The sequence below is a fragment of the Agelaius tricolor genome, unplaced genomic scaffold, assembly GCF_023055355.1.
Source record: "Agelaius tricolor isolate 1412-34295 unplaced genomic scaffold, bAgeTri1.0.p SCAF_48, whole genome shotgun sequence".
In the NCBI taxonomy this organism is placed as follows: Eukaryota; Metazoa; Chordata; class Aves; order Passeriformes; family Icteridae; genus Agelaius; species Agelaius tricolor.
The window spans coordinates 979,570-1,050,964 of record NW_027269308.1 but is presented as its reverse complement, the minus strand read 5'-3'; the positions used below and the strand labels follow the sequence as shown (position 1 = coordinate 1,050,964).

Below are 71,395 nucleotides of genomic sequence, written 5' to 3'. Positions count from 1 at the left end.
GTTATCCCTCCTCCCTGCCATTCTCCAATAGTAGGAAACTGAATACAAACTCTTGGGAAATTTCCTCATTTTTATCAAAATCCTTGTCTTGGGAATATTCTGTGACTGATCAGAGCCCCTCAGTACATCAGAGCTTCATGAGCATTTCACCGCCCCTACACCACAAATACTCAGAGTTGTACTCACAGAGTCTGCAGGCATTGGGATGTTGCAGCTTCAGGAGATCACTGCAGGAGCTGCAGCTGCATTGTCCTGCAGCCAGAGGTTGCTGTGCCAAGGGCTGGCAGTGATTGTGCCCCAGGCACTTCTCAGCCCCTTCCCAGCCCTGAGTGCTTGAAGCTCTCTGTGCCTCTGTGCTGTGCCCGGGCTGGCTGCAGGCAGTGCCCCAGCCCTGCTGGGCTGTGCACAGGAGCTGCTCCTGGCCAGAGCTGTCTCTCTGCAGCTCTGCTGCCCTTGCCAGGAGCTGCCTCTGGGCCAGGAGCCCGGCCCAGCTCAGCAGCACAGACACAGCACCAGGACTTGAATGAGCCCCTGGGGCTTTGTGCTCAGGCCCTGAACATCAGTCCCTGAGAGGGAGCTGAAGAAATCTCTCCAGAACTCCGAATCACAATCCAACTCCAAAGTTTCTTGAAGTTTTAATGGGTCCCACTGAGGGACAGGATAGAGAAAGTGTCCCCAGGCCCCAGGCAGAGCAGAGAACTGGAGGCAGTGATGGCAGGTGGGGACAAAGAGAAGCCAAGTCTTGGTGCCCTGGGGCACAGCAGGGTCTGTGCCACCAAGGGCTGGGAGGAGACACCTTGTCCTGAGGCCCTGGGGCCTCCTGGCACAGCCCCAGCCAGGCTGGGCACTGCCAGCCCCTTGTCCTGCCCTCAGCATCCCCCCCTAGCCCACATCCCAGTGGCCTCAAGGATCTGCTGGAAGGAGTCCCAGGGGAGCCTTGCTCAGGAATGGCCCTGGGGGCTCCTGAATGCTCCCTGCAGGGACTGCAGGTTTTTCAAAGGACTTTGGGTTTTGCTTTTGCCTTGGAGTGTCTGAGAGGTTTGTGCAATCATGGCCTCCAATTCTCTGCTGTAATTATTCCCTGGAGAGGCTTTGTCAGTAACAACACTCAGTGGGGCTCATTCATGCCTTAGGGTACTATTTCAGTTATTTTAAGGTACCTGGTGTTTCCCTTTTGATACAGACTCTGGGAGAGGTTTGTGCAATCATGGCCCAAATTATCTGCTTTAAGGAGTCCCTTGAGGGCTTTGTACTGACACTCAGTGGGGCTCATTAATACTTTGAGATACTCAAGATTTTTAAGGTACTTTGTGTGGAGGCTGGAGAACTGGCCAAGGAAAAGCCTGCTGTACTCGCCTGGAGGACCAACCCCTAAGCCATAACCTCTTGGTTAGGGAGAGCAAAAAGATCACCCCCAAAATCCTTTGTTGCTTTATGTTGATCCCTTACAACCCATTGGTCCTTCCCCTTTGCTCTGCCCCCGTGCCCTGATCCCATTCACTCTAGTGTTCTGTCCTGCCCTTCGAGATCCCAATATTAAGCCCTGCTTTCCCTGCCTGAGTGGCTTTTTGTCCCTGGACCCTTTTGAGGATGAAGCTCAGGAAAGGTTCTCCTTGGAACCCCACATGAAGACCCCGTCTCTCCTCCTGCGTCGCCGGGATCACAGAAGAGCTGAAATCCCTCGGCATGAGCACAGACATTGCCTGTGCCCCGAGGTGTCTTCTTCAAGAAGTTTCTTCGGGAAGGTTGCAGCGCTCTGAGCACCACCTGCCACAACCTGTGGCGCCCAGCGTGCGGCCTCTGCAAAGAGATCCCTGAAGAAGTGTCTCCTGCAGCCTCCCACTGCAGGACAAAAGTCGCTGTTGGCGCAGCCGCTTTCCCCAGGAGAAGCCCTCACGTTTTAGTGGGGGCTGTCCGAAGGGCGACCGGGACCCTCCGAAGACTGAAGAGGCCGAAGAGCTCCCGGAGTAGCGGAGGCCAATTGAGGGGCTGAGCACCTGCCCAGCAGATTTTCATTGACCCAATGGGCAATGGCCCAAAGAGCAACTGTAAGTTATATATATATATGTATATATATATATATGAGGGTCTTCTGTTTTTCATTTTCCTTGTTCTGCTGGGTGTGGGAACAAAGTCTGAGAATGGGCAACAACCTTGATCACCCTAAGCTGAGTCCTCCTCAAAGACACGTCTATTCCAAGGTTGTGGGTGCCCTTGTTGATTGGAGAAATTGTTTTTCTAAGGGAAATTGGAAAGCTTTTGTTCATTTTCTTTCCAAATACTTTGTGAATGTTATGAGGGAATCGGTTTTATTGCTTGAGTTTTGGTTGTGGTTGGGATCAAGTTATTTGGTTTACAAATGGAGGGAAATTTTAAAGTGGGGAAGTTTTATCCTCTTTTCCATTTATCCTTATTTTCATTTTATTTTGTGATTCAGTTAAACAATCGGGGGAAAATTCAGGAAAAGTTTTTGGTCCCCAGTTCAAAACCACTTTCCCTTCTTCCTGTCCCCATGTACCCAAAACCCTTCCTCACCTGAGGGGCAATGGGCTGGCAGTCGTTGTCACTTGGCCCAGGGTTGCTATCGATCCCCTGACGCCTCCCGATCCCCTCTCTCCCTTTCCCTGGACAGCAAAGCGTCTGCTGCCCTGGACCTTCCCCTCATCCTCCCTCCTGTGCCCCTTTACCCACTTCCCCCTCCTGCTGATTCCCCACAAACAGTGCCAGCAGCGTATCCAGCCCCACCATTTTGTTGCCTCCATTTCCAAGTTTTCCTGCCCTTGCACCCCAAAGTGGCCACCTCCCCACCTCTCCTCCTCCCTTTTCTGTGCCCTCCATTGCACTCGTCTCCCCCCTTCCCCCCATGTTGATGGGTGTAACCACACTGGGACCCCCCATTGGTCAGGAATCCCCTCCCCATCGTGGACCCCATTGCAGTTGTGTGTAAACAGGGGAGAAGGACAACATCACCCAGCTCCTGGGACCCCATCCCCTGCAGGGACACCTCCTCAGCAGAATGTCCCCGGGTTGTCCAGAGCCGTGCCCCTGCCCCAGGTGGGGATGGCGAGCTGGGGGGTGCCCTGCTGCTGCACAGACCTGCAGGGACAGCCCCTGCCAGTGCCCGTCACCAGCGGAGCACACTGCCCCTGGAGCAGGCAGGTTGGAGCTGGGAGACATCCTGCCCCGTTTGGGATTTCAGGAGGCAGCACCCACTCGGGGTCACAGGCCCATGGACATGAGCACTGGGTGGAGGAAAGATCTAATGTTAAAAACATCATCCAGGCAATGCTCTTTTGACAAGTTCTGCCCTGAGTTTTCCTTAAGAAGGTCTGAAACGTTCAATGTCACCAGCAAAAGCTCCTGCAATGGCTGCAGGCCAGCAGAGCAGGGCTGTCAGCTGTGAAACAAGTGCTGCCCCAAGCAGCAGCTCCCCCAGGGCAGCAAATCAAGAGCTGGGAAGGAGCTGATCGGAAGGCCAAACCTCCTTATCTCCTTCTGAAAGAGCAGGAACAGTTCCTCATTCCAGTGAGGTGGAATGCTGGGCACCACAGCTCCAGGTGAGGACTGGACACAAGTTTGCTCCCACTGAGTGCTGTGATGGGTTCTGCAGGAGCTCTGGGCTCCTGTGCTTGCCAGGCACAATGAGCAGAGAAGGAGCCAAGTGCACTGATGTGGGAAATGGGTTTGTAGAAAGTTTTTAGGGCCTAATAGAAGGCCCACACAGTATGAATCTGTTTATAAACCTTGAGACAAGAAATGCTAACTTAAAAATGCCATGGACTAGGACAGATATTGTTGAGAGAGGAATGGAGCTGGAAAAAAGTTTCAAAAGATGGCCTTGCAAATAAGACTTTGGAAAAATAGAGCTAGGAAAGATGCATTGTAGAGGGACCCACAAGGGGTAGTTTTAAATAATTGGCTTTAAGGCATCTACAACATGGTGTGGCAAAAAGCTGATAGACCAAGAAACACTTATAATGTACTGTAATTAGGAAATAGCTTCTGATTGAATTATAACATCTGTATTGTCTCACCCTTCTCATGAGACTGAAAATGGAATACAAGTTTTTAAAACACCTCTCAGTGTCCCCATCTCTAGGTCAAGAAAAGAGTATTATCCAACACACTGACACACCTTTGCCTCGAGCACAACCCAGCCTGGACCAAACACACTGAAAGGTTTCCCCTTTGGGCCATGACTCGAAACGTCAGGTCTGCTGTTTGACAACTCAGGTTGGTTTGGTGTCAAGGAGTTTCCCTCAGAAATACTGGGTTTGTCTTCCACTGTGCCTTCCCCTCAGCAGCCTTGGGGATGCTCCTATGTGAAGCCATCTGTCTCACACAGTTTGAGACAACTTAAAACAGGATATTGTGCAATAAGTCATCTCCTCTAAAGTGTTCCAACAATCCCTTTCCAGCAATAGGAAATTGTTACTGATAGATGAAAGTGGAAAAACCCCAGCAGTTTATTAACAAACAGAATCCCCCCATGACACGCGTTCCAAGAAGGCGCCGGGTTCTCTCTCGGGAAGAACAGGAGCTGTCACGGAGCAGTTCCAGCAGCTGATGGAAGCTCGGTGGCTCGTGCGGCGTCGACTTTCTCCCATGGCAGAGCTCCATGGAACGGTCAGGGCAGGGGAAGCAGCTGGGCTGGAGCCCCTCGCTGTCTTTTCTCCCCGGCGTGGCTCAGCTCACAGACTCTCGGGCTGGGAGTGGGGCCGCTCCGCTTCTGCCGGCACCATGTCCCTGGGCTTGGACAAACAGTTTTCTGCCAGGAGAGCCCTGCACACTGCTCCACAGATCTCCCAGAAAGGCCCAAACCAACTCCAAACACTCTGTCTGCAGCAGCTTTTCACAAAGGGCTGCAGAAATCCAGGACAGCTGCAAGGGAGTGTCGCAAGGCTCTTGTCTTGTTCCTGACAGCAGAATTCTTGATGATCTGATGCAATTTTATTCAAATGTAACAAGAGACCTGAGATATTTTGTTAAAATATTTCATGAGGAGTAACAAACCTTGGGAGCATGAGGTACAGGACTGACATGCAAAAGCATGAGCATATCCTCCAAAGTAGCCAGTTTAATTGTCCATTTTATTACTCTTGTATTTACTCCACACTAATGAGGAAAACCAAGCTTTTCTTGGAGGCAAAACAGGCATGGGATACACTACAGTCCCTCGCAGGCTCACCAGGGCTGGCAGTGACAAAGCAGGCAGTCTGCTTCATTGTGAACCACTACAGAGCCACATCCCAATCTGGTTTAAGTAGTGTGGTATTATTAAGAGCACCTTTTCTGCATGAGATACAAAAAGGAGATCCCAAATGATCTTCATGCAAGCATGCAGTCAAGAACTGGTCCTGCTATGCTAATGAAGCGTTTGCTTTGAAAATTACACTCTTCCCATTCATCTTTGGATGCAGACACTTCAGGTTCTCCCCTACACCCCTGCAAGGCTGGCAGTCGCTGGTTCCCATTTCCTGTTCTTCCCTAGAGATGGTGCAGTGGCTGCTTTGAAACAAAAAGCCCTGAGATCTGGACAGCTCGAAGGAGCATGAAATGCTAATTAAGTGCTCATATTGGTAATACCCAGGTCTGCACTGCCCAGTGCTCTGAAGCAGCAGCAGCAGCAGGACCATGCATCATTCCTGCTGGTGGATGTTCATGTTTCTGGTGTGCAAGAGCAATGGCTTTGAGGAGGGACAAAAATGCCCCTCTTCAAACAGTGGGTGTGCAAGGAGAGGTGAAGTTTCACAGCCTTTTCTAGGATATTTCAGAAAGATCTAAGAGAATATTGTGGCATGGAGTAGGTCCCTAATTTTGTCTCCAGAGAAATCCCCAAAGGGCACATTCACTCTGCTGCTGATGGCAACCCCATAAGCTCATGGACCCGTTTTCCCTGCAACATGCCACCCTGCCTGGGCTTTACTAGGCCAGGACTAGACCCAGAGCAAAGCAAACACATGCAGCCAGGTGACATTGTGTGACATCAGAAGCTGGCAACCATGAGGATTTTGCTGTCAAAAGGTTACAGTTTGCACTGGGCCCAGAAGTGTTTTTCCCTAAGGCAAAGCACATTGAAATGTGAAGTTTAAAAGCTTCAAATGATTATGAAAGGAAACTGCAGAATAATTTCTGGGAGGGCAGCATTGTCAATGACCATGCAGCCCACCAAGAGCTGGAGCTGAATCCAGAATTGCTTCTTCCAGCTGTGCAGGAATTCATTACACTGGCAAGCACTGGTCCATGGGAACAAATGATCCCCAGGCTCTGGGCTGAATGGCACCCAGGCTGCAGTAGAGATTGGAGGAACCCTTGGCACTTGTTATTGGCCTCCCAGGGCACTCATCCTTCTGCAAACAAGGTGCAAACAACACAGCTGGACTGCTCTCCTGGGTAAATATACATACAGGTGACTCTGCCAAAGCCATGCATCATTTCCCAGGGAAAGACATGACCTCTTCTTACCTATGGAATTGTGATTGAAGACACCTGTGAGCCAGATCTGTGGGAGATTGCAAAGGAGCAAAGCTTTGGCATTTGGGCACACTTCTCTTGGTTTCTTTGCTCAGGCCTTTGGTGAGCCCAGAACACACCTAGGTAGAAAACCTTTGACTAGACAGGATCTCTTGGATCCATTGTCCCCCAAACAGGTCAACAGGTGACCCTGTTGTAATGCCAAGTAACAAAGAGCAGCACAAATGACACAAAGAAAACATGGCCAAAGAGGAAGAGGAGAGGCCCAATGAGGAAAGGATGTGGTGAGACACTGGCACATTGAGTGAGCTGCACTCCCATAATCTCTAGGCTAGCAGGTCCTGGTCTCACATACTCCATTTGGTTAATTTAAATTTTATTTATTTATTTATTTACTCTTTTTTCATCATCAAAATAAAATATATACAATTAAAAATATGTCATCAAATTTTAAAGACAGAATCAAGACACATTAATTCAAAACTACATCTAAAGATCAGAACATATGTACAGCTTTAACCACGAAGCCTAAGGCATCCATCCTGTTCTTCAAACACTCTTCATACAGGTGGCAGCTTCTTCCTGAGCTTGGAGGAAAGAGAGCTCTTCTGGACGGGAGGTGAGGACTTTGTGGGTGAGGGAACATCGGAAGTGTCCTGAGAAAACTTCTCGGTAAGACTGTAACCAGCCAGATCTGCAAAATGGAGACACAAAGTTTAACAGAGGCCACCATGCAAACCTAAAGCAGCTGAAGCTCCATATTTCATGGGACACATTTCCTGCAAACTTCTAAACAGCTGCACAGGGAAACATGCTCCTGCTGGCAGACACTTGAGGCAGGCCAGGGCAAAACCCTGAGCCACTTGCCCAGAGCTAGCACAGGCACAGCCTGGCCTCTGGGCTGCCCTGGGACAGCAGGGAGCCCAGAGCCCTGTGCTCTCCAGGAATGGCTCAGCTGCACATGCACCCTCCTGCTCCTCTGCCTGCCCCACAGCTCAGCAGCCCTGCAGCTCCAGGGGCACTGGCAGCAGCACAGCTCCTTGCAGGGCACATGCAGGGCACAGCTGTTCCCTGGCAATGTGCACAGCCTCTCTGCGCTGCCACAAGACCCTTCCTCCCAACAGAGACTGGCCCAGCTCCCCCCTCACCTCTGTGTGAGGCTGAGCCATGGTTCCCTTCACCTTGTCCTCCATCTGGAGCTGCTCCAGGCCCCCCATGCCATGACCAGGAAGGCCAATGGAGAGAGCAGGGGCAGATGCAAACCCTTCCTTTGGATTTGGTCATTTTTGGCACAGCTAAAAAGGCAAATCCAGAGGTGTCCAACTCAGCGCTTCCTCAGCTTTCTGGAGAACATCTCGCCCTCACCAGCCCAGCATTTTGGAGAGGTTTTCCCGCACGTGTGGAGGCTTGCTGGCAGCACATTTCTTCAGCTGGGTGCCCATCACCTTGTAGAGGGCAGAGGCGAGCTTGGTGGCCACGGTGCGGACATTGGCGCTCCGCACGGGCAGCGCCTTGTTCTCCAGGAAGGACCAGAGCACGGGCAGGGCGTCGCGCTGGACGACTGCAGGGCTCCTGGCATGGACCCACTGCACAAGCACTGCCGGGACAGAGACACAGCTCCTTAGCCACAACCTCAATGCAAACAAGCATCTACCTCTGCTTTTGCTTCTGGCAAGCCTCTCTGGCCAAGATCAGCAAAACGGCACACAGAGCCCCTTGATCCAGAAACGGGCAAAGCAGCTGATCATCCTGGAAACAGAACCACCAACCCCTCAGGACTAATTGCTCCAACCAGAGCCTTGTCCCTGTGGCAGACTTTGCACCTTTACTAAATTATTTCACAATCTCTTTCTGCATGAACAATGAATGAAATGTCCAACTGCCTTTTATTTCCATTAAGAAGTTGTCTAACCCCACCCTGAAGATTTGGAACTGCACCACAGAGAGGAAATGGAGAGATTTCTAATAAAAGGGATGATTCCATTTTTGTACCTTTGATGCCAAGTGCCAAATGCCTAATCTGGCTCTTCCCTTGGCTCAGTGGCACACAGCAAAGGGCAGGATTAGAACACACCTCAAAACTCCAGCCCACCAGAGATGGCTGCTGCCTGACAGCTGGATGAGAAACATCAGGGACCAGCTGGTGTCTTTGGCAGAATGCTTTTGGGGCTTCCTACAAAGAGCTGTTTCAAACCTCAGGGTGTCTTAGAGAATTACCCAGACCCCATTGCCCTGGCATTTGGGCATCTCCACATTTTAATGCCACTTCCCCTCCCAACGTTAATGGCATTTTTTCTTATACTGTCCACTGGAATAGGGGCATAGAGAAAGAAAAATGCTACACAGGGGACTGAAATGTAACCAAAACACAAGTGTTTTCTCATATTGTCTCTGAAATCTCTCTGCCCATTTTCTGAACTGAACTGTATCAAACACGGACAAAAAGTTACCACCAACAGGCTTCTTGCATGGCAGATTTGGCTGAGAGATCAAAACCTGAAATGCTCTGGAGACCATTCTTATTTCCTGATCAGACAAAATGTTATCTAGCAGCCATTTAATATTCTGTGGTGGAAGAGACTTCATTTTCTCGATGCTGTTAATCCACCAGCAGTCATCAACATTGAAAGAGCTCCTGCAAGTACCCAAAACCAATTCTGCTAAGCAGGAAAGGGTTATGGTACCCATTTTAAAATGGGAATTCATTTGAGTTTAAATGCAATTAAAGACATTTGTGACTACTGAACATGAGGAACAGCTGTCTGTTCCTACTAAATCTCAGAGAGAACATCTGCTCTTTCTAAAGTAGTCCTAATTGATGGTTAATTCCTTTATTTGAAAAAGAGATCAAAAGAACTGCTAAACTAAATTCCCTATTGCTGGAGATCTACTTTATTCAAATGCTCTTTAAAGGACCTTTGACATTCTCAATTGCTGAACATGCCCTTTTGAGATTCCTAATGAAGACACAAAGTGTATTAAACCTTGCATTCAAAGATGCTGGCATCATTAGCAGTGGATTTAGACCCAGGTAAAGCAAGGCTATCAATCGTCTTCTCTTCTATATATTGAGATTATCCTTTTTCCATTCCTTGGCTGTTGCTGACATAGCAAGCTCCTCTGAGGAATCAATTATCAGCTGCATTTGTAGCATTTTGGACAGTGCTGGCACAGGCAGACACTGTTTGCACACCCTGAAAGGCTCAGTCCAAGGCCACTTGGACAGCACAGGCAGGGAGCCTCAGCCCTCTGCTTCTGTCCCTGTGCCCCAGAGGCTGCCTTGCACTAAACCCGTGCCTCTGATGCCTCTGTTGAGTTTTGACCTAAGCTGTGACCCCCAGGCTCTGCACGGTTCAGCCTCAAAACTTTCCAAGAGAAAAACAAGAATTCCGTGAGGACAAAACAAACCGATGCCCTGAAAGAGCATTTGCCACCATTTCCCCTCAAAGATCACAGATGTCCCTGAGCTTCCCAGAGAGGAGCCAGCTGGGGTATTTGTAGCCCCTCCCTTTGCTGGAGGTGGTTCTGAGATGCCCCAGTGAGAGCTCAGCCCGAGGCTGAGCGCTGCCCCCATCTCAGATGCTGCCGAGCTCTGCAGCAGCCAGGGCAAACCTGCCAAATCCACCTGCCTGGGCTATTGGGCAGCAGGGACAAGCTCAGCACCTCCTGATGTGGAGGAGCTGCTCTGCTGTCTGTTCACAGGCATTCCCTGTCAATACTCCCTGGGCAGAGCTCTTGCCTTAGAAGGGGAGGCCATACCTGTGATACGCTCGGTGACATCCAGCAGAGCTTGGCCACTCAGGTGATTCCATTGGTAGCTGAACTCTTTCAGCAGTGACACTTGATCTACAAGGGAAACACATGGTTCTGCTCACTTTTCTCAGGTCATAGGAGAAAGGACAGTGGGGAGGCAAAGGGCAGGGCCAACCCCATTTTATAAAATCAAGTACATTTCTGCTGGGTTTTGAATCCTTTTCTTCATTCCTTCTAGCCTCCTTGGCAGGGTTTTAAATTCCAAAAGAAAAGCTCTCCTTTCACATTTGTAAATGCAAACTTGTCTGTTGTAGCAGGAGCTGTGTTAAAACATCTCACATCAGGGACCTCAAGAGTTCAGTCACATGGAAGCAGTGAAAAGGTTTTGCATCCCAGAGCAAAAAGGAAGAAGCCCATACTTGGGTCACAGAAAGGCACTGAGTCAGGCAGCTCCTGAGTTCACAGAGCAACTGGGGAGGAGAAAGTGCAAACTCCCCTTGAAGACCTGCCTCTTCAACACTCCTTTTTCCAGGCATATTTCCCCAGTGCAGCATTCTCAGAGCTGACATAAATCTGTGTGGCAAAGGAATTTAGAGCAGCCCTTGCCTATGTAGTTAATTGCTGTGGCCATCTTGCTCCATGCAAAACAACATGTGGAACAAGGCATCATTGACAGCTGGGTTTATACCCATTTGTTCTAAAGAAATGAACTTGGTGAATCATCAGTTCCCCTTTGAAAATAGAAGACAAAGAAGAAAAGTGGAAAATAGGCAGCTGATGCCTCTAATGTAGAGCCTTGCAGGTGGCTGCTCTGCAGAAGCTCTGATGGGTCAGTGTCCCTTCATGCCAACAGCAAAACTGTTCATTTGGGAAGTCAGACGGGGCCTAAGCAAACTCCAAACCCCCTTTGCCTCTGAACTGCAGCAAAGCTGTAGCCCAGGACTTGCTCTTCAGACAAGCAGCACAGAGCCAAGGGCTCCTGGGACTGTTGGGAAATGCTGATCACACTCCAGCCTGTTGGGGATGGTGCATAAGGACTGCAGCTGCACAGCTTCTGGTGGGTGTCAGCTGCAGTGTTCCACAGACAAGAGCAGCTGTCAAGGCACTCAGCGCTCTCTTGTGCAGGAGAGACAGAGATGAAGTTGAGGAGAGTCCCTGCCAGGGCTCAGCCTTACCCAAAGGAGCAATGGATTCTTCCAGTGCTTTCACAGCTGCCCCACGAACCCTGGCATCCTTTGAATTCAGGTTCTTTGTTATTCCTTCCACCAAACCAATGATCACCGGGTTCAGGGCATCTTTCAGGGCTCCTGTGATTTCAGCCAGCACGTCCAGCGCCCTCTGCTTCACTTTCTTGTGGCTGTCAGATATTCTCAGGACAAAATAATCAAAAATCTGTGAAGAGAACAAGCAATGTGAAAGCTGGATCCACATGTCCTTGTTTGAAGAGTGGCTGTAGCAGTCAGCAATGTCAAAGATGAAAGTGATCCTTTCTCTCAGGCCAGCACTCGCTTGCACAATTGCACTGTTTTCCTGTGGGCCACTCACTGGAATGGTGGCACAACCTCATACTGGTTGAAAGATTTTCTTCTGTTTTTAGGAGGTTTGGCTGGGGACACAATAGTTCCTATGGCATTTCTCTCCATCTCTAAATCATTAAATCAATTCCATTTATTAATGCTAAAGAGTACCTTTGCTTTGAATGGAAGCAGATGTTTACAATGCCCGGTTTTCTATACAGTTGCCTCAAGTACTGAGGGCAGTTATGATTTTGCCAAAACTATGGCTGGAGGAGGTCTGAGTTTTCTTTTGTTTGTCTCAGAGCCTGTGTCTGGAGAAGAGCAGGGCTCTGATCAACTCTTCCAGCATCCAGACCATTTCTCTAAGTAACAGGTGGACTTCTGAAATGTCATGTGCTGTACAGCTCTCATTAGAGCAGGCTCAGTCCCTTGACAGCCTCATTGTCAGGCACCTTTTCCTGGAAAAAGGGAAAAAGCAGCTACTGGGAGGAGAAGGCAGAGATGAGTCTTTAGCTGTTTTCCTCCTTTTCCAAAGAGTAAAAAAGACCCCCAAGAAGGGTGAGCACTGTCTTTACCAAGAGGAATAGGAACAAGGATGGAAATGAGAAGCCAGAGCTGGTCCTGTGTAAGACAAGATGGAGTATATAGAAGTATTCTTTAAAAAAAAACAACTGGGTTTAAATCAACCAAGCCTGATACTTCTCTTCCCTATGCAAATCCATTTTTGGTCTAGAGAACAATTGCCTTGCTTTCAGGGGCTGGATTCCCTTCACTTCACCCAACTGGGAGCAGGAGAGAGCAGCAGTTACACCAGCAGAAAATTCTGCCATCATCTGATGAACAGCATCAATAGGCACCTGCCAGACAAATACAGCTGGACTGAAATAACTTGTCCTGAAGCCTGGACCTGAATTACATTTGTCTGGGTAAGAGGGACCAGCGTGTCCCAAACAGCCAGGACAGAGTGCCAAGACACACTGAATCAACTTTGCTGCTACAGGCTTAGGAAAGGAGCTAAAGGAAAGGAGCAGTGAAGATACCCTACATACTTGGACAATGTTAGTGGAGATGAGCTGGGGGTTTGTTCTGCACAGGTCTTGGAGGAGTTCCACTCCTTCCATCCTTGTCTGAAACCCCTTGGCTTCCAGGAGATGGTAAAGCTTCTGGAGCAGCTCCGTTTCTTCCACAGCTGGAGGTGACGTGACCTGGGCTTTTGCACGGTGTAGGAGGTGCCCATCAGAGGGAGATTTCACCCTGGAAAATAAAACCAAATGAGGACCTGGTGGTGATCATTATCATAGCATGGCATCCCTGTCGAGGAAATAATTAGCATTGCCTCCATGATTCCAGAAGGCTGAGGCTGATCAATCACTTTATTATACTGTACTATACTGTACTATACTATACTATACTATACTATACTATACTATACTATACTATACTATACTATACTGAAACTCATCACCCTTACAGACAGTCAGATACAGACAGACCAGATTAGTCAATTGAATCCAATTGACTAATTAAGTGGCCAATTAAGAAACTACCCTTTGGTAAACAAATCTCCATAACACATTCCACATGTTCACAACAAGAGGTGCAGCAAGTGCAGCTAAGAATTGTTTCTCATTCTTTTCTCTGATCTTCTCACAGCCTTCCCCAGGACAATGCCTGGGAAAGTTGTGCCTGCTGCTCTCTGTGGAGAGAGCTGCAGCCACAGACAATACCTTCAGTTAATTGTGAGCAAAACATCTTGAGCAGCTTTCCCAATTATGTGATTTCAAGCTGGAAAATCATCAGGCTCTGAAGAACAACGTGGAGACCTCATGACAATCATTATGGCAGACAATCTGCAAGTGACATTCTCAGCACTGCTCACTCAGGAAAACCAAGGATGAGATGCATCTGATCTATCTTCAGATGGCTGCCAGGGCACACAGGTCACATTGCTTTGTGGAGAAAGAGAGACACTACTTCCAAGTTTAAATGCCTCCTCATATGGGACGTGTGTGTCTTACAATAAGGAAACTCATCACTCTGGAGAAGTGTCTCTACAACCAGGCATGACAATCTGGAAAAGCAGCTCAGATGCATCTGAACAGATAAACAGGGCCATATTTGAAGGATTCAGAAAATCAGTAACAGAGATAAAAAGAGAAGCCTGACATGCCAGAACTACACTCACATTTCATTTGCTTCCCTAGAGACAAGATGCACAGCTTAACAACCCCACTGGGAACAATTCTCCTGATCAACCTGTCTCTTCCATGAGCACAGGAAGATGCTAGCTGTGCTACTGAGGCATGTGGTCACTTTCCTGCCTCTGCTGAGCAGGACAGAGCTAAAGAAATCCCCTCTGCTATCAGAGGAGAACAGGTACAAGTAGCTCTGCCAGTGGCATGAAGAGACAGCAAGGAGCAAATTCCTGTCTTAAATGCTGATTGCAGCACAGGGGGAAATAAACCAAACATGCTGTCCATCAAGCAAGTTACATGAAGGACAGGAATATCAAGACAAAAAGTCCACATTCAGACACCTGTTGACTGAAGTTGTTCAGAAATTGCCTTGCTCCTTACTACTCAAACTTGGTACTGTTTGAGGGTAAGAAAACCATGATTCAGCCAGGCCAAACCCCATGGATGAGAACTGCATCTTTGTGGAATGGCATCTTGCATCCAGACTGAGATTTCTCATCAAAACACCCATCTGAAAAAGACTCCACTCAGATGGAAAAAAAGCCCTGGTTGAATTTACTTGTCCCAAGTCAGGCAGCAGAAACTTGGCCCTCTCCCAGCCTCCACAACACTGCCCTTGCCACTGCACTGCATCGTCTGAGCTGCAACCAATGGGTGTCTTTTTGTCTCTCCATTTTTGTGGAAACCCCTCCAGAGAAGTTGTGTTCAGCACAATGCAGAAGTCGACATTTTTTATCCTAGAGCATTTGTAGGGAAAGGAAACAATCTGTGGCACTGGTCATGTCTTCCAGGAAGATTTTCCTGAGGAAGAGACATGTAAAGCTTGTCATGTGCTTTGTCTCATCTGACAAAAGTGCTCAGTACCGTTTGCTAGAAGACAATGTGGCCTGGGGCTTCTTTGAGCCACCGTTCCTCTCCTTCACCGGCTCCTTGACAGATGGGCCTTCAGCCTTCTGGTTTGCCATGCCCTACAAAGACATAGAGAAACCCCATCCATCTTTAGAATATAAAACAGGAAATTCCCTCTTGAAAGCACAAGTTAGAACCAGGATCACTGCTACCAAGGCCTAGGGAAACATTTCCTAACTTACAGATGGAAACAGAGCAGAGATTGAGTGATGCCAACTCTTTGTTTTCAACAGCCCAAGGCAGGTTATGGGTGCTACCAGACTGAGCAGCAGTCTAAAATCCCAAATTCCTTAGTCTTGAGCATAAATGGGAATAATGCAAAGTGGCAGGCAACGAGTGTTTGTGAAGGAAGCAGCAGAACAAACTGGACTCTTTGGGGGTTGGCCCATTGTGTTGGAAGTTGATTTGGTTCAACACTCACTCTCCCTGTGCCTGCACAAAGGCAGGCTCCCTTCTGTAATGTCGATAAAAAAAATAAAATCCCCCCCATCAAACAAACAAAGGATTTTCCACTGGATGCTGCTGAATTCACCAAGCTTCTTCCAGCTCCACAGGGCTTGACAGCAGGGCAGCATTCCCAAAAGACAGACAGTCATTGTAGTAACTAGGATTGACTTGGACATCTTTTGTAAATCTGGAAATTTTCTTGGTGCTACTACTTCCAGTGCCCTTTGCAAAGACTCTGTTATCTTCAGAAGCACAATTCTCACTTAATTGCTTTACAGGGGGCAGAGTAGGGAGAGCATGGTGGGGGTTACTCTTAAATGTAAACCCATTTTCTCCTCTTTCCCTTCCCTCTTTGTGACCAATATTGAAAATATTCAAAACCCCACTTTGTCCCTAATAATATCAGTTCCTTTGTGGCCTGCTGATGAACAGGCTGAGGATCAACAGCTCATTCCCAGGAGCAAAATGATTCAGCAGAAGAGGAATGAGCTAAAGACAGATTGGGTATGTTTGATCTCATATTAGCAGTGGCAATACTTGCACAAAGGAGACATTTCTCCTGCCAAGCACTTACTTTCTTCTTAATTCTGTTCAGAATATCTTCCAGGTCACGGGGGGAAAGAGATTGTTCCAGAAGCATTTTAAATTGTTGATGAGTGAGCAACATCTTCACCATCTCCTGTCCATAATGCCTAAGGAAGGAAGGAAGGAAGGAAATGAAAAAAAAGGGAACAAACACAGGAAGAGTGTTAACAGAAGAGGCTGATACCTTAAACTCATCAGGTGCAATCCCTGCATGAGAAGGCATTACCTACTCAGCAAAGAGGGAGATTTACCTCACTTGACACTGCACAGTGCTGTCAGCTGAACACAAGAGGCAGGAGGAGAATGTGGGGCAACAGAAAAATACCATTTCACTCTGAAACTGGGGGTGTGCTTCTGTGGCATCAAAGGATCCCAGGGAACAAGCAAAACACATCTGCTTTGTTGTCAGAGCCTCTTAGCAGTGTCTTGCTGCCATTGCACAATAATTTGCCTTTCTTTAACTGGCAGGGAAGCCAGGACAAAACACCTCATGCATCCTCTTGATTATTCTATACTATGTGTATGCACAGGGGCAGCTAGTTGCTCTGGTGTTCTTGGCAGCTACTCATGGGAATTTCATCACCAAAGGAAGGAGATTTTGGTCGTTTGGGTTGATTTTGCCACTAGGAAACCACAGTTTTCTTCAAGAAGAAATGTGGAGCTCACTGAGCCACAGATAACAGCATTCTAGAAATCTGCAGAACAAGTTTAGAAAGACTGAATATGTTGGCTAAAGACCCCTGAAATATTTCTAGGAAAGTCTGAAGTTAATGAGAAATGGATTTTTGGGATCCTTCAGTGATGAACATTAGCCAACTCTTTGGCTTTGTGTTGTGCACCTAAGGCCAAACAAGACTGTTGGACTGGCTGATCTGAGCTCTTTTGATCTCAGTAAAGAATCCTTCAAGCCACAGGAAAAAGCTGGCAATGCTCCTTTTTGCTGGCCAACCTCAGGTTTCCCAGTACAGCCATTTGCCCAGGCAGCCCAGAGCAGTGGTCACAGCACCAAGGCTGACGGAGCTCAGGAAGTGTTTGGACAATGCTCTCAAGCACATGGAGTGACTCTTGGGGTCACTGCACATGGCCAGGGGATGGACTCCATGACCCTGATGGGTCCCTTCCAACTCAGCATATTCCATGATTCTGTGACCCTTATTCACACCATGAGGTAATTTCATATTCCCTTTAGTTTCCACTCTTGTGTGGTTTCACCTTTATAGCCAGACACAAAAGGGTTTTCCTGTTTTAGGAGGTGAAATGAAGATCATTACCTTGTGTCCTTGTGATAGTTTTATAGCCAGACACAAAAGGGTTTTCCTGTTTTAGGAGGTGAAATGAAGATCATTACCTTGTGTCCTTGTGATAGTCCTGAGCAAGCTTCCCTGCCACGTGTGCCAGCCTCTCAGCCCAGGCTGTGCCTGCGAGCTTGGTGACTCCAATTGTCTGCATCAGGGACAGGAGGAGTTGGGCCGCACACTGCCGCACCGGGGCGGGGCGGCTGCTGGGGAGGAGAGAGCAAACCCTGGGCCACAGGGACCAGGAGCAGCAGCAGCACAGGCCTTGGCCAGAGCCTGCTCCCTGCCCGCGCTGGGGGAAGGAGCCTGGGCTCTCCCTGCACCTTCAGACACCTGCAGAAGGTTCTGTCCTCAGGTAAACACAAAGTTAGCATTGTACACAAGGCCTGCCTGCACGGAAGAGGGAGGAATTCAGTCTCCCTGCACTGTCTGATACTCAATTTCTTTCACAGTATTTACTCGGAGAAAGATTCAAGAAATAGATGACATATGAATAATTTAGAGATTAAGGACAATTCATGCTGACCATCAGAGGGCACCCAGTACACAGAGCTGCAGCAGGATTGAGGCTCTTTCCACCCATTTATCCCCAAATCTGCAGAACTTTGGAAAACAACAAATGCAGGGAAAACACATTGTGGGCCGTGAAGTTGCAGAATATCCAGCAATGCAGCCTGTTTCTTCTGTGGGGCTTGGCAACGGATCCATCTGAATGTTTTACCCTATTCCAAAGCTGAGGAAAGGGTGGCAGGCAGTTTAGCCAGGTTGTCCTGTTCTAGGGAGTGTCTCTTGGGAGCTATCAGGCCCAGCACCAACATTTAAGGCAGCATTTGCTTCAACTGTCCCATGGCAGTCAGCCTGTGAAGGTGCCTGTAAAGTGATTCATCATCTCAAGGCTAACATGAAACATCAGTTTGAATAGAAAGTAGAGCTCTAAGGCCAGGACAGTCATACAAGGCTTCTTTGGCAGGAGCTGCACCTGCTGTGCAGGCTGGGCCACACCCAGCAGATTGTCCCCCATGTGCTCCACGCCCCAGCAAGGACCCTCCTCATTTCTCAAGTTAATGGCATCATGAGGAGCCATAGTTTTCCCAGGGCCTCTGTGGTTAGTGCTGTGAAATACCAAACACTGCTCACAGCTGCAATTGCAATTGTCCCTCTTCCCACAAAAGCCCAAGGCTCTATCCTTGGCCTTTGCAGGCACTTTCACTTCCCCACTGATCACCACATCTAGGAAAATCTGACAGGCTGGGAGAACTCCAGGAAGCAGCAGGAAGCTGGGTCAGAGGAGCTTTACTTTGGGTATCAGGAAAAAGGGTTTTTCACCCAGAGGATGGTTGGGCACTGGAACAGGCTCCCCAGGGCAGTGGTCACAGCACCAAGCCTGACAGGGGTGAAGAAGCATTTGGACAACAATCTCAGGCACTTGGTGTGACCCTTGGGCTGTTCTGGGCAAGGCCAGGAGCTGGACTCGATGGTCCTGATGGGCCTCTTCCAACTCCCCATATTCTACAGTTCTGTGATTCTGAGAACTGATAGGCTGCAGGAGGGCAGAAATAGGTGACAAGAGGAAAGAAGTGAGGTTGGTCAGAGAATCAAGTCACTGAGTCCACAGAAGATGCAGGATACAGGACCCTTCCCTCCCACCATTCCCATTCTCTGTCTCATCCCTTCTCCCTCCCACGCACACGAAGGTGAAGAACATCACTAAAAGAAGAAGAACCTACTTGACTCCCATGTCCATGAGAGCAGTCATTGCTCGTGCAGGAGTCACATTCTCCACCATGATCCCCAGGGTCTGACTGGCTGCTTTCTGAACAAATTCTGGGGAGTTGGACACCATCTGGAGAAGGACCCGAGCAACCTCATCCACCTCAGAGTCCATGTCCTTCTTCAAGGTCACAAAGAGCTCTCCCAGAGTGACAATGGCAGAGTAGGACACCTTGGAACGGAGGTTGGTCACCTGGGGAAATCATGAGGGGAAACAGAAGAATCACCTTGGAAAGAAAACCAGTTGCCTTCAACAGAAGTCCCAGGAAATGACAACACATCCCACTGTGTCCAGAGGAACATACAAGTACAGGGAGAGCAGGAGAGCACAAGCACAGAAAGGCACTTACTCTGGCACCAATTTCTGGCCTCAGACCTGCTCACTGCAGGCCTAAAATAAAAATTTCATTAAGTGTTCTACTTGACCCTTCTAAAATGTCCACAGCTTTGATTTTAGGCCCTTTTACTAGAAAATCAAAGCAAGAGCTGCTTTCAAATCATAAAGGCACAAGTGATAAAGATAAAAGAGTCAGGTGCTCCTGTTCAAAAAAGCAAAAAAGCAACACCAGCAGTTGAAGCACTCAGCCAGGAAACAGAAAACACAGGCTCAGCTCTACAGATTCATTTGCACTGTTGAATTACAACTTGGGCAGAGATTGGGACTCTGGCAAATAACAGCATTAGTGTCTCAGTTTCTGCATTTGCACATTGCATTATAAAGGCACCACACTCAAAGATGAGTGTCAGATACCCGACCTGCCAGTAAATACAGCTGCATGTGCCCACAGATCCTGCAGATAGCTGAGAGACATTGGAAATCTCAGGTCTAAAACCAGAAATGAAGGCAGACCCTGAGCACACATGGAGATGAACAAGCTCATCCCTACTCTACTCACTGTGTATGAAGTAGGGGGGACAATTCAGAGCAATGTTCTCACCTCGCTGGTAAGTGCCAAGCAAACCTCACGAAGTCTACAAAGCAGGACCTCTGAATGGGACCCAGCCAGGTGTTGGATGCTGAAGAGTCCCTTCTCCTTCAGCTCCCTGAAAGGCAGAAGATTGATTTTTCTCTCCACCAAGGCAGCAGCCTCTGAAATGACCAGGCTGGCAGCTCAGTTGAACAATGAGAGGAGCTTTTCAAGGAGTATTTAATGAAATCGTGGAACGCGTTGCCCCAGGATGCTGTGGCTGTCAAAAGCATTCACAAACCCAAGAGGCAAAGAGAGGGGTTTCAGAGTGGCCATTTAAGAAGACAGCCTTTCTGAAATCTCTGGCCCATGAGGCCCCTCTGTCACTGCTTCCTAGAAGCTGTGAGACCGGGCCATGCTGCTGTTTCTTGTCACCTCCCTGTACCTGTCCCTGAGACACAGTGCCACCGGGCTGTTATTGGGGCATTTTCCTTCTTTGTCAGCCCCAGCAGGCATTCAGCAGGGAGAGTCTGCACTGCCACTCTGGAGCTGAGTTTCCACTCCACAATCTCAGCCTCTCTGTCACCCCCTCCACTCCACCTCACACATTCCCCAAAAAAGCAGCAGGATGTCTGCTGGGACTGCCTCAGCCTGCAGGAAGGCCAAGTGGGTCCTGGCCTCTCCTGACCCACAGCACAGCTTTCTTTCATCCCAGCATGGAAATATAAAAACTGTATTATCACATCACACAGAGGGCCAGGAGCTTTTTATTTTGGCTGCAAGTGTCTACAGGCATTGGGGAAGAGGAGAAAAAGAGTGTTTTGCAGCAAGCAACCCGGCTACTCAGGCAGGATGGTAGGAAAAGTGTCTGGAAGCTGCTTTTTAGGACTTTGGTTGTTCTGCTGAAGCCTCTGACAGAGCCGATGTGCAGATCCCAGAGCTGTGGAGCGTTCCTGGGAAATTTGTCCTTGGATATGTCTACGAATGCTCTCCCAGCCATGAACTGCCATCTGTGTCCTGTCCATATGTCACTGCCTTGACTGTTGAGTGTCTGAGGTGCCTCTTGAGGCTGCTATGGACCTCCTTCACCAAGGAATGGATTGTGATACAACATCCCTTTCTGCTTATGTTTGGGCACTGACAGAGCCTGGAGCCCTCTGGCTGAGCTTGGGCTCTCGCCAAGCAAGATTGCAAATGAGAGCAGCTCATGGTCCTCAGCTCCTCCCTCCTGCTGTGACAGACAGACATGGCCATGGGGACAGAATGGAGCTGCCCCATCTGCCAGGTCACTAAGAAGGCTGTGAATTTTTCTCTGCCCTGTCACCACCAGTTCTGCCTGGGCTGCATCCTGCAGTGGGCAAAGAGAAATCCAGCGTGCCCACTCTGCAGAAGAATGATAGAAGCTGTCAGGTTTTCTGAGTAGGATGAACAGGACTACATACAATTTGCCATCAGCTCCCCCAAACAATTGCTAGAGTCCAGCAGGGAGAGAGCCTGGCCACCTTGCTGAAAACAGCCCCCAAGACCCTGAGATGGCTGCTCCATCTTCCCCACGGGGAACACTGTCCCCAGCTGAGCAGGGGCCTGCAGGACCAGAGCCTGTGGATGGCCTCCTGCCCAAGGTGTGGGCCGAATTTTTCAAATAACAATGTCATCTACTGGACCAAAGGTGGCCCTGGCTGCACCAGAAGCTGGAGGGAATATGCCAGCACCAGAGATGGCTGGTTAAAGAATTCATAGAGCAGCATCCTGCATGCCCTCTGTGCCTATGGTCAAGTTGCCAAAATCTTGGTGCCAGTACTGCAGCTTGTCCTCTGTAGCAATCTGAATTGCTGCTAGCATAGTCCAGGGTAAAGAAGCAAAAAGGACCTTTGCATCATCTCCACAGATGTTTTATTCAGCTGTGCAGGGAGATGTTCAGGTCCCAGCACCCACGCACAGAGGGTCTCACTTTGTCTCCACAGGGGCCTAAGGGCTGACCCTGATCTCGGGGCAGTACAAAGATAAGGGGGGCACTCAGGGAATAGGGAAGGTGTGGCTCAGGAACACAGGAGCAGACACAGGAACAGGGGAAGGAGCCAATGGGCTCTAACAGCTTTTTGAGGGAAGCTTCTCATGTCTCCCTAGACCAGGGAATGGCCCCCCAGGGTCTCCACAATTCCCCGTGTTTTATATTATTAGGAAAGCTTCTCTGAAGGATCAACTGAATCAACACAAAATGACAAAAACAATCAAAAGCACTCATAAGACAATTGTTCAAAATGCAAACAATGTGCCAACAGATTTCTTGGAGTGTCTTAGATCTGGCAGGAGGGATGCAGGGTTTTCTTAGCGCAGTTTATCAGGAAACTGAGTCATTCATACTGACCCTCTGGTCCATGGCCTCCTCACTGTCATTGTGCAGCAAGGAGGCCCAGAGGCTGCTGTGCTCTGGTCCTGTCAGGGATGAGAGCAGCGGCTCTGTGGCCAGCGCCAGCTCCAGCTCCAGCAGCTCACAAGAGGAGGCTCCTTCCAGAAGCTCTGTTGGCTGCAGTGTGGCAGACCAACAGAGCACACTGGAAGCCACCCCCCATTGCAGCCACCCCCCAGCTGCGCCCATCATCCCTGCAGAGCAGGACCTGCCCCAGAGGACCCGCGGCAGGAGCTCAGGACAGTGGCAGGTCCCTGTGCCCAGGGCAGAGTCACAGAACCTCTGCTCCTGGCTGGCACAGGGGCTGCTTACCCTGGTGTCCCACGGAGAGGAGGGACCCCGGGCCCCAAACTCTGCCCAGCCCTGCAAAAGGCCACCTTGCCAGCAGTGCTAGCAGTGCTAGCGAGGTTCCTGCAGCCATTCAGTCAAATAAGAGGGAACAAATGTCTCTTTATCTGACACAGTCTCTGCACACAGCTTTCTCCCCCTTCTCCTGGTGCCTTTCCCTGACTCCAGGAAGAGCTGCAGGAAATGCTGTGTGAGCCATAATAATGGAAGAGTTACTGATAAAAACACTGGGGTGATGCTTTCAGAGGAGTCATGAATGGAAGATTGACCAACCTTCCAGCCAATGGTATGCCAAAAGTTTCCATTCTTTAAATAATTGACTGCAATAAATTAGTAAAAAGAAAGATAAAACAAATTAAATCTCAAACAGCTGCTGGCTTTCCTCAGGCTCCATGGCCTATGTATTGCTAGACTTACTTCATTTAGGCAGAATATTAACTGCCCTGACTTGTTGGAGACTGACCACAAGGTCTCATCTGTGGTGAGCAGTCACTAAAATTAGCTCAGCAGAGGCATCTTCAGCTGTCCAAGTGTAGCAGAAATACATATTCTCTGCTTCATGACTGTGTGGCAACAGCTGCTGGTGTGGATTCGTCAGCGTTGCTTCATGGATTGCTCCTGGGAAGGAACTGTGTGCACAGGCACAGAATGATGGCTTCGATCTCCTCTAATTACTCCAATCGGATGATGGCCAGAACTTTTAGGCAAAAAGCATCATGACAGAATAATTTACAATATTCTCCAAACTACTCCTGTGGTTTTGATTTTCTTACTGATTAGGTTCAGTGTCTGGCCTCAAGAAATCAGTCCAGAAATAACAGGCAAACCTCAGCTTGCAAGTTAGAGTGCAAGTCTTTAATCTGCCATTTTTGCAGTATCTACAAACAACTTTTCAACATATTTGCAAAAAGAATCTCTTAGTTCTTGCTATACCTATCCAGAACCTGACTCTCTCCTTGTTTCATTTTGATTTGAGATCCAAGCATGATTTTTTTCTGGACAGGGAAGTAAGAACCAGCTGCAAGTACAGACTACAAGTGTGAATCTATACTGCAGGAACTGAGCTGTAGCTTGGAATTAAAGGCAAGAAGTGATGCCATGGTAAATGTGAACATTTAGTGCTGACACAGGAGCCTTCTGCAATGCTCCACCAACCCATGGTTCACCTTGCTACAAACTCTCTTTCTGATGTTACAAAGAGTGTTGAAGAGCTGACGATAAGTAAAAAAAAATAGCCAGAATGTTAATTTTTGTTATTATGGTGAACAATGACTATCTAATAATTCAGACCTCATAGAAGTGAGTATTCAGATTTCCACTTAGTACATGCTGGCAATTTTAATTTGAAATCAACAGGTTTATCCAAATCAAGTTATCCATAGGAATTAATTTGCTCTATGATCTAACTAAAAATGCCTCATTGTGTGATAAATTTAGTAGAATTTTGCAAAGTCAACAGTCCACAGATTTTCATTTCTTGTTTAGTGGCTATTCTGCAGGAAAGCTTTTACAGACTAATCAGTTTGGATGTAATTAAATCTAGCCATTTTGGTATTAGAAAAAAACCATATGACTGCACAGCCTTTTAAAAAATATTTTAAAATAAATTTTCAAATCAACAGTCTGAATAGGACTCAGAATAAAAACTCTACCACACTTCAACTCCATTGGAAGATTCCCTTGTCACCCTGTGAATCAACTCTGCATTCAGAAGATTAAAAGTCCCAATTATGGTGGTATTTTTTGGTATGGTTAGGAATTGGGGAAGGGTCTTCTTCCTTCTCAACTCCATGCTGCAGTGCCTTTGGGATGTGGCCTGCTGGCCGTTGTTTGTGCAGCCCTGGTATTTCTACATGAGGCAGAAAGTGCAATTGCATTTCCAGCCAAAAGCCCATGAGGAGTGGGGCAGCCGGAGCTGTGCCAGACACAGGCCAGCAGCTGTGCCGCGAGAGGGTTTTGGTTCCTGCCCGGTGCAGCTGGTGCATCTCTTCCGTGCCTGCCTCCCCTTCCCAGGTGCCCGGGGATAGCAGGTGCAGGGTTCTGCAAGGGCTATGGAACAGGGTGGGGATGTCTGCTGGCAACAGAGTGCAGCGGAGAGCAAACAGCCCAGGATGTTCCTGGAGTGTGTGTGACAGAGAACTTCTGACACAGCTGGTGACTGAGCCAGTGAGGGAAGGCACTGCTGGACCTGCTGTTTGTGAAGAGAGAAGGGCTGGTGGGTGACAGGAGGGTTGGAGGCGGCCTTGGGCTCAGTGCTCACAAAATGCTTGTGTTTGATTCCCAGAGAAGGAAGGAGAGACGTTGGGGAAGTGTTTACCTGCAACAAATTGTGAATTTGTTAAGCTTTAACAGGCGGTGCTGAGTCATACCTTCCCTCACACCAGTGGTTAATGTGTGCAAGTGGATATCTTAGCCTTGAGAATAAAGACAGTGGGCCTACTGAGGAGGTAGCTGCAATGCATTCAAGGAGAAGAAGGCTCTTAACCATGGAAGGAGAATTTGAGGGATGGGATGTTCACCACATGACCAGCAGAGACCCTCAAGAGACCCCTACTCTAAATGTCAGTAATTTTGGGGAAGTGATTTAAACATGTCAAATACTTTGTGAGAATGTTTAGCCTGTGAGTTTGAGCAAAGTAATGAATAAAAGTAATGAAAGGAATGTCTTAGTTCCATGGATACACACACGTGGGTGTGCATGTTTCAGGGAAGTGATTCCCCACGCACCCAGCACTGAAATAAAGTAATGCCTCTTTTCTCACACTGAGCTGGCAGTGTGGATCAGGCCCTGCTCGGTAACTTTCATTTTGGTCATTTCTATTGAAGCATAAAGAATGGTTGAAATGAGATCTTTTCCAGCTGTTTCCATCTTGTTTACCTTTTGGGGGACCAAGGTTCTGTGCTGCAGGTGAGCTGGGTGTGTGCAGAGCAGTGCAGCCCCAGAAACCCCTTGGTTTGCCCAAAGGTTGCCATGCCTTGCTCCCAGGTGTGCCCAGCTCTGGCAGGAGAAGGAGCCCGCAGCGCAGTGGGCACCGTGCCCTGCCCAGCCGGGGCTCTCTGGCACAGAGCAGCAGCAGCGCCAGCGCCGTTCAGCTGCTCCTGCCTTGGCTTCCCTGGGACACAGGAGCCTCTGGAAATCAGCACCGCCAGCCGCGTTCCCAGCTTGGAGCAGCTGCTGCTGGCGGGCAGATGCTGCCAGTTCCACTGCTGCCAAAGGGGAAGAAAGGCAGAGCAGGGGAAGAGATGTACATACACAGCAGCCCTGGGAACATCCAATAAACATGCAGATATATGGGGTGATTGGTTAGGAATTACTTCAGCTGCTATGCCAATAGTGCTTTCTCTCCTGGTTCTGTACAATGCTTTGGGCCATTTTCTTGGTCTGGTTTCCTTTGCTTGGGTCCCATCTGAATGCTCACTTGGGGTACAGGCTGTAGGTGCTTGGGGCACTCTTGGAGTTCCTCTTGGATCCCTTGAACAACAGGGTTTGGCCCATGGGGGGAGTTTGTGCTGCTTTGTGTCAGAGGAGAACTTCCGAGGCCATTTTGTGTTTGCTGTAGGGGAGGTTGGTTACTGCTTTGCATAAATTCACAGACTAACATGCTTTGTGATGCTTTGCTTTGTCATACTTTGCTTTGTGATATCAGGGCATGGTTGCCACATCGTCGTGGTGACATCAGAAGGTTGCCTTGTTGCACGGAAGGCCTCAGTGCCAGAGCAGCCCTAGGGCTTGCTGAGATCAGGAGCATCCTCCTGATTGTGGCCTTTGTCAGTGTGTAGCTGCACACTGACAGGAGTCTTGGCTTTTGTAGTGTTGGGGTAAACTTGAACAACAGTGCTACAATGATTGAGCAACTCGCTGCTGCAGTTTGCACCATGTATGGCACTGTTTATTCCGCCTATTTCATGACTAGCCTGGCAAGTAAGTAGAGGTTTCAACTCTATTTAGGTTAGGGTGTAAGCTAACCTGGCTTTTGCATGTCTTCCTGCTCTTTCTTAGTGACTGGGTTGATTTTGAAAGAGAAAGAGCATTAGGATGCCAGTGGTTTGGTAAAGCTCCTGTCAGGGCGTTCAGCTAAAAAGGGGGTGCCTGTAGCCACAGGGGCAGCATTTGCAAGGGAACCTGCAGGGCTTCCGTTCCCTCCACGGGAGAGTCTGTGGCAGCAGAGTCTGTCATTTCCTGTTTGCTGGATCAAGCAGGACAACTTCCAAAATGCAGACTGGGAGGCCTTCTCAGAAGGCCTTCTAAAGACTTTGTAGTTCTCCCCAGAACTGAGGGACAGCTTCTTTTATTCTAAATTTTGTAATGAAAGGATTTGACTGTCTATTTTGACCCTTGACTGAGTGCTAAAATAGTGATTCCCTTTGCAGTGAAGTGCAAACTCTAAAGCCATGAGTGTCTGCTCCTGAGCCCTGGAGCTGCTGCTGTGCTGTTTCACAGTAGAACTGCCACAGCTCAGGGGGATTTTGGGGAAGCTTTTCTGGGTGACTGTTTTCAGCAACTTAATGGGAATTAGTGCATGCAACTTCTGTTTTTTAAAAAAGTACCTGAAAGACAAGAGAACAAGAGCTGCTTTATCTGTTGAACAGAACAGAAGCATTGAGTGTTGAAGAACAATTTGCGTTTTCTTGATCACGTTTGTATTCATTTACTGGCTAAACAGGCCGAAGTGTAGGCACAACCAAGATTATTGTCCTGATCTCTTGCTGGCTGTGTGAAAGAAGTATGTCACGTGGAGGGATGTTGATAAAGAAAAATACTCTCTGTTTGGGTTGACCTCTTCTCTTCTGTGGGATTCAGCAGCCCAGGCAGTTTTCTCACAGCCCTTGTTCATTTTCCCTTGCCCACTCCAGATCACATGATCCGTGTATTCAGAGGTGCTGATCCTGAGGTGAGTGAGAAAGGAACATTTCATGTTCCTGGTGCTTAAGAATTGTAGAGCAAGCTGTGAGCTTGGCCTGTGGCAGCAGAGTGTAGAGGGCCAGCTGGGTAGGCTGAAAGAAAATCCATTTCCATGTCTGCAGCAGCAATAACAAAGGCATTGCTGGCTTTTTCCTGATTTTCCATTTCAGAACTTTCAAGGAATGAAAAGCTCATTTTGCAGAGAGAATGTTGCTTCTTGATAGTAGCCAGGGCATAATGTCTAATTCAGAACTATTAGCAATTCTGTTGAATTAGCCCATTTAAATTCAGTCACAGTGACTTAGAATCCCATTGTTCTCAAAGTTTCTGATTTGTCCTTAGTACAGCTGGTTGTAGAAATAGAGCTGAATAGAATAAAGTGCTGAATAGAAATAATGTTATAAATTATAGGTAACTTTCTGTCCCTCACACTGCTGTCTGTCCACAGATCACAGAACCAACAGCAGTCTCTCCTCTGGCTCCCTCTGCTCATGGAGAGGAGGCCAAAGAGGAGGCAAATGAGGTGGATGAGCGCCAGCCTCCAGCTGTGGTCACACCACAGCCTGACCATTCTGAGCCAGTAAGTGCCAGTTGTGTGTGCTGCTGTCTTTGGTGCAAGGCAGAGCTGCAAGTTTCTGACCAGCCGGCACTTGCTGTTGCTGGCTGAGGATGCTGAGTGCTGGAGTCCTGCCAGGACCTGGTGATTGCCCCCAGCCTGTGACAGCTGGACAATGGGCTTTGATCTGTCATGCTTAGGCAGCAGCTTCCTGGCATTTTGATAGGGGCCATCCTGGAGCATGAATGCTCCCTGATCCCAGAGCAGGGAGCATGTCAAAGACACTGTGCTCAGCCTTGTCAGATACACAGGGGACACTGTGGCGTGGAGGGACCTGTCCCCCTGCACGGACTGGCCAAGTAGCTGCAGGCACAAAAAAATGCTGATCTGACCACACAAGCTCTTTGTGGTGCTTTGTCCCCACAAACTTCTTGGGTGTGCTTACTTGGGACTATTTCAGAGACACGCTGGGGATGTAGAGCTGCTGCTTGAAGTCAGGGATTTTGGTGCCTTTGTTGTCAGGTTGCTCTTCTGCCTCTTCAGGCAGAGCAGCCAGTAGCAGAGCAGATAGGTGCTCTGAGTCTGCCTGTTTCTTGGTCTTTGATAAGCTGCAAGGAGATGACTGTGTTGTCCATGAAGCTGGGGGGGGGGCCATTCTTGTCTAGTGTGGCAAAAGAAACAAAGTGAGTAGTTCTGAACCCTTCTTCTGAGGCAAAAACCAGACATTGCATGTGTCTGTTGATACCTTCTATTGTGTAGTTTGCTTTGAAAACTGCATTGGAGCCTGGAGTGGGAGCAAAGCTGCAAGTCCTTGACTGCTGTCTTGTAATGCTAAAACCAGGATGTACACCTTGCAATGATGCCTGCTGTATCTGAAGTGAAATGGGCACCTTTGTGGCTGGGGAGCTGCGTGGGCCAAAAGGACGCAGGGCTGGCGGCCTTGAGCCGCTGAAGATGAGGCAGCGTGTGGCCAGGGGGCCAAGAAGGGCCAGGGCACGGTGGCCGTGTCAGCAGCAGGGGGGCAGCAGGAGCAGGGCAGCGAGCGTGGCCTGTGCTGGGCAGCGCTGCGGCCACCGCTGCAGTGCTGGGTGCAGCTGTGGGCCCTGGGAAGCAGAAAGTCCTTGAGGGGCTGCAGCGCGTGCACAGAAGGACAGGGGAGCTGGGCAAGGGGGTGCAGCACAAGGCCAGCGAGGAGGTGCTGAGGGAGCTTTAGCCTGGACAATGGGGGCTCATGAGGGACCTTCAGGCAGACTTCCATAGATCCCTGCCTTAGATCCATAGATCCAATGCTCAGCACAAGGGCTGTTTCCCTGCCAAACATCCCTTCACTGCATCCAAGTGCTTTAGACACTGGAGTAGGTAACACTTTCATATTTTGTTTGTTTATTTGTTTGTTTGTTTGCTAGAAGGAGAAGCCTTGTGTAATTTCTCCTTCTCCAGGGAGCAAGGGAGCTTTTTCTCAATCTTTCCTGCCCTTTTCCAGCACTGGTGGAAACACATCACTTTCAGGTTAACGGCTCCCGTGTCTTTTGGCAGCCCAGGGAATCAGTGTGTGTTGTATTTGGGAATTGAGCAGGAAATCAATGCCCTTGCATTCCAGCTGGTGCTCAGAGATTAGAGGAGCTGGGAGGGGCTGGGCTGCATTTCTGATTCCAGCCACTTTAGCACCATCAGTGTGCTCGAGTCCAAGAGAAGAACTTGCCCGAGCACAGATGCACAAAGAGTGCAGTTCCCAGTGCAACGCTCTGGGTCCGATTGCATTCCATAAGGACCCACACGCTCCAGATTCCCCAAGAGTGTGGGTTACTGAAGCAACAGGAGAGCAAGTTCAGGATGGCTGCAGATCGGGGCACTGCTACCGAGTGTTGATGTGTGTAGCGACAGAAAGGACAGTATTGATTCAGGGTGACCCCCCACGTGGTGAATAATGTGCTTCAACTCTATGATTTAGAAGGTTAAACAAATGCTTTCTTAAGCTACGTTATATCACACTAGTACTATATTAAAACTATACTAAAGAGATACTATACTAAAAAGCTACTAAAGAAAAACTTGTGACTGTCTCCAGACAGTCATGACACAGCTTTTATCTAATTAGCTAATCAAGCTAAACAACTATCACTAAAATCCAATTAACAAATCACTTTCAGTAAACAATCACTAGAACACATTCTACATGTACTAAACAACAAGAACAGCAAGAAGAGATAATAATTGTTTTCTCTTCTTCTCTAAGTTTCTCACTACCTCCCCTTAAAAAAAACCTAGGAGAGAGAATTATATCTCTCTGTGTTCAAAGAATGTAAATACCACAGTACAGTAAAGAGAGATTATAAAAGTGAGATCTGTCTGTCTATCTATCTATTTGAATCTTCCTGGCTCTGCTCCAAAGCAGTGGAAGATGCAAAGCTCACCTAAAGGCATCCCTTCAGGAGAGGAGTAGAGACAAGTTCCATTGACTGATCCTGAGCAGGCAGAGATGTTTCCCCCTCCAGAGATGGTTGTTTTTTCCCCTCATGTTTTCCTACTCCAGCCTTTTCTGACCTGAAGCCTTCTTTTTATCCTTTAAATTTTTGCATGTCCTAAGGGAGTGGAACCATCCCATGCTGTAGTTGGGGTCTGGTGACTTTGCCCATACATGCATTACATGACACATGGTTTCCTTCGCTGGCATCCCCAGGGCTGTGTAAGTGCATTTGTTAATGGGGCCTTATGAGAAACTCTGTTACTGCTGGTCAGAATTCTCAGTTGACAAAAGAGGGAGAAGAAACACCTTGGTCCTCCTCCATATACTCAGATGGCCATAGAGGTTCTCTGACTTCCATCAGAGATCTTTGCATGCATCCTTATCTCCTGAATGACCCCATTTTCTAACAAGAGTGTAGATGTCAGGAAGGAGGAATGCTGGTGCAGGCCTAAAGGGAATGTGAACTCCAGAAGTGTCTCTCACAAGGAGTGAGCTCACCCAGGAAGCCACCTGCAGGGCCAGGATGGAGCTGTGGGACAGGGCGGGGTGTCAGTCACCACTGAAAGACAAAGAGGACATGGCAGAAGCAGAGGGAGGCCCTCACCAGACCCTTGAGAAATGCCACACCTTCCCTGTCAGCTGCCTGAGAGGCTGTTGGAGCTTCAGCCCCAGATGCCCCCTGATTGTAGGGCCAGGGTCACTTTGGAATCTGTGCCTCCCCACGGGCAGAGAAGGACCCAGCAGAGCAGCAGCACAGTGCTTTGGGAGCGTGTGAGCCCAGCAGTCTTTGAGTCTTGGCCCACAAAGGTCGTACGGGAAGGTGAAACCCATCTTCTCTTGCTTTCTGTGCAGGTGCTTCTAGAGAAAGAGCAGGAGCAGACTGCCTTATCTGAGATGCCATGCCAGATTCAGGGAGAGCTGTTCCCTGCCCGAGAGCAGGAAGAGCAGCTCAGGCAGCAGGTGGAAGAGCCACAGGAGAATGGCCAGGTAAGCCTGACTGGCCAGGGGACAGAGGGAAGGGCAGGAAGAGGGGCATAAACCAGAGCTCCTGGGACTGAGGAGGCCAGGAAGTCCCACAGGCACTGAAAGGACAGAGCCTTGGAATCTGCAGAGACCAGCACCGGGACAGGATGGTTACAGTGGAAGCAGAGCTGGGGAGGGAAGCAGAAAGAAGGGGCTGAATAAATGTGATTTTGAGGCTAAAAGAGGGAAAAGCTGATCTTGATGGCAGCTCTCAGTCACTTGCTCTGCTTTTGTGTGTACAGAACATCAAGGCAGAGCCACAAGCAGAGCTGCCTGAAGCTCAGAGTGACATCATGGCAGCAAAGAGGAGGAATGAAGACATCCAAGAGGAGAAGAATCTCCCTATGCAGAGGGGCAATCAACAAAAACAGGTGAATGAAGGAATGGCAGCCACTCCACTCATGAAAGAGAGTCCTTTCCGTTGTTGTTTACAGAAAATTGATGAACAGGTGCAGGCACAGCTGCAGGAAACTGAGGCTAGGATCAAGGCAAGGAAGAAGAGGCTAGACGAAAAAATTAAAATCACCAAAGAGAAAATTAATCGCCTCCTTCAGGAACAAAAGGCTCTAGAAAAGCAAGTGAGTGAACCAGCAATAGCCACTGCAGTCACCCAAGGGGTGGTTTCTGCCCTCCTTGCCTTTCCAGTGCAGAGCAGCAGGGGGTGGGTGATGCCTCTGAGGCCATCCTGATGAGGCCTCTGTCAGAGCTGCTCTGAAGGGCACTTCCTGGTCTGCTGAATCTCAGCTGATGCTCTAGACAGTGGCATTACTCCCTTGGCCATTTAGCCAGCACTCATCCGAATGAGCTCCTGCTGGCTTCTTCCAGGTGACCTTGTTTCTTGAGGTGTTTTTGCAGGTGAACATGGTCACTCACATAGATCTGGAATACGAGCTACAAGCTGTCTGTATCCCTTGTGAATCTGCTCCTGTCCTTTTCTTTACTTTCTTCCCAGTCGATGACTCCTGGCTGACGGGGACAAGCTGTAGTCTCTGACTGCTTTGTTCTGTTTGACTTGAGGTGGAAGTGTTGCCATCCTACCTGGCAGCCTGCAGAGAGTTCCAGCAAATGATGGGCAACCAAGAGCCCCGAGGCTGGCATGAGGCCCAGGAACTGAACCATCCAGAGATGCTGCAGGATGAGCACATCCCGAGGAAGGTGGAGAAAAAGAGAATTTCATGGCAGGAGGTAGAACATTAGAATGAGGAGCTGCAAATGTATCTGCAGACCTAGGAGGGGGAAAGGAGTCTTTGGGAGGAAGCGGAGGGGTCGTTGCTGCAGTCATCCTTTAGAACAAGAAACTGGCTATGACCTCGAGTAAAACCAGCCTTTGGTTTTGACCATTTGGTTTCACAAGTGGACATCCAAAGCAATCCAGTTGAAGAGCTCTGCATGTGGCTGACAGCAGCTTCCTAAGGGCTTACATTTCAAATGGCAATCTCTCTTGCATTTCAGGGCAATCTCTGCCACACCTTCCTGACATAAACTCATTTCTTGTCTCAGACCTACACCGACTCTGACACTGAAGCTGCTGCAGAAGCAGCAGTGCCATCCCAAGGAGCCTTTGCTCTCCAGCTGAAGAAGTGGGGCCTGAGCACTTGGTTCACCTCCCATGCTGACCCAGCTGCTGCTCAGCAACAGGAGATGGCGGGTGACTCCCTGGAGCAACTGAGTACGTCTGGTATCTTTCTTATCTGAGGGACAGTGTATTGTGTGCATGTGTCAGCATAGCTGTACCAAAGGGTTCTCCTCGGTTTAGTGTCACAGAAGTGCTGGCGTTGCTCCGAGGCAGCAAGAGAGAGCTCTGGGTGTTCCTGCTGCCTCTGAGGGCAGCTTAGACTGGCTGGAGTTTGCCTGGGCTTCCCTCTCTGCCGAAGGCAGAAGCAGGGATTGTTCCTGGATCAGCAGAAGGCTGTGACTGCTTGAGTCCTAGCCACTGGCAGAATCCCTGCTGAGATCAGTCTCTAGGAGAACACATCAAGCCCTTTGTGATTCTGCAGCACAACCCAATGAATCTGCTTCTTGCCCTTAACAGCTGCCAGTGCTGTGCTCTCAGAGAAGATCTGGTAGGGTTGAGAAGAGAGCCCAGTGGATTCTGTGTCTACCATCACCTGTTGGGACAAAAAGGGCACTGATCTGCGCCTCGGTGTGGCTGATCTCAAAGCCCATCCTGCTGTGTCCTGAATGGGGGCAACAGCTTGTACAGGGCTCAGGCTCACTCTGGTTTCTTCCAGTCAGTGCCTGTCAGTGCTCATGCTTGGGCTTTGCCAGCCTTGTTGTGGTCGCTGCCCTGCCCCTGAAGGCTGGTGGGAGTGCAGAGGCTGGAGCCTTCCTTAGCTGGGAGGGTCCCGCTGCTGCCTGGCTGCTGCAGCGCGGAGCTGCCTGAGGCAGCAGCCCCTTCTCTGGGCCGGCTGCTGCGTCGCACGGCCCGGACTCACAAGAGGGTCAGCATCTCCTCTGGGCAGCTCTCTGTGTCACAGGGCGCCTGAGGAGCACTGCTGTCCTCTGTGCCCATGCCCGCCGTGCCGAGTTGGGAGGATGGGGACGTGTGCGGTGCCGAGAGGGCGAGTGCAATGGGAGCGACTGATCCGCGCTGTCGGGGTGGAGAGAAGCGGCGTGGTTCTTCACGCGGGGCACGGGCAAGGGCGTCTTTGAGCTCAGCCTGCTCATAAAGGGTGAGGGCCCTGATGCTGAAAGCCCCGTCGGGATTGCTTCTAGCATGAGCTGCTCTGGTTTACAAACGCAGAGGCATTCTTCTGGCAAACTGCTGCAAGCTGGAAAAGATGGGAACACTTGGCAATAATTCCTCCTGTTCTGAACTTGACATCTGTTCAGAGGAATTGATTCTAGATGTCCAGGTGCATTTAATCTTAGCAAGTAGGAAACCTTTTCTAAATCTCACAGTGTTTATTCCCAAGAAAACAAAGGCACTGTTAGTTCCAGCTCTCCTTAATGTTTCTAGATGACAAACTTACTTGCCTTGGTAGGTGTTCTCTTCTGGTCTCAGTCTCTGGATGTATCTCCCTGTGCTTCCCTGTGTGTCTGCTGTCAAGAGGTCTCTCACTTCAAAGGATGCTAGAAATCAGTCTCTGTGCCAGCCACTTGTGCTGTGGACCTGCTGTTCTTTTCTTGTTGTTCCAGTTCCTGTTCCTGTTGTTGTTAGCCAGCTGTCCACAAAGGGAGGGCTCAGAGCCCCAGACAGTGGGGCTGCCTCTTGTATCTCCTAGAAGCTGGGATCTCTGCTTTAAAGTGAACATCTTGCATTTTGTTTCCCTCAGGGAGAATGGCGAAGATGGAAAATCCTATTATAAAATACATTGAACTGGAAAATATTGGCAGTGGGTGAGTCCAAGCAATGTTAATTTTACCAAACTATGCATCAGGTGTTTTGCTGGTGGAATAGGTATCAAGTGTGAAGTCAGACAAGCTGCAAATGTGTTCAGGCACTGGGCTTAGATTGTCAGTGCTGATCAGAATTTCTAAGTGTGCTCAGAAGGCATTGTCAAAGACATCTCCATGCTTCCAGTGTCCTGCAGGTCTTAGGCATTTACAGCACAGATCTCCTGCGTGGGCTGGCTTTCACTGCAAGATCTAAATGGCTTCTCCTTTCTCTGCTTCTCTTTTGTTTCTAGGACTTTTGGAGATGTTTGTAAAGCACTCGACACTGCCACAGGAGGAGAGGTAACTGTCAACAGCACCTGCAGACTCTGCTGCACTCGAGGGCTTTCCCCTCTGGTGTGAGCTGTGGCTGGAGCTTTGGGCAGAGCTGTGCTGAAAAGGCACAAGAAGCACAGACTGGTGCCAGCCCACAAAATGCATTTGGGACTTTGTCCTCCTCAGCTGCCGGAAGGAAGGCACGGAGGGCAGCGGTTCCTTTCAGAGAAGGACGCGCTCACTCGCTCTCCATTGCTGAAACAAAGGTGGTGCCTTCGAGCACCTCACTGCTCTTTGGGCTACAGCTTCAGAGTCCTGAATTCTCATTTCTGGCTGCCAGCAAATACATCTGAAAGTTACTGGTGGTTCCTTAGCCACCTGCTGCACTTGGGAACTGCACACAGGGAGAGATCTGCAAGGCGTCCCTGAAAGCCCTAAGCCCTGCCCATAGCCCAGGATGTATCCACAGAGTTTTAAGGCATGGATTGCTTCTTCTCAGTCGCAAACAAAGCAGCAGAGAGTGTGGTCAGAGCTTTGTGGGTGATAACTGAGACACTGCTGTTACCAAGTGGTCAAAGCAAAATGTCAGTGGCCCCACGTGTCCTGTAACTGGCTCCCAAGGGAGCAGAGAAATGGGCTGTTGGAACGTCAGTTCCTAATTACTGCAGTGCCTAATCACAAGGCAGTTTGGCACAGCTCAGCTGTGTCATTGCAAAATCACTCGTTCCATGTGCCTTGTGGTCTCGTGCCACCAACCTCTCAAGTTACTGATTTTCAATGTCATTTTAGGTGGTCATAAAGAAAATACATCTTCAAGGACTGAGGAAGAAGGAACTAAAAGTCAATGAACTCATGGTCATGAAGGTGAATAAGAATCCCAACCTGGTCAATTGTTTAGACAGGTGAGTTGTGCTTTTGTCCCATGAATGTTTGTTCACATATTGCAAACATGCAAGGTAAAATCCCACTTTGGTCACTGGCAGAAAATAGAGCTGTAATTATTGGCTAATTATTATTGCTCTTTTCATCTCCAGTGGATGGGAAGAGATTGCATTTTGTCTGCATGAGTCTTCGCTGGCACATGGTATTTGAAAATTGTTCAAAAACCCGGATGAGTCGTGTCTTACTAAATCAATGATCTCTATATTCACAGCCACCACTTTGTTTTGGAGCTTGATTTTTTTCAAGTGTCTTCTTACGTCCAGGTAAACTAACAAGGATTTCCCTTGGATTGTTGCCACTGTTTTCCATTGCTATGCATGCCAGGAAGACTAGGTGCTTTTTTCCAGAAACACCATGCGTGACAGGTTTTTTATCTGGGCTGTTACTAAACTGCACATTTTGCTTGCTGCCCATCTAAGACATCTCCTTTTTCTCAGCTGTGCCTTTCTCCTTGAGACTGCACAGATGGCAAACAATGCTCAGCCAAGAGGGAATGTCTATTCCTTTATTTTGTCTTTGTCTCAAAGGGACCTGAAAAGAAGAATCAACCCGTCTTTTCCACACAGCAACCTAGCCATGTACATTCATCTCCACGCCCTTGTTTCCTTCTTTCAGCTACCTTGTGGATGAGGAGCTCTGGCTGGTTATGGAGTACATGGATGGAGGCACTCTGAGCAATGTCATCAGCAAGACCTACCTGTCTGAAGATGAGATGGCAGCCATCAGTCGGGAGGTCAGCAATCCCATCCGTGTTTCCAAGGGCTTGGGCAGGATTGTCTGGGAAACAGGGGCTCAGAGCTGGAGTGATTTCCTGTGCCAAGCTTTGTTTCTGTGTTGCTGCTATTCTATGGGCAAGTAAAAGCATCTCAAGTGAAAGGCCTGCCAGTGCCCCTGCACTCCCTGTACTCAGTGCCAGTACTCTTATCTCCTGCTGTTGTATTCTCGCTCTGTCTCTTGTATTTGTATTTGCTGTTCTCCACCTTGCCTCTCTAAATGTTTGCCTGGAGTCTGTCTTCACTGCATTCCTTGCCTGTAAAAGCAAAGGTGCTGGTGGCAGGATTTGAAATGATCAGCAAAGAAAAAAGACTCATGTCTCACAGTCCTCCGCTGAAAAGGATAGTAGTGCAGCCAAAATGCTCTTTGCTCCCGGAAAGTGACTGGTGGGATACTTCCAAGCCTGTGCTGAGGCCAGCAAGAAAATCTTTGTCATGCAGCCTCCCACCCAAAAGTGATCCACTTCACACCAAAGGGAGGGACCCTTCCTTTCAAAACCCCTCCTTTGTCCTCTGCATGGAAAAAGCACGTCCACTGCAGCAGGAGTCATCCTGGCTGGTTTGCAGGGCACAGCCTACAACAGCAGGTGCTGTTGCTCTTTCAAAAGCTGACGTGCCTTTCCTTAGAAAGGTCCTGCTCTGCAAGTGTTGGAGCAGCAAGCTCTTCCTCTCAGTGGCCATTACTGTTCTGCCATTACTCCCCATTCCCCTGGAGAGGGAATCTTTTAGATTCTTTGTTTCCTTTCTTGTGTGATGAAATCACATCACTCATTTTTGCCCTCCTGTTTCTGTTTTCTCGCTCAGTGCCTGCAAGGACTGCATTTTCTGCACTCAAACCGCGTCATCCACCAAGATGTGAAGAGCTGCAACATCCTTCTCAAAACCGACGGCTCTGTCAAGCTGGGTCAGTATATTCTTGGTCAGGTGCAGCGTTCCAGGGATGTGGGTGTGGGGCTGCTTGGAGTGACTGCCAGCTCCCCAGAAATGGTGCTGGTGGCAGTGCAGGGACCCCTGCTGCGAGCTGAAGGCACAGTTGCAACGTGCACAGAGGTATAAGGAACCACAAGCAGTCAAGAGTGGCGTTGCTCTGTGTGTGTCCCTTCCAGACAGAGGGAGCTACAATCTAAAGCTTCAGGGGCATAAAGTCCACTGCTGTGAGCAGCGTTAAGAAACCTGGGTTTTTTTGGAAACGGCCAATTCCATACTCCCTTGGCTAAAGCCCCAAGGAAATCGAGCGTGCACAGTTCTCCAGGAGATTCAACAGCACATTCTTAGCCTGAGAGTGGGGAATTCTTTTGCTTTATTTTCTAATTGGAGCTGGCTTTCATGGTTTGTTGTTTTCTCCACAGCTGACTTTGGCCTCTTTGCTCAGCTCACCCCTGAGCAGGGCAGACGGAGCTGCGTGGCCGGCACTCCTGGGTGGCTGGCGCCTGAAGTGGTGACAGGTCAACCATATGGCCCCAAAGTGGACATATGGTCTTTGGGAATCGTGGGCATCGAAATGGTGGAACGAGAAGTTCCTCACTGGAATGCAACTCCTGTCTTGGTAAGGTGCAAATACTCACTGATCCCACTGTCTTTCTCACCTGTCCCATGTTCTGTGTGCCATTGGACAAAATCCCATTGCCATCTGCTGGCACCACTTCCACCAAGGTCTCCTTCTAAAAATGCCCCTGCAACACATCAGCATCTGCTGTAGCTTTGGTTGTATCAGAAAGGGAAGTGGCAGTTCAGAAACCTAACCAGTTCAGAAACCTGCCATTTTGGCCTCCAGCCATGCCTGACATTTCTCACTTGTGTTTTGAACAATGTTGGAACTCTGTTTCTGAAGGACAAGAATTTTTCAGTGGAGAGGGTAGACATGTGATAAATATCCTGAGAAATGGAGGTTAGACCTTCCCAGTTTCAATTTTATACAAAACATAAGAAAACAAGGAAAAAGAAAAGTAAACAAAAAAGAAAAAGAGAAAAAACCTACTACCAAAGCAATGCCCAAGCAGTTCTGCTTGCTTTCTCATTTTTTAAACACAGCTCTTCTCTTCCATTCTCTAGCATCTTTTCCAAATGCTGTGGGTCTTTGAAACTTTCAGGCTTTCAAGTCATCTGTACATGGTTCAGGCATGTGTGTGGGTGGCCTGGATAAGTTTAGGATGTGTTTTTCTCCGACTGCAGTTAGAATTGTTTGCCAAACCCTTGGCTGTTTCTTGGTACTTTAACAAGTTGATGAGCTTGCAGGCAGGTGCCTGGGCTGGGATCCAACGTGGGCAGTTGACACCGGTGCTGTGTTTCTTTACCACAGGAGCAGGGCCATCCCTGGCCTGCACAGTTCTAATGACAGGGAGGACTCCAGCTCCCCACCATGGCCAGTGGCTGAGCTCAGCTGAGAGTCAGGATAAAACCCTCTTTGTCACCTCTGGTGATGTGGGAAAAGGAAAGAAAGCCGCATAAATTATTTGTACACAAGGGGAGTGCATTGCCATTTCTGGATTTGAAATTCTCCTTTGGGTTAAAGAGGATAATAGCAAAGTCTCTTTGGTCACCATCTATTTCAGTGCCACAAGCACAGAGTTATCGTTACAGTGGTGGGCATTTTTATGGAGACTCCAAGGCCTCTTGCCATTCATATTTTTGTCTATTTGAGATGGATTCTGCAAGTTGAGGTTTGGAACTTGGAACTTGGAACTTGATAGTTCCAAGTTGGTGTCCTATGTTTCTAAATACCATCTTGCAAAAGCAGAATGAGCTCTGTCCCTCTGACTTGTCAGCATGTTAGAGCTTGGTTCCACACGAACCACACTGGATAACGATCAGCCAATGTCTTGCCAATCTACACTGTAATTCCTTGGCCTGAGGAGTATCAGAAAGACCTGCTGAGCTCCATGGACACTGTCAGCTGCATGGAAGTGAGCATCCTTGGCCTTGCTGAAGAAACTGGAGCTCAGCTTAGGTTAGATGCTCTTGAGCAGGAGAAAGGCTGGAATCGTCAGGTGTTTCCAGAGGCCAGCGTGCCCAGAGGGACTGAGCTCTGGGGAGCAGCTGGATGTTTCTGCACATCATGGAAAGGGATTGCCAGACAGCTCAAGCCTCACCACAGGCAAACACTCCCCAGCTCTTCTCAGGCAACATTTGCTTTGGGTTTCAAGTTGTTCCCACTTGTCTGTCTGTGAAGATGCCCCTAAAACCACAAGGCAAGCCTCTCAGAACTGGTGTTACATTTCCAGAAATGAAGAAAAGAAGCCCAAACACAAGAAAGTTGCTAAGGCCTGGTTTTTAGAGAGAAACTTACCCCACTGTGCAGTTTCTTCTCACTGGGAAACATGCTTCAAACTGGGGCATGAGGGTGTAAAGGCCACAGAGTCTCTTCTGCTTCTTGTGCAGTGCTGCTGAAACACTCAGTGATCGTGTTTCTCTCCTAGCCCAAGCCACATTCTGCACGTCACCAAGCCAGAGCCTGGTGATGTGGAGAGCCTGCCAAAACCTCCCATTTGTTTCCTGGCACTTTCTGGGATGGGCCTACCATTAATGCATTGACTTGAGTAGCCAAATGAGTAGAGGGTGACCGTAGGGATGGAACCTCTCCTTCTGATTTGACCATGAAAAGTTTTTCTTTTCCATGTAAGGAAAGCAGAAATTTTCAGGCTGCTGAGAGACAGAGCTGCAGGTGGCTCCTGTGTGTCCAAGGAGGCGTCTTCATCCCAGTACATTTGTGCATGCATCTTAATGTGTCTGTGTTGAAGATGAGATTCCAAATGTTTGTTTCCTTACCTGAGGAACACCTGGTGGATTTCCTTTCTTTCCTTCCAATTCCCATTGTTTTCAAGAACAAAGCAAAAAGCTTGATTAGTTTTGTTTTATGGCAGCTGCTCTTAAGGGACCAAGAAGCACTGCAGAGATACTTTTCCATGTACTAATCCTTGGATATAGTAGAGTTAGTATAGCAAAGTCCTTCTTCCAAAAAGCCTCTCAAGCTGGTATGAATCTTCAGGGAAGGAAATGTGCTTGTGGTGACGTAGTTCCCACTAACTAGGTCAGTCAATGAAATCAGCTGCCAAGGCAAGATCTGTGGGATGTTGGAAAAGCTGTGGCTGCATCGGAGTTTGGGTTTTTGGTTGGTAAAGGAAAGTCGTCTCTGTGTCTCTGCCAGGGCAGAAACTGCCACTGCAGAGTGGAGCTTAATCAATGGGACCCAGGAGAGCAGTTACAGATAGGAAAGAAGCAGGTGTAGCCTGGTGTCTCCTTTTTCCCCAGCCTCAACTCCTGATAGCCACAGGAGGAAGACAAAAGCTGCAGCAGCCCAACCTATTCTCATCTTGCCTGCGTGACTTCCTGAGCTGCTGCCTGCAGAGAGACGAGGCGCGGCGCTGGTCTGCCAAGGAGCTCCTGCAGGTAAAATGTGAAGGGGCTGCAGGTGAAACAGGGTCTGAGGGCCGGGCTCCTCCTCCACTCAAGTCCAAGGCATCAGATGAGCCCCCTTCCTCCTCACCTCCACTCTTGGTGCTCTTCAAATGAAAACAGTGAGGAATCCTAGACTGGGCTGGGCTGGCAGGGCCCTGTAAAGGTCCTGTGGTGCAAGTGTCCTGCAATGAGCAGGGACATCTTTAAAGAGATCAGGTTGCTCAAAGCCCTTTGCCATCGGAGCTGGAATGGTTGCAGGGATGGGGCACCTACAAGCTCTTGGGGCAAGCTGTGCCAGGGTGGCACCATGCTCCAAGTAAACAAGTTCTTCCTTAGACCTACTCTGATTTGATGCCCTTTGTGTTTAAAAATATTTGTCCATATCCTATTGTAACCGACCCTGTTAAAGATGTCCCCCACTTTCTTCAAAGCTACTCTGAAGTCTTGGAAAGTGGCAATAAAGTCTCCCTGGGGCCTATTCTTCACAAAACTGAATAACTCCACCTCTTCTCTGCATTTCCTGAGCAGAGAGGTGCTCTGTCCTCTGACTGTTTCTGTTGCCGTCTTTTCTAATTTGGTGGACTGTTCAGTTTTATCTAATGGCAAAAGAATTGAAGCAGAGCAATGCAGGGTACAGAGACATGAAATGGTGGTGGAGGAACCCAAGGAAGCCAGTCCCAGCTGAGCAGTCAGAGATTTGGCTGTGGCAGGAGGGGCTGTGGGGGCTCACTGTGAGCCTCTGAGGGGCCCTGGTTTGTGCCCCCCAGCCCACCCTTGGAGGTTTCTGGCACGCAAACAGGGACAGCTGGGAGGGACTTGTCCCAGCCCCATCTGCTGCCTGGCACGCTCAAGCAGACGGGAACTGCGCCAGGGTTACTGCCAGGTTGTGTGGCAGAGAGGGAACTGCAGGACCCAGTGCCACTGGGCTGGCCCTGCTGGGAAGGAAGGTGCCATCCAGCACACGAGGGGCAGGGCATGGAAAGGCAGACATTGCTTTCTGTCCCTGTGGGAATTAGCGCAGTGCCTGTCTTTCAAAGACAGGGACCTATGTGAGTCATTGGAGTTTCCTGAAAGGAAGATAACCCAGGGACAGAAAGCACCATTTCTAGAGCACTGGCAGGGCAAAGATCCCAACAAGATAAAGAAACCTGAATAAATGGATGAGTGGGATTCTGGGCCAGGTTTGCCTGTGATGGCAGGGTCCTGCACATGACTGCTGGGTAGCAGATGGTGCCATTGCTCCTCTTTCTGGGTCTTTTTAGGACCCAGAGCAATCCCGATTGAGCCTGTGAAGCCCTGAGCTTGGAAAGTAATGGTTCACTCTTCACTGTTCTTTGTCTTTTTGTTGTTTGTTTGTTTGTTTTGGTTTGTTTTTTAATTTGTTTGTTTTCTTTTTTTTGTTTTTGTATTTGTTTTTGGTTTTTGGGGTTTTTTTGTGAACAGCATCCATTTGTAACATCAGCTGAGGCTGCATCCACCCTGAGACCACTCATCATCTCAATGAAGAGGAGGATGGAGAAGCAAACAGTGCTATAATCATATCAGGACCATTTTCTCCATAGCCATCTTAGAGTAGGATTTAGAGTAGGACTGTAGAGTAGGATTTAGAGTAGGAGTATGTGGAGAAAAGACAAAAGACTGCACAATTCAATGTGAATCAAGGACAAGCCATTTATTGTGCTTCTAAGCATAGTTTATAATTAGTTCCTATCCTAAAGGTTTCTATAGACATGCATTGTTTGGTTGGTTGCTGCACTTTGTCCAGCATCTCTTGACTGGTAGCTCTATTTTGTCCTGAGGCAAGCACGCATCTTTTCCTTAATCTAATTGGTAGATGCTGTAAGGGTCATTTTATTTGGGTTGCTACCCCTTTGTCTGTCAGCAACTCTTCTGCTTCACCTTTTTATCCACAAAGTTGAATGCAGCTTTATTAAAAACCTGACCTAGTTCTAGAAGGTTAGTTAGTTTAGTTAGCTCCAGAGGTTAGGCTGGTTCATTTAGTGCCTGTCCATTTTTCTGCAAATACCACCCTACAGGATTATAGAGTAGGATTGTAAAGAAATAAAGTTTCTGAAACTTTAACTCATCTGGAAGAATCCTTTCTTTCTCACCCTGTGAACAAGTGAGCATTTCCTTCTGACTTGTCAGCTGTCTATTAAAGGTGCAAATGGCTTCTTTGGTGTTGTGAAAAGTACATATTACAGGATAGGCTCTTCACAGATATTAAAATGAACATATATATATATATATAAATTAATATACTATATGTGTTATGTTATCTTAGTCAGTAGTACTGTATTTTTTTCAGTAGTGTGGTATGTTGCGGTGTGATGTCATGGTTTGCCTCCGAAACCCCAGGTTCCTCCCTGATAATTCCCTGCCAGGTGTGTCAATCATCCCTCCTTTCCACACCCTGACCCCTGCTGAGCGCTGTCTGTCAATCCTGGCATTCCAGAAGGGCGGCGAGTGATTGGCAGAATTCAAAAGATGCCCTCCCCTCCTGGAAGGACATTGGGCCATCCAGGTGTCCTCAGTCCCTTGAGACTTCCCCGCCCCGTACCTGCCTGGTGGTCCCCCGTGTTCCTTCCCTCGCCCTCTCCCCCGGGTAAAAGGGCGAGCAAACCATGCGGTTGGGAGTTCTCCTGGAGCTGTTGATGGATTCAGAGGCCTGTGGGCCAGGAATAAAGCTCTGGATCGAAACCCTCCATCAGAACCAACTCCTTTCCTTCACCTCGCCTTAAAGCTTCTCCACCAAAGGTAAACCTGAACTCCTGCATGCCTGGACTTGCCTCCAAGCGCCCAGCTGCAGCATCCAGCCAGCCAAAAGTGTCTCTGGGGTAAAATTCCACAGTTGCTGCTATTTGGTCAAGCAGCAAAGGCCAGACAAGCTCATGTACGTCCCGTCCGGCTATATTCACAGAATCACAGAATTTCTAGGTTGGAAGAGACCTTCAAGATCATCGAGTCCAACCCATGTTCTAACACCTCAACTAGATCATGGCACCAAGTCCACATCCAGTCTTTTTTTAAACACATCGAGGGATGGTGACTCCACCACCTCCCTGGGTAGATGATTCCAGTATTTGATCACTCTTTCTGTGAAAAACTTCCTCCTTAATTCTAGCCTGTATCTCCCTTGGCGCAGCTTGAGACTGTGTCCTCTTGTTCTGTCTGTTGTTGCCCGGAGAAAGAGACCGACCCCCAGCTCACCACAGTCACCCTTCAGGACGCTGAAGAGAGTGATAAGGTCACCTCTGAGTCTCCTTTTCTCCAGGCTGAACAACCCCAGCTCCCTCAGTCGTTCTTCACACGGCTTGTGTTCCAAGCCCCTCAGCAGCCTCGTTGCTCTCCTTTGGACACGCTCAAGCATCTCAACGTCCCTCCTAAACTGAGGGGCCCAGAACTGGACGCAATACTCAAGGTGTGGCCTCACCAGTGCCGAGTACAGGGGAAGAATGACCTCCCTGCTCCTGCTGGCCACACTATTCCTGATACTAGCCAGGATGCCATTGGCCTTCTTGGCCACCTGGGCACACTGCTGGCTCATGTTCAGCTGACTGTCAACCAGCATGCCCAGGTCCCTTTCCTCCTGAGCACTGTCCAGCCACACCATCCCCAGCCTATAACGTTGCAGGGGGTTATTGTGGCCAAAGTGCAGGACTCGGCACTTGGACTTTTTGAACTTCATCCCATTGGATTCTGCCCATCCATCCAACCATTCCAAGTCCCTCTGCAAAGCCCTCCATCCCTCTGACAGATCGACACATGCTCCCAGCTTAGTGTCATCTGCAAATTTGCTAATGAATGACTCTAAGCCCTCATCCATGTCATCAATAAAAATATTAAACAGAACTGGCCCCAGCACAGAGGCCTGAGGGACACCACTGGTGACTGGCCGCCAGCTGGATGCAGCACCATTCACCACCACTCTCTGGGCCCGGCCATCCAGCCAGTTCCTAACCCAGCAAAGAGTGCTCCTGTCCAAGCCACGGGCTGTCAGCTTGTCTAGGAGTGTGCTGTGGGAGACAGTGCCAAAGGCCTTGCTGAAATCCAAATAAACAACATCTACTGCCTTCCCTGCATCCACTAGGTGGGTTACCTGGTCATAAAAGATGACCAGGTGGGTCAAACATGACCTACCCCTCCTAAAGCCATGCTGACTGGGTCTGATACCCTGGCCATGCTGTAAATTCTGTGTGATGGCACTTAATAGAAACTGTTCCATTATCTTGCCAGGTACTGAGGTCAGGCTGCCTGGCCTATAATTACCAGGATCCTCCTTTGCACCCTTGTTGTGAATGGGTGTCACATTGGGCAGCTTCCAGTCATCCGGAACCTCACCAGTGAGCCAGGACTGTTGGTAAATGATGGAGACTGGCTTGGCAAGCTCATTTGCCAACTCTCTCATTACCCTGGGCTGGATCCCGTCTGGTCCCATAGATTTATGAACATCCAAGCATTTCAGTGGTTCTTTGACTGCCTCTTCTTGGATAATGGGGGGACCATTCTGCTCCCTGACACCATCAACCATTCCAGGCGGGCCGGTGTCTTGAGGGCAAGTCATCTTCCCACTAAAAACTGAGGCAAAGTAGGCATTAAGCACTTCTGCCTTCTCCTCATCTGCAGATGCTAAGTTCCCTCCCTTGTCCAATAAAGAACAAAGGCTGGTCTTACCCTTCCTTCTAGCATTAAGGTATTTGTAAAAACAGTTTTTATTATCCTTTACAGAAGTTGCCATTCTAAGTTCAAAATGAGCTTTGGCCTCCCTATTTTTTTTTCTGCATGCTCCAGCAGCCTTCTTGAATACTTCCTTAGAGACCTGATCCTCCTTCCAATGCTGATACATCCTCTTTTTATTCCTAAGTACCTCCAAATAAAAAAATATTGGTAATTATTTCAGTGGTAAATATAGTTTTAGGTTATAACATTATGTAAAATAGAAGCTATGCGATGTAAGATACTTTTTTAACTAGCTCAAGAAAGGGATGGGATAATCAAGAAATTCTTTGCCCAGAGATAACAGCAACAGGACACCTAAAGCCCCAAGAGAAGAATTTTTGCGTCCTTATTGGAAAAGACCAACTTTCTTCCACCTCCTTCGCGACTTTGAGGAGCCAACTGGATTAAGGGAGAGAACTTGACAATAACCAGAGAACACCCTTTGTTTGAAAAGAATTTATGCATCATGGATGAGATATATGAATATGCAACAGGCTATTGCTTTTAAGAGCTAATCCTTTGTTAGCCTGCGTGCTTTCGGGGCATAATTGCCCAGGAGGCACCAGGACTGTCTGTATGTCTTTGTTTTTATTGTCCTTTACTGTTCTAACTCTGATTGTCTGAATTCTTATTACTCTAACTTTTATTACTATCTTAATAACCATTTTATTGCTATTAAACTTTTAAAATTTTAAAACAAGTGATTGGTGTTTTTTGCAGTGTGCTTTGAAAGTTGGGAAGACTCTTCATTCATCATCTCCAGAGCACACTGCCCTTGGCCAGCACACTGGCCCGTTTTGGTTCATGTGTGACCCTTCTAGTTGAGGCAGAAAGGACAATGGCATTTGAAGACAAAACCAAAGGAAGAATGAGGCAGCCCAAACATCTTGTGCAGATGCAGGCCTTCAGCTGTGACTGGAGAGCATTGGGGTTCCTGCCACTTGGATTTGTATCCCTAGGTGCAATGTCTTTGGCGGGAGGAGAGCCTTGCTCAAGTGAGAAAGCAGAAAGATCAGAGAGGGTGCTCGGGAAGGTCTCCTGTGGTGCGGAGCTGTCAGCGCCTGTGAGGTGAGAGCGGGCCCGGCCTTGCCCGGGGTGGAGCCCCAGCAGAGCCCCGGCAGAGGCCGGAGCAGCCTGAGCCCCGGCAGAGGCCGGCTGGAAGGAGGCCCTTGGAGCTGCAAGAGGCAGCAGCCGGGCCCTGGGTGCCTGTTCCTGGGAGCGGGCGAATCCTCCGCTCTCAGAGCCCAGGTGGCAGCTGGCTGCTCCCGAGGGGAAGCGCAGCCGTGCTGGGCACAGCCCGGCCTGGAGGCATTGGCCGTCCGGAGTGTGCCCAGGAGCAGGGAAAGGCCAAGGGCAGCCGAGGGCCGCTGGGCTGGCTGAGGATTCCTCCTCTCCTGCCGGCTGCCCTGCAACTCCTGGCAAAGGTCAGCAGTGTGTGCAGCACTCTGGGCACCGGGGCAGGGAGCCGGGCTGCTCGGCAGGCTGGAGCCCAGGGCAGCCTCCTTCAGGCCCAGCACTTGTGCCAGGGGAAGCGAGGCCAGCGTGAGGCAGGGACAGCTTGGCAGGGCACATCTGCAGGAGCCAGCGCCTCACGCAGCTCTGGCAGGAAGCGCCTGCAAACCTGCAGTTCTGCACTGAGCCAGAGCAAAGGGCTGAGATGCACAGTGTTTGGCAGAAATATTCAGGCCCCCCAGGCCAGCCTGCTTTGTGCTCTCTGTTGCACAGCAAGCGCTGTGCAATGCAGCTCTGAGCTGCTGGGAGAGAGGGAGTCAGGGATGTGCCTGAGGTGAGTCAAGGGGTTAGCTGAAAATGTAATTAGGGTAATTGAAAAGTGCAGATGAGTCAAGGGGCCAGCTGGAAATAGAATTGGGATAGTAGAAAATTGCATATTTTAGTTAAGATTTTAAAATGAGGTAAGAAGCTAAGTTAGTAATACAGCTAGCAGAAATCACGCACCTTAGTTAAAGAGTACCAAATATATTAGGAACATAAAGCTAGGAGTGACAGGGATAGAGGAAGCAATTGTGAAGGAGCAGAGACCATAGAAATACCTTGCCTTGAGAATAATTGAACAGTTAGGAGAGGCTTGGACCATGACCAGCAGGTCAAAAGGTCTTGCCAACTGGCCATGGGAGAAGAGTTCACCATGAGGAAGACAGCTTTCTTCCTCCCATACAACCACTCCCTCATTTCAAACTCCCACCAACCCAGTTAAGGGAGTACAATTGCGCAGCTGTAATAGATATTCAGCTGATAAAAATACAAAGCAGGCGGGTAATAATTATGTATTATGGGTCCTTCGAAACCTAATGTAAAACCTTTTCTGTAGAAATAGAGAGCAGGAGTCTGCAACTCCTTGCACGTGTCTTTGGAAACATGTTCACATGTATCCAGCACTGCAATAAATACCCTTCTTTTCTACTATAATTAGTCTAAGAGTCATCTGTCCGTGCTTCAAGGGTTATGCTGGAGTAGTGAACTGATTTGGAAGGGAGCAGAAGAATTTCAGCAGGCATCTTTTGGAAGAGATGGAAGGCTCTTGTGACTGAAGGGAAAGCTATTTGGAATGGAGTAATAAACCCAAAGTCCATACAATTGTATCTTTGTGTCTGAATTTAAATCAGAATTATTAGAGATAGCTTCATGCAATTTGTCTAAAAATTTATCAAAGTCTTCATTCTTCTTTGGTGAATTTGTGTAAAAGACATGGTGTGTAACTTATCTGGAAGTGCAAGGATAGCATTATATGTTAGTTGTTGGCTCATCTGCAGGACTTGATCAATGCTCCTAGCCTGGGCAGTCCAGTAGCCCAGGGCCCCTTGCCAAGTAACTGCTGTGCTGTTAAACCATACAGAGGATCACCCTGCACTCTAGGTGCTTCCTGAGCACACTTTTCCTCCCAGCTTTTAGGACACATCACCTGCTGATGGGGTGGCATTATAAGTCTTATTAGGGTATGCACATCAGCTGGAATTAATGTGTTAGATGTAAAAATATACTGCAGAAGTGACTGTGCAAGTTGGGATTTTCAACCAAATTGTGAAATTGCAACTCTCAACTTTTCTAAAATCTTCCAAGTGGAAGGTTCTCAAACTCTACCTGCAGCATTAGTTACTACAGGAAAAGCCTCTCCATCATTTGAGAGAAAAGTCCCTTCTACAATAGTTTCTGGAATTACTTTTTTCTACCTTAGTTTCTGAGCTGCTTCTATTTCAGGGTCACATTCCAACTCTAATTCCACATTCTTTACAGCGTGACATGCAGGATTTTGTTTAACCGGCTCGAATGCTGGCTCAGAGACAGAACAGAGGAGTTTTTGCAAGACAAGGGTCATATTCAGCCGATGCACAATCCAGCCTGCTTGTAATAATGGACAATGGACACGTTCACAAAGAATGAATTATGGACATACTCAGAAATGGGGTTGGTATATCCTTGAAAAAGATAAAGAAGAAGAGTCATCAGGACTCAGCAAGTTTGTCAGCGAGCTTGGGAAAGTGAGCCATGGGTGGGCCAGACAACCAAAGCAAGACGCGTGAAAAATTAGATGATCCAATCAGCATTCTGTTTTAGACGTGTGAACAGCTAGGATAAACCAATCATGTATTAGCTAGAGACACGTGGACAGTAGAGATTTATTATAAAAAGTCTTTTTAGGAATAATAACTTTAGCTTCACTGGATCATATTGGTTATGTTGTGATGTCCATGAACCTCTGCACCATGCACTTAAGGGTGTGATGGTGTTCCCCAGGAAATGTACACATTTGGGGAGGTGCCCTTGGAAGAGAGGGGCTTGATTCCCAAGGAAAGTGCTTCCCCAGGAGCCCCCAGTGAGATCGGTGCAAGTGTCTCCATTTGACTCCCTGTGTCTCCTTCAGTCCTTGGGGCCCCTTGCACTTTGCAGAGGGGCATGCAAAGGGAGAAGGCTGTGAAGAAATACGAATTATGTTCTCTTGATGCAGACTGTGGTTTTATACCCTCTCTCCTATGGTGCAGATGCTCTTCATTTCTACTGTGTTGATTATTCTTATCAATACATATTTTAACTTGCTCTGGCATTCTTCCCATAGAAAAGCTTTCCTTGGGTATTTGATTTACGTCTGCAAATGTTGATACGTAACTTCAGGTATCTGAATTTAGCCCATTTCTCCTCTCGCTTTCATTTCAGAAAATGTCAGAATTACAGATGTACACACTAAAGCATCCAAGATTTCTGTGCAACAGAAAGATGAGTAAACAGTAGTACAGCCCAATCTACATTACCTTGAGCAGTTACCAAAGCCAGTAGGTATTTAGAAAAGTGTGCCTTCTTTCAGCAATATTACAAATAGATTGTTATATACAAATTATAATATTATAATCTTGGCTCTACACAAATATTAAAATGGATTCTATATGTGTGATGTTAAAGTTGTGATCTTTATAACTTTGTTATAAAGATATAGTTTTTATTTCTGTTGTTAATTAAGCTTAGAGAGCTCCCAAGGCCTTGAACATACTTGAGACTGATTTTGCAATAAACTATCTTTTAAAACTCTGTTTGGAAAGCAGAAGGTAGGAACAGCAGTCATCTGTTGTGTTTGACTTTATTGTTATTTGAGATTGTAGTAAATACTGAGCACGAGCTGGGATGCAGATTGTAATTGCTCATCTTTCCAAAGATAGATATGGATACTATTAAACTGTGCCTTGTTTATTGTTCCTAACTGACTAATTTACTGCAGTAGTTTTATAGTGCTTTTTTATTGTTGTAATGTCTAAATGTAGTGGGAGAATATATATTTGACTTGGGGGAGTTTGGCTTTTGTTTTTCGAATAATAAAACCACTCTCTTCAGCCAGGTGAAGAAGAAATCTTCTTCTGTCCTTGTACACAGCTATGGGTTTGTTTACACAGCTTCTCCTTCCCTTCTCTGCCTAGGCTTTCTCACCTGCAGTTTTCAGTAGAAAAGCAACAAACCTTTGAAAGGCTAAACCTCAACATAACTGTGACCCTCAATCAATACTTCCTTCTTCCAATTTCTTAAGATCTCTTTGTCCTGGGCACTCAGTATGGCCTTTTTCCTCAAAGTTCTTTAGCTATCTTGAATGCTTACAGCGTAACAGGTAATCCCTGATCTATTTTCAACTCTCTGCTCAGATGCAGACTGCTGGAAGGGAGGTAGGACTGGTACTGGAGACCTAGCAGCTTGTCCAGGAAGCAAAATTTTTGAAAGAATGGTAAAGTGGAGAAGCATGCAAGTCCGGGTGGTGAACTCATAGATGCAAGCACTTGCAGTTTCCTGTCAGGATTTTACAGTTCAAGGGTATGGTCTCTTCTTATTTCTGTCCCTTAATGCTCAATCCTTGCCACACTTCTTCAACTTCTTTTGCATTGTCATCTTCCGTGTTTTCTTCCTCTCTTCTTCTTTCTGTGACTTTCTGTTCAGGATGGGTAACCTGTCATACACTGTCAGCTTGCTCAGTGACCGAGCAGTGAGTGATATGATGGTGTGGAAATTGGAGGTGCACAGTAGGCAAACGTGTCGTGCTTCTGTTTGCCCTCTGCAGGCAAACCTGCTTCCCAAACCTTCAGTCAGACTTGGAAAAAGGCTTGTCACCACTGCTTTGTTGTGGTTTGTGCATTGATGAAGAAACACTTCCATCTCAACCCACTTAAGCCACTGCAGAGCAGGAATTGTTGCTTTGGGAGCAGATGTGCTGGCAGGGTCCTTACAGCTCCACAAGATGTGCCTCTTCTGGAACAGATTTCTGCATCTTGGTGCAATAAAATCTATGCTTTAAATTGCACCAGGGCAAGTCATGCACTCATGTAGATGTGTTTTCAGACCTAGATATTTCTATATATGCCTAGTGAATGGCCTCCTGGGGAGCAGGGACAAATGAGGACGGGGGCTGATAAAACATGCTTCTGCTTCAAGAAAAACCCCTGTCTTCCCTTTCCAGAGAAGGATATAAACTTTTTCTTGATTGGCCTAAAGGGGATAAACAAGTCCCTCCATGTCCTGATCTTTTACTAGTCTCAAATTATTTAGAAAAGTTGTAATTTTTTTTTTTTTTTTGGTGGGGGGTTGGTGGTGTTCGGGTCTGCACTTCAGACCTGTTCTCCCAGCAGCCAGGGACCTACAGCTGCTGTGGGTGGGGCAGGTGCTCAGGTAATTACCAACAGGTGCTTGGTAATTGCTAACAGCAGTTGAGGTGAGAAGTTGGCTTGTGCCTGGCTGAGGGCTTGAGGACTGTGGGGAGAGAAGGGATAGGGAGTGGAGTGGAAAATATTAGTTACACAAGCAAATCTGAGGTGTAGGTGGCATTTAACTGGATTAGGTACTGCATTTCATGGACTTGATCACAATTTATGAAGAACTGAACATTGAACTATGAGATAGGACTATTTAGTTGCTATTCTAAATGCTGCATTTACTAATATGTAATGTAATTTCTTTGTATTTTGCTCAGAAGCTGTCTCAAAAACATTAAAGTCCAAATAAAGTCTTCATAAACACAAGTTAATAGCTTACTTTTTGTTAAAAAGAGAAGCTGAAAGGGCCAATGGCTCTTGCATTCAGTAATTCACACATTTTAAAAGAAGTGGCTCTCTCCTGTTCCTGTGGCTAGCTCGTCTCTTCAGGCTAGGAACCATTTCTGGGAGCATTTCCTTGCTGCTCCTATGTCTCTATCCCCTTGGAATCTGATGCTAATACTATATTTTTCTAAAATTAGAAAATTTGAAATTTCTGTAGGCCCTTTCATTTTGTCATTTGCACCTGTCACTTGAGGGGAAGAAAAGTCTGATAAGGTTTTTTCCTTGTAGGCCTCTCAAATTGCAGCCCATTGCATTTAGCTGCAAAATTCTTAGTCATGCTAACAGGATGCCTGAAATGGAAACTGGTAGAGAGTAAAAGAAATTGCCTGGTACAGATGCTGTCAACTATTTTTAGTTTCTTGACAGTCCAGTATTTCCCTTACCCAAGGAGTGTTCATATTTCTTTCTCTTTTTCTTGCAGCTCTCAGTTCTGTGATGACCGAGAAACAAAAATACAAAGTAAGGGTATCCAGAGTAGATGGACTTTATGAGAATTAGGGGGCAATTTGACCATACACTGATCTGTATGATTGCCTTCTTCTGTGAAAGATTGTAGTGGTGTTGTAATATATGTTGGGAAATAATTCATGCTCTAAAAGCATGTATTTCATCAAGATTGTGAAATCCAAACAAGTCTCTTACCACAAGCAGCCCGAGAGGCAGACGTCTATTCTGATTCCGAAATTCCTGAAGGCAGCAGGAGAACAATCAGCACTTAGCTTATGAATAGAGGCACCCAGCACAATGATCACCATTATCCCAGTCATGGGAAGACACCTCAGAGCGATCATTGCCCTGTTGATAACATCGATCAAGATGGCCAAAGTCGCCAGAAAGGTCCATGTGAATACCCGACTTCCCTGATCCATCAGCGCTGGCTATCAACAAGGAAATGGCGATGGTCCAGCTCTGCACAGGGAAAGAACCAACTATGAATATGCAGAGTTACAAAAGAAACTGGGACTCCTTCGCCTCGGGCATAATAAACTGTACAAAGCATCCCTGCAAGAAGTGGCTCTCATGAGCAATGAACGGGGCAGGGTCCGATGCGATAGAGGTGGGATCCAGGTTCACCCAGCGCCCACCCCGGGCTCGACGCTGTCTCTTTGGCTGTGGTGGTTTTGAGGACCGTATTTTGGTCACAGAAAAAGATAAATAAATCTTTTCTCATTTTTGATAATTTGGATTTTGATTGATCATTTAATAGAGTGTGATTGCAATCATTTCTGCTGGTCAGTATTTTTAGTGTTAACACAGCTACCCAGGGAGCCAGACAGGTTTTATGACTCTCTTTGGAACTGAAAGAAAAAGAGAAGAAAATGTGTCTGTGGTATTTTCCTACAGCAGTTCCACATGCTATTGGTGGCATGTAACAACTGGATTTCACCCCTAGTAACTACTTGTGGTGCAGTCTTAAGCGTGCTAGTTGTGAGAGCTGCTTCTGTAGAAAGGTGATTTCTACTACTGCTGTGTTAATTCTTCCTATAAAATTTAAACAACCCAACAATTTCCTAGTTGCTTCTAGTTGTTTACACAAGTGCTTGTATTTGTACCCCTGTTCTTGGATCTTTTAATTCTGCACTCAAAATACCCAAAAGGTACCAGAGCTGTATGTACCCAAGCAAGGGTGTGTTTGGATGGTGGTCTGGGACAGAGAGTATTCTCCTCTGGAGTTAAAGCTGGCAAGTTTCAGCTTTTTATTGGCAGGCATTTTTAACTGAAAAAAATAACAGCTTCGAGTTTTGAAATCCCCATAGTAGATAATGTAAACATAGAGCATAATTTACAAGCTCACTTTGGGAACTGGTTGCAATTAAGTGTTGCCTCCTGAGGTGTCTCAAGTTGCGGGTGTCTTAAAGAAGAAGAGAAATAGGAATTTACGAGACAGGAAACAGAACTCCAGAACTTTTCACTACACCAGGTCCTTACTGAAGTGGCTGTTGTGAACAATGCAGCCAGGACCATGGAACCGAGCAGTCTGAAGAAACTGCTGTACAGCAGCAGCTTAACTTCAATGTGCTTGAGCCAGTGCTGCTGGCAGCATTATCTCTGCATCCTGGGACACTTCCCGGTTCCTGTGCCTTGGCACTGCTTCCACATGGGGCTGGGGATGGAGTTTGGGTCTATGAACTGGCTGGTGGTGAGAAACAAGTTCATTTTTGTCAGATGAGGTGATGGTGTGCATGTCTCCCTGGCTTAGTGCCCTTTGTGAGCTTCTTACTTCAGCCAGAATTTGTGGAGTGTTTAAAGCTTGCTGCTTTTTTTGGGGGGCAGGTTTTTTTGGGTACTATTAAGAGAAATGACTTGTTGATGTCCCTGAAATGTTCCATTTTCATCCTTATGCAAGAAAGTGAGGAATAGATTCTTCATCCCTTGCAGTAATAATTTGCTTTATTACTGCACTGAAGTGAGATAGGATTAATGTAGGTTACAGGTAGTAACAGAATATGAAATAAGACAACAAAAAGCACAAGAGCAAAAGATAAAAATAGTCTCAGGAATTAACCTAGTACTTTGAGAATCTATGAATTTTCAAAATGCTTGCAATGATGCCTAAATCTATTTTTCCTTTCAGATAAAGAATGTGTTTTCAAGTATTTTGCATACAGGATTCACTGGGGATGTACAAACTTGAAGAATTTCAAGTGTGCGGCTTCAGGAATGAAGTAATAAACTTTTGACTTAGGTTCTCAACCTGAATAAACTGTTGAGTACCCCACAGTACTTGCAAGTTATATATTCATATATATATATATATATATATATATATAGTTGCAAGCTAATAACAGTGCAATAAAAACACAATTGCCCTTTTCCCCCCTTAGCATTTTCTCCCTGGCCCTGTAACATTTTTTTTGTGCCTTGTTCCTTAGTTTGCTTTCCAAACCATTCCATTTCCTCAGCAGACCTTGAGAACAATCTCATGAGTAGATCTGGAAAATCAGTTTTGAATATAGGAAATTAAATGAGGAATCACACTTCATAAGCTTGGGCTTCTGGATTGAAAACTTCAGATAATTCAAGTAGACATTGCTGAATGCTCATCCTGGTCTGGCAGGCTCCAGTCTCTGAAAGGTGGGCAACTGAAACCTCTGTGTTTGCACAGAAAGGCAAGTTATGGGATAGCTAGTGAGAGGAATAGTGCATTTGTCTTTACAGACAAGCTGTGGGTCTGCTGGGAGATAAAACTAACAATGGGAAGGGTTCCACTGATTGGTGAATGGAAAAAGAGATTTGCTTTTACAAATAAACTTTAGGTTTGCTGATAAATGAAACTGGACATTGAAAGATGAAAGAAACAATGGGGAAGAAAAACCCCTCCATTCCATAAGAATTAAAAATGAAAAGGAAGGGTTATACATCAGAGGGAAATCTTCAGTATCAGGCATATTGGGGAGTCTGTCCCTCTCAAGTACCTCAGCCAATGGGGAAAGAGAGAAGGGAAATGGGGCCGGGAAATTGGGATAAAAAGGAGGCTGTGTCCTCCAAAAATTCGAGAGATCCCAGGGGAATGCCGCATGGCCTCTCCCTTTATTCAAATAAAGTAAAAGGACTCCTCTGTCTCCTTTTTTAGACATAAACCTCTGGTGTTTGTGGATTAATTTTCCTAACATGCTGCTGCAGATTTTGGAGACAATTGTGCATAAGAACGGGCACAGGACCAGACTTGGGGCTGGCATCTCTGCATTTCCAGGATGGCCCATGGACAGGGTGAGGTGGTACCCCTGCACTCTGCACCAAGCTGTGATTCTATGGAGACTTCAGCAAGAGAGGGTTTTTTCAGGCTGATTAAACCTTCATCCTTGCTATGCTTGCTGTGACATTTGCATCTCTCTTTTGTAAAACTTCAGAAATCTTAATCATCTTTGGCCCTGTGAAATGTTACAAACATCAGCAAAAGTCATCATAGTTTCCATGCAAAAATACATACATTTTGACATTTGGGAACTGGAAGGCACTAATTTCTATTGCTGATGACACACAAAGAGGGCAGGTTGGTGCCTTGGGGCCTATGTCTGCTACTGTTGACTGGAAAATACCTTTTGAAGTGGCACCCTATGGCCCTGGATGGCCAGAACGGAGGTCCAGGAGGCAAGACAGGTGTTTACTACTGAGTCTTTGACCTTTTAAGCCAAAAAAAAGTTATAAATTCTTAGGCCTATGTATTTATAAAACAGAAGTATAAAGAAGAGATGTTGTAGTGTGTGTGTGTGTGTGACACCTTGAACATACCACATTGTACTAACAGACTCTCCAAACATCCATTCTTTTTTATGACTGTTATCCATTAGGAAATGCCATGTAAACCTTATTTCTTTGTTGAGAAGTACCTCACCTACTGACAACAATTAGAATTGCTTACAGGGCCTCAGCTGCAAATGCAAAACATTCAAAACTCAAACTAATTGGTTACATTAGAAAACACACTTTGCTTTTCTCCAGAGGTTGATTGTGAGCAATTTTGTGAGCTATTCATGAAAATACTCTGGGGCTGCTTGCATCAAACACTGGGATCTTGTTAGCAGTGAAAGAGGGAAAGTGCACCATGTGTGGCAAAGTAATTCCCTCACAAAATATGTGCTTGGAGGCTACTTGGGTCAAAAGAATTTCTTTTTAATTCCATGGGCTGAAGAACTGCCCATCATCTGCTTTTTCAGAAAAAGAGGGTTGAGTCTTTGGGCCCTTTCAGAGCCTTGAATGACTAAAGCTGAAGGGATTTCCCCCAAAAAGCAAGGAGTGTTTTGAGGAGCGGGGCCGCACCTGCCTGCAGAACTGACCATGGGCCAAGGGAAGGTGCTGCTGCCCAGAGCCAGCCCGAGGGGTCCCTGAGGATTTGTCACATCCTCTGCCTCCCCTGGCAGTGCTGCCACAGAGCCCAGCAGGAGGGATTCCAGGGATTTGTCAGCACGGGGAGGCAGAGCGTGAGCTCCTACTGATATTTCCATCCAGGGCTGGCACTTTCAGGCCAGCAATGACAAATTCTGCAGCTCTGGCTGCACAGTTGCTGTTGGCACTGCTGTGGCAGCCTCTGCCACCAAGCAAGAGCATCTGCAGGGGCAGGATGGTGCAGAGATGCCTCTCAGAGAACGAAGAGAACACCTTCAAACAGCATCTGGCAGAGTTAAGGAAGGGCTGGTAAATCCCTCTGAAGGGGACGGGTCATAAAAACCTCTCTCTGTGAAAAGAAGAGACAATAGGAGTGAGGAGGGAATGAGAAAGGGGAAGGGGAAGGTCAAAAAAGAGGAAAAGGAAAGAGAAAGGGAGAGAGGGAGAGGATCGAGGCCTTGGAAATTCTGATTTGATCTAAAGGGCATTTTCTGACAACATAGATGTTTGCTACAATAAATAGTGCTTTCCCACAGGCTTTGGCTTTCTAGCTCTTGATATTAACTGAGCCCAGTGAGTTTTAAAAGAGAGAGGAAAAGAATTAGTAAAAAGTTTTCCTTCAAGACCAAATATCTGCCAGAGACTGAATGCTATGGTTAATGGCTTTTGAACATTGACAGGAACGATCAAAGCATTAAAATAATTAAACAGGGCTCTCAGTATCCAGCACAAGTTGTACTGGTGAGGAGATTAAACAGAGATTCTCATTGCACTGTGTGTTTTATACTCTTGAAAACAGAGGCTTAGTAACAGTATTTCATGCACACACAATAACATAAAGAATGACAGCTCATGCCTTTTTGTCCTGGTAAGTATTTGCTGCAGCAGCCACCTTTCTTCCAAGTCATGATGTGTTCAATGCCATTTTTCCCTGTTTTCTGTTGAAAACTGTTTCATAACAAAAAAGGATTAGTACCATATGTAGTCTTTTCTTCTTGTCAAGGAACAAGCTGAAATCTCCAGGCAAATATAAAAGGCTACAAGATTTTAGAAGTATGTAAATTACAGTATTAATGAACCTGACTTGAATTCAGTTTTGACTTCTGAAGAATTAAAAATCCAAATGGGAATGACACAGCCTCACCTTTCCTTAGTGATATGTGAAAGGCCAGACCAAGAAGAGGGAATCTGGTGCCTGCTGAAATCAACCTGTCCTGAGAAATTCTTGTTGTTATTGAACGAACAGTTTAAATTACAGGAGGGTCTCTTGCCTTGCTGAGCCCTCAGCCCTCTGTGATACACCTCACCTCAGTGCAGACTTCAGGTGGTTTGGGGCTTTCTTTTTCTTTCTCCAAAACACCAAGAGATCAAAATTCTTGGTAAAAACAGGACTTCTACTTTCAGTCCAAGCCAAAGAGAAGCTCTGCAGGGCTTCTTCCTAGATACAGATAAAATACTCTGGTGATCTTATCACACCCTGTTCTCAAACTTTTGGCACCAGCTTCTACTCTGGAACACCATGACTTCCTTGTAATCTAAAGAGGGAACAAATCAAACCTCAACAGCTGGTCCTACCTTGAAAACCAGTGTTCCTCCCACCAGAAACTTCCTTTCCTGTTGTGACAGATGAGTAACGTGATGATTGACTCTCACAATTAATAGACAAATATCATGTATATAAGTTAAGAAAAGTTTTATAGATTTATAGTTATGCTGCACCCCATGCCCTGGTTATCAAGGGAAAACTGGGGTTGGGACATCTGGGAGGGCTGGCTTGTCACTATGGCGACACCTGAGCCCCAATCAGAATTTGAGGAAGAGATCTCCACCACTGGACAGCGAAGAAGGGGTTGATGGACAGAACTTTGGGAGGGCTTAAAGGGTTCAAAAGGGAAAGCCTCCAGCGTGAGGGGGCTGAGCACATGGCGAGGAAAATCTTTTGCTGCTGGTGCTGTAACCTTTTTTCTTTATTCAGTCTTCTGTTCTATTTTTGATAAGGTTTAATAAACCTTCCTAAACTATGAAAAGTGAGTAGCTATTTCTCACACTGTGGTCTGCAACCCTCACTCTTTATTACAATAAAATGCTTCTTTTTATTAGGTTTACATCAGTTCCATACGCTTTTATGAGCTTTTATGCCTTTTTATCTATATATGGTTAAGACCACTATCTGCTTATTGCAACATTCCAGGAATCCCTTTTGACTCTTCTCTCCATATTCCTGCAGAAGGTCAGGTCACTGTGGGTTTTCCACCAATAAAAATCCAGGTTGTTCAGATCCTAGGTGTGACGGGCAGGCACAATTTCCCTGCTGACACAGGCACTGAAGACAAACCCCTCTGTTGTCACTGAAAACAAAAGGAAGGAGGAAGTTTCTGCCCATTGCAAAGTCCCCGTTTGCCCTGAAGGACTCTGCCCCTTCTTTCTCACTAGCAGCTCAGCAGCCGGACGCCAAGAAGGACAAGAGAGGGAGGGGTGGTTGATTTGTGTGACAATTTAACAGCACTTGCAAACAAGAGCTGAGTCTGTCAGCAACATCTCTGCAGAGGCAAGTCCTTGCTGAGGATGCAGAGCTGTGTCACTTGTGTTTAGTTTGCATCGAGTTAATGGCACGGTGGCTTTTCATGCTGCAGGTGTGGCCCCTGTGACAGCAGCCTGTTCATCCTTCAGGGGGTTTGCACCCACAGGGACAGTGCTGCTCCTGCCAGCACACCCCAGTTTGTCCTCATGCCAAAAAGCCCAGGCAGAACTTACTTCTTAAAGGAACGTTTTCCGTTTGCTCTCAAACCAAAGATTTAGATGTAATGGTATAATAGGAACAAATCTTTTCCCCTGTTGTCTCTTGGGACAGGAGGAAAATCCTATCACATCCAGATAGCAAGGCAATGATTTCACTTCCACTCTGGAAATGACTTGCAGGAGCAAGTAAATAAAATTCTCTGCTGGAACACTGAAGTCCTGCCACTCTAAATCAGTGTGGTGCCTGAAGGGTTTTGTAGCAGGTTTGCACCTAAGTTGATGCTCAAGAAGTTTATGAGGTCCAACATAGACCTAAGGTTTGCACAGCAGAGTTTAGGCTGACAGCTAAGGGAGCATAAATTAAATGGTCTTTCCAAGCCAGAAGGCTGATGAGAATTGTTGGTATTTGTGCTCTCCTTCCTTGTTTAAAGGATAGCAACATATTTGATGAGATTTTGGCATTGCAGCTAAAGATCATGGCCAGATGAAGTCACCTAAGTGGTTGTTGTGCATTTCTAATTGTGGAGGTCAATAATCAGTGTAACTGCTTCTGGTAATCTGGCTCCAGTCTCGCACAGAGCATTGCTGGTTGGTCACTCTTATCTCCACAGCCCAGCAGAGATCCTGTTTTGGATGGCTCTCACTGCTCCCAAGGCCCCAGGGACCAGCCACTGCCTCTCCTCCTTCTGCTTTCCCTTCCAGGATCAGAGATTTCCTGCTGCTTCCTCCACGTCTGAGACAACTGGAGGAGATGAGGGGCTGAGGATGTGGCTTCTGACAGAGAGTTGATAACGCTCAGCTGAGTATTTTATTCTCCTGCCACTAAGCTGTCAGGCTGCTGCTGAAATTCCTCCTGCTTGGAAAGGGCTGGTGTGAGCAGCAGGAATTGTTGCTGGCTGGAACTTTTCCAAGAGCTGGACAAAAGAAGCATTTTATGGAAGGCCACCAGCTGCCCTTGGTCAGCAGCACAAGGTGTGAGGTGCCCTTTGAAGGCCATCCCTGCACAAGGACAGCCTGGCCTTCTCCAGTGCCCAGAGCACCTTCCAGGCTTTTGGGCTGGCCTCGTCCCTCACCCTGGAGAAGCAGGTTGCTGTTGGAACTCTCCTATCCACAGTTTCTGGCTGGATTGCCGTGTCTTACCACAGACAGCCCTGGAGACACCAGTACAGACTCCATCTGCAATAAAAGGGGACTTTGTTCCAGCTTTTCCCTTGGCCCAGCATGCAGCAAGCCCACCTGGGCCTCATTCAGCTCTGTGTGGGCTGGTAGTCAGCTTCTGCTGGGAATTTAAAGCTTTTATCCTACTTTCCACAGCAAATAGTGGAGCAAACCCAGCCGCACCAACCCCCAGATTTCACTCTAAAAACCACAATTTTCATTTTCCTCTATTCAAGCCTTGAACAAAACAAACTTCACTTGAGTGAGCTGGAGGCACAGTGTCCTCCAGGATCATTCTTGAGTAGGACAATATTGCAGGGGAAGACTGGCAAACCCAGAGTTTACTGGTGCTTAGGAAGCTTTGCAAAACCTTCCCACGTGCGGTGCTCCTGCAGCCTCCTGAGCTCCTGGAGCCCTCACTCAGCTCAGGCACAGTTGGGACAGGAGGGGATGGTTCCGTCTGTCAGATGTGGGGACAGGAGGAGGGAAGACTTTGCAAACGCTGCCACGAGGGCAGGGCTGTTTTCATTGATGGTGCCAAGTGGTAGTACACCATCTTTGATTAAATGTGAGGTGCTGAAGGGCAAAAATTCTCAGTGCTTAGGAGAGAGTGTCTCCACTCACTCAGCAAGGTAAGTGAAGGGGAAAGTGCAATCTGTATTTCATGGGAGGTGTTCAGTTTTTAACAAAACATTTTTGCAGAAGACGTGCCCAGGCAGGGGTGATTCAGAGCATTTTATCAGCCTCACAGAGTATCCCCACATCTGCTTGGCCACATTTTCTCTCTTTTGTTCATTGTGAATGATTTCTCCTGCCAGGGTTGCTCCTGCTTGGAGTTCTGCTCTCAGTGGAGCCCCGGAATTTTCTCAGCAGGCCTCTGCAGCGAGTTCTGAGCCAAGGTGGGGCTCTGCTGCCAGCCCAAATCTGCGCTTCCCCTGCCCAGCCTGAGTGCGGGTGGGGCATGTGCTGGGCATGGCCGGAGACTTGCATGGCCAAAATCCTCCAGCATTTCCATCTGCTCATGGCTTTGGGTAGCACAAATCACACAACACCCATCGCAGCTGACAAATGGCATTTCTTGCAGATTGCTACAGCCGCACTGCTGATCCACAAATACACGAGAATCAATTTCAGCTGAAAAATGTCATTTATTACAAAGTGCTACACCCACGCCGACAATACAGAACTATACAAATCTCAATTTAGGTTAAAAACAGGAATTTATTCTATTATTACAACCTTTCTATGTAATAATATACAAATACCAACTTCAGTTAATTTATTGCCAACCTCCACAACAACGCACTATACACAAAGATCAATTAGGTGTTTAACAACTTAATTTATTACATATTACTACAAGGATTAAGCCCATCTAGGAATACAAAAATATCTCCATAGATATGTAAATAGAATTACATTCAGAAACAGATAAGTATGCATTTAAAAATAGACCCATATACCTATACAAATACCAATATTCCTATTTTAAAAGCCATATAACAAAAATTGTATCAAAAGAGATACCTACACAACTTTACCCACAGGAAATAGAAATTAACACAGATATAACAATATCCATGTCTACATAGATAAATTTATACACATATATGTAATTTCAAAAATATATATATATATACACATAGCATACATTCATAACAAAATAAATATACATAAATATAAGAATATACACATGGAAATTAACACATACAAATAGCAGCCCACATATGGAAATACACATTTAATAACTGTGGCTACGTTCAAGTCCGTGTATCTTTAAACAGCACTCGAAGCAGAGGGACCCCAGCTGCCCCATCTTCAAAGCCTCTCGCTCGGTCTCCTCCTCCCGTGCAGAGCAGCTCTCCTGGACAGCGACAGCAGATGGAACACCTGGCAAGCAAAGGGAACACGGAGTGAGTATGGGGACGTTTCCCTTGGCAGCAGCTGCACTTCCATCAGGGAAGAGGAAATGTCAGAGCCTCCCAGGGGGGTCAGAAAGAGAAAGCAGCCGAGCGGGCCAGGCTGTGGTGAGCGCAGCCGCGGCGGGACTGTCCCGCAGCCCCGGCAGCCCGGCAGAGCCGGCACAGCTCCCGGCCCTGCCGGCACAGCTGCCTTGCCCAAGGACAGCCCCTGTGCCGGCCGGGGCAGCTGCGCTGAGCAGCCCCAGCACGGGCAGGGCCCGCTCCTGCCCCGCCGGGCAGTGCCCACGGCCACAGCCCACGGCACCCTCAGCCCCACCTGCCTCCCCGGGCCTGTGGCCTCACCCGGGCTCTCTCCAGGCTGGCAGCAGCAGGTCCCCGTTCACTGCTCTTGCTGCTGGCCTTCAGCTCCTCCCTGCTGGCTCCCGTCAGCCTCCGGCTGTCCTCAAGGTCTTCATGGCAGCTGTGGCAAAAGTGGAGGCTCTGGAATTGCTTCCAAGGCCTGGCAGAGCTGCAGTCCCGGAGCCCTCTGTGCTCCCTGCTGGCCCGCTCCATCCCCTCAGCCCCGCCATGCTCTCGGTGAAGCCCCAGCCCCCTTCAGTTTCTTCAGCCCCTCACAGTCCTCTCACCCCCCTCAGTCCCTTCTGACCCATCCCGTCCCCTGAGACCCACCACCCTGCCAGCCTGTGCCACTTGCCTGTCACCTCAGTGCCACCATGGCCCTCGGCTGCCCCACAGCCCTCAGCCCCAGCAGCAGCTCAGGGTCACCGTCCCTTCAGTGCCCCCTGAGCCCCCTCTGTCTCACCGTCCTTCAGCAGCTCCTCAGGGGACAGTGCCTGGGGCCAGCGGCAGCTCCCACCGCTCCAGGGACAGCCGGGGCTGGAAGTGCTGCTCCGCCCGGCCCGGCCGCCAGCTCGGACCCAGCACAGGGACAGGGGACACAGGGGGCACCGGGGCAAAAGCAAGAGGTGAAAAAGGCAGCCGAGGGGGCAAAGAGCTAAAAATGCAGCCTAGGCCTACACAAACAGCAATCTATCCATCAATCTCTCCACCTAAACATTCCTATTCCTCTTACTAGATAACTATACACATTCATAAATGTAATTTCATACATATGTTTATATATATATATATAAATATTTTACTCTACACATATAAAAAACTAACTCTGAAAATCTATAAATGTAAATATATAATAAAATATAATTATATCACATCTATAACTATATACATATCCACATTTAACTATACAGATCTATCAAACTATGTCCATATAAATAGAACACTATCATCTATAAATGGAACTATAACCACTAATAAATAGAACCATAGAAATCTATAAACATATCTACAAACAGAAGAGTTCTACCTGCCCGATGGTCACAGGCTCTCCCCTGTCTCTTCCTGCCATGCAGGGCAGCCCTCCTGGAGATGTTGGTCAGATGGCATCTGGGAAGCAAAGGCAACGCTCAGTCAATATTGGCCCTTCTGCACCTTTCCCTTGGGCAGCAATTGTCCTTCGACCAGGGGCTGTCCAAGATGGCCTGAAAGGCAGACTCTCACTTGGCAATTTGAAGCAATCTACCTTAAAAGAACAGGGACCAAGTGTTCAAAAGTGTGTTTCAAAACACTGAAGTATCTTGATAAAGTCTCAGCCCCCGCAGTGCAAAGGGCACCCAGGAGACCTTGAAACACAGACAGTCCCAGCTGCCACAAGGAAGCCCAGCCTTGTTCTTTCTCTGTGCTGACAGAGAGACCTCAGCCCTCACTGAAATGGCTGAAGCTGAAGGTGCTGGGAGCTGAGTCATGAACCAGCTCCATTACCTGGCATCTACAAACTGCCCTCTGCAGTCAGCAGCAGCTGCTCCAACTCGACCATCAGCTCTAGCAGGAAGGGCTGGGAGGGACAGAGCTCCCTACAAGGCCTGCAGGCTGCACCAGCTTGGCTAAGAAATGGATCCACAGTGCTCCCTCTCTCCTCTTAGGCCTCCCTAATCAGGGGTCATTCCAGCTTTTCCTTCTGATACTGGAGTTACTGTGATTTTTCTATTGGTTGGCCTCTGATGTTGTGCTCCTTGTTTTCTTGTGGGTCAGGCCCAATACCAGCAGACTGGTATTACATTTAGTCAGTGATTTGGACTTCTACCCTGACTTTTTGCTCTTTTTTCCCCCTGTTCCTTCAAGAGTCGCTCAGCCTGGCCTCCCCTGGCACCCTGCAGCAAATTTATCCACCCACTTCAGCACAAAACTGGGACACCTGGCTTGGTGACACAACTCCCACAAGGGTTTATTCTCTGCTCTCTTGCCACAGCAGAGGACTCAGTGTCAGAGCCTCTGGAGAAGCGTGGAGGGCAGGGCTCAGGGAGGTTGTGCCAGTGCAGGATTTGAACTAAAGGCACCAGGAAGCACCAACCCTGCTCAGAGCAGCCATCTCACAGCTCTCTAAATCAGTGTGGGCTCTGTCCTTACCAGGCTCCTGGGGCTCCTGGGAACTGTTCCTGCAGCTCTCGGTGCCAGATGAAGCTTCCTCTGCTGCAGCTCTGTTCACAGGCTCCCCTCCTGAAGAATCAGGGCCAGCACCAACATTGTCCTGAGCAGAAAAACAGAAAGAAAGGAACCCAAAGATCACTGACTATTTTGCTGGAATCATATCAGGGATACAATAACTCTCCTTCTCCACTCCCAAAGGACATGGAGCACAGAGGAGGGAACACTGCCCCCACGGTTCACATGACAAGCCTTTTAAACTCAGGATTCAGGGGGCCAAGGTGAAACTGAAGCTCTTCCAAAATGACCTTTGAGACAAAACATGAACACAGCAAACCAGAAGACACCAAGTGAGGGGATGTGCCCCCACGCTCTGAGCCTGCCTTATCCCAGAGCTGTGAGAAATCAGCCAGCACAAAGCCAGGGGCTCTCCTTGCTGCCAGCACGGCTGCCAGCAAGGGCAGAGCTTGCTCCCAGCCCTGCCCAGGGCTGTGTGCTGCAAACCCACAGGCAAAGCACACATTTCTGCCTGGGAGTCTCAGCACCCGCAGCCAACCGCTCACACAACCCATCACAAGGTGCTGCCTCTCGGAGCCCTCTGCTGCTGCCCCACGGGTGTCATCCAGGCAAACATTTATGCACCCTGGGTATTGCCAGGATCACATTTGGGATCAGTGGCAAAAATCTGTACATCGTTAGGGTAGGGAAAAAAAACAACCCAAAAGACAGGAAAAGCCAGACAACCAAGTAGTGTTTCTATTCCACTGAGGAAGTAAGTGTCCACCATGAAGCAAATTACCTTTGGACACAAAGATATTCTCACTATGACCAGTTTCAGAATATTCATCTCTTCTGCCATAGCTCATCCATCAGAACCCTAAAGATTCTAAAGATGGTTCAGAGCCTGCAATGTTTCCTTTTCTTATGGAATAAAATGCTTCTCTAAACTGCTATGTGTGACTTTACAGAAGACAAAAGTCATGCCACTTGAGAATAAGGTACTGGTAAATCCAAAAATCCCACTCCCCCCCTTGAGTCATAATCACAAATGTACTGCAGGCAATGGGTCAGCACATCAACAGAAAGAGAGACATTCTTTGGCCAACATGTGTCATAATCTGCAAAAGGACAGAGAGCTGCAGCTGCAGCCCAGCCCCAGCCACGGCTCTGGGAGCGCCTACACGCACGGCAGGGCTCACACAGTGATAGTGGAGCCCTGGAAAATGTTAAAGATAGATTTTGAAAATGTTGGGCTTTGTGATTTCTCAGATCACTGCACCTGCGTAAGCAGTAGGATAAATGATATAATTGTTAGATGTGATGATTGTTTAGTAACTAAATATAATTATTGTATAATCATAAGAAGAATCATGAGAAACTATGTTAGAAATTTAAGGGGGAACCATGAGAAGCTATGTTTAGCTGAAATCTGTGCCTACAATAGAACAATATAAGTTTAATAATTAACATGAAAGTTATATAATGATAGAGTATAAAACACGTTCGCCTCGAATGTATGGTCGGAATCAGATTTGGGTGGAAACTACCCCGATTCCCAGAGCTCTTAAATAAAAAGCACCGCATATAATCGCTTATGTGATTGTGTGTTTTTGAACGCTAACAACAGCAGCAGCAGCTGCAGCCCAGCCCTTGCTTTGCCTTGGCCTTCCCACCCAAAAGAGGCACAGCCCACATCTGCTGCAGCTGGGACAGAGGCACCTCTGGCATGCCCCTCCCTGCACGGGACACTTGGCCTTCAGTGCCAATTCCCCAAACACTCTTCTCCTCTTTCCCAGCAAGTAAAACCTCTTCTTCATTTCTTCTTCATCCCCTCTTTTAGAAATCTTTCTTAACCAAGAATAATTCAATAACTAAATAATAATGAAATAAGTTCAATTAAAGAAGCCTTTGCTTCTCAACCATGTCACAAGGTTCAAAAGCTCTCAGTCCAGCCCCTTTGATCCCCATCCAATGGAATTACCCGAGCAGAGGGAGATCTTTCAGACAGGGACCTCCTGATCTCCCGAATCATTTTCTCTACGGCAAGGCCTAGATCTGCTGGTGGCCATTCCTCCTCCCCAGGCGCGTTCTGTGCTGAGCTGGAGGCCGTCCATGCTGCACAAGCTGCACTGCCAGCGGGAGCGCTGGGCCCTGAAGTGCCCGGGCTGGCTGCAAGAATCCAAACACATTGGTCAGGCTCCACAACGTGGCTGTGGGACACTGAGCTCTGGTGCTGCTGTGGATCAAACATCACGGGAAGCACACAGGCAAAGCAGGCAGAGAATCTTTCGGCCTCCTAGGTGCCCCTTGCTAGTAGGCTTGACAGCCTCAGGCCGAGAATGACAGAGCCTTGTGGAAAACGACTTGATACGGTCACTTTTCACGACCTTTCAGAAAAACAAGGCTACAGCTCTTTTCCTACCTCGTGCGTCGTAGGCTGGGGGCTGCTGCTCCCTGTGGAGCTGCTGGAAGCTGCAGGGCTGCACCCCGAGCACCTCTCGCTCGGCCGGAGGCAGCTGCTCCCCGTAGAGCTCCTGCGAGCGGCTGCGGGGCCCCTCCCGCCCGAGCGGCAGCGGCCGCTCCCCGTGGAGCCCGAGGAAGTGGCAGGGCGGGATGCCGAGCACCTCCCGCTCGGCGGGCGGCGGCCGCTCCCCGTAGAGCTCCTGGAAGCGGCTCGGCCCCTCCCGCCGGGCCGGCAGCGGCCGCTCCCTGTGCAGCAGGTGGAAGCCGCAGGGCGGGCGCCGGGCGAGCAGCGGCCGCTCGCCGGGGGGCTGCTGGAGGCGGCCGGGCCGGGGGCTGCGCAGCTCCCGCCCGTCCGGCAGCGTCCGCTCCCTGTGCAGCAGGAGGAAGCCGCTGGGCGGGCGCCCGGCCGGCAGCGGCGGCCGCTCCCTGGGCAGCGGCTGGAAGCGACCGCGCCCGCGCCGCCCGGCCGGCAGCGGCCGCGGCCCGGGCAGCTGCCGGGAGCCGCAGGGCGGGCGCCTGCGGCCCTCCCGGCCCGCCGCCGGCCGCTGCCTGTTGGCCGCGCTGCGGCGCTTGATGCGGAGCAGGAGGTCGGGGCGGTCGCGGCGAAAGCAGGGGTTGCAGTAGTGGAGCCAGGCCCCGGCATCGCCCGGCGCAGCCGAGCCCACCCAGCCCGGCACCTTGCGGAAGCCGTAGCGGTAGAGCTGCCGCACGAAGCTGCGGAACTGCGTGGCCCTGAAGGTGTGCGGCACCGGGGCCGGCCCATGGCCACGGCCCCTGTGGGCGTGGCCCGAGCTGAGCAGCTCTCGCTCCAAGAGGCAGCGGTCGATGAGCAGCCCCTGGGCGCGGCTGTCCCAGCGCACGGAGCGGACGCGGGGGCTGTTCACCAGGCGCCAGAGCTTGGCGGGGAAGGTGCCGGCGCTGAGCCCGGCGGGCAGCGGCAGCTCCGCCATGGCGTCCATCGCCGACTGTGGCCACAACGCCCGCAGCGCAACGGCCGCGGCTGCGCCGGCGGCGCGCGGCCTGAGGGGGGCGCTGCGCTCGGGCCCGCGCGCGCCCAGCGCGGCCCCGGCGCGGGCCGGACTTGGCGGGGACGAGCGCGGCAGAGCCGGGGCTGCGGGCACAGCGCGGGCGGGGCGGCTCCGGGGCTGGCCGCGCTCGGCTCGGCAGGGCCAGCTGCGAACCCCCTCTTTCTCTGCCTGCAGGCATCCTTCTGCCTTGGCCCCTCGCTACAACCCCCAACCAGCAAGACAAGGAAGAGAAAACAGCCGCTTCTCTCGCAGTCAGCCTCCTGCAGCTCTTGATGCCTGCGCTTATTCCTGCCCAGGTCCCAGACTTCTCATTTCCCATCCTTGAACTCCATCAGATTCCCCTCAGGCCGGTTCTTTAGCCTGCCGAGGTCCCTCTGAACGGCGCAATCATTTGGGCTCTCAGCTGCTCCTGCCAGCTTTGTTTTGTCTGCAGACTTGCTGAGGGTGAGCTGCTCCTCCAGCCCGGCCATGAATGAAGACATTAAAGAGCATCTGCCCCAGCATCAGCCCCTGGGGCTCAGAGCACCCGTGACTTGCCTCCAGCTCTACTTTGTGTCACTGATGACAGTCCTCATCCATTTTTCAGCCTTCCTCGCTGGGCATTTTGGCAGTTTGTGTTTAAGGATGCTGTAGGAGACTGTCTCAAAGGCTTGGGGAAAGCTGGGGTAGACATCATCCATTGCTCCACCCATATCCATCCGTTTGGCTGTCCTATCACGGCCATCAGGTAGCTTAACCATCACTCCCAACCAACTTCTTCTCCGTTTGTTTGGATCGGTTTCCAGGATTAGCTACTCCATCACCTGTCAGGGGATGGAGGCAAGGCTGACTGACCTGTATTTTCCTCTCCTTCTTACTCTCTTGGAAGAAACCAGTCTATTAGAGCAATTCTGGCTGGTTTTAGCTAGGCAATTCCAGAAAAAATAACCAGTAAGAAAAATGAAGCTCTAAATGGAGTCTCTTAAATTCTTCTTTCTGCTACCATTCTAGGCCTCCAGAAAGATCTTGTTTTCTTCCTTGTTTTCTTCCCAGTACTGGACAGCTGATTAAAAAAAAACCAACAAGGCAAATGTCTCCTTAATAGAATATAATATACCTATTATTCAGAAGACAATAACTTAGATTTTTCTTTCAGGATTCGACTGAGATGAAAGGACTTGAGAGGTTCCAGAACTTTGATATTTGCTTGTCTCCAACTGTTTGGAAAACTGCTAGAACATGGTGAAGACACAGTGCTTTTGAAAATGCCATTCTGAAGTCTTGTATGCTTGTATTACATATAAAAGTACCTGCAAGGATTTTAGAAACCTGTAGCTCAGATTCCTTACTTTCCAAATGAGGAAATGCCAGAATTAGTTTGATCTTTGGTTTTTTATGTTGTGTTTCTGATTGCTACATTTTTATATGCATATGTATCTTTTTTTAATAGCATGGTCACATACTCCATTTTCCTTCCGATCCCAAAATCATCAGTGCTCAGAATAGCCGATAAGCAACTAATCAATATTCTTTTTAATCTCTTTTATTTCATAATAAACTCAGACACCAGTGATCTTTTGGGAATCCAGACTTGTAGGCAAAGTTTGCAGGGAAGATTGAGCTCTCCAGCCCTGTGAATTTTCTCTTCTCTCCTTTGCCATTTCCCTTTTCCTTCATCTCTGGCCTGACCTCAGGGCCCTTTCCCCTCGTGTCAGGCCCTCTGTTTGCTGCACTCCAGGGAAGCTCTCAGCTGTGGCTTCCCCAGCGTGGCAGCTCCAGGCTTGGAGCAGCAGAACCCAACTGTGGCTGAGAGCCCAGACCCCCCTGGGCCAGCCGGGCTTTCAGCTGCCAGGGCAGCACGGAGGGAAAGGGGCAAGAGAGAGCTGAGGACGCTGCCAGAGCAGCCCTTGGGCAGTGCAGGGTGAGAGTGGCTTAAAGTGCTGCTGAGCCCCACTGCGGGGGCACAGGAGGCTGCTCTGCCATGGCCGCGGCTGTGCCGCCCATCCCGACAGAAAGGCAGAGCCAGCAGGCTCTGATGGGGGAGAGCAGCTCCATCCCTCCAAAACTTGGTCAGTCCTGCTAAAACCTCTCTTTGTCCTTCTGCCTGAACACTGACACTGCTTTGGAAAACAGAATGGAGGTGACACGAGACAATCGATTATAACTTGGAA

At 48.3% G+C, this 71,395-nt stretch overlaps 1 pseudogene; it reads left to right on the top strand.

Moving 5' to 3' along the window:
• The first annotated feature begins 22,863 nt into the window (after nucleotides 1–22,863).
• Nucleotides 22,864–43,374, top strand: LOC139604244 (serine/threonine-protein kinase PAK 3-like; annotated as a pseudogene).
• The last annotated feature ends 28,021 nt before the right edge of the window (nucleotides 43,375–71,395 follow it).